The 70922-nt window shown below is 50.5% G+C and overlaps 2 long non-coding RNA genes across 2 annotated transcripts; one reads left to right on the top strand and one right to left on the bottom strand.

Annotated features, from left to right (window-relative positions):
* The first annotated feature begins 19827 nt into the window (after positions 1-19827).
* Positions 19828-31359, top strand: LOC139439674 (uncharacterized). The gene is made up of 2 exons (XR_011649671.1): positions 19828-20008; positions 29656-31359. It is a non-coding gene; the product is annotated as an uncharacterized lncRNA (long non-coding RNA).
* A 22123-nt stretch (positions 31360-53482) lies between these two features.
* LOC131279767 (uncharacterized) lies at positions 53483-55333 on the bottom strand. Its single transcript, XR_009187218.1, has 3 exons — positions 55169-55333; positions 54372-54487; positions 53483-53744 (listed from the first exon to the last, which is right to left on the bottom strand). It is a non-coding gene; the product is annotated as an uncharacterized lncRNA (long non-coding RNA).
* Positions 55334-70922: the final 15589 nt, after the last annotated feature.

Genomic DNA, 70922 nt, shown 5'->3' with positions numbered 1-70922 from the left:
CTTGGAGGAGAAAGGAGAAGACACTTTCATGGCGTTCCCATGTGACAGAAAAGCCAAGCCCCATTAAAATAAGGAGCCTCACTTGTCAAATGCAGCTGCTTCCAAGAGCATGCTGTTCTTCTAAGTCTCCAGAATTTGCCATTTCTAAAACTTGATCCCCTTCGCCTCTCACTCACTCCCTTCCCTGCCCTCTCCCCCGCTTTGCAGGGGGGCAGTTTCCACCTCTTTTCTTGGGCCCAGATACGTTTTAGAGGAGTTCCCAGATGTTCCCCTGAGTGTGTTTGCACTTGGAGCGAGAGCCAGTGTGTGAGCTGTGAGGACAAGGGGCCTCTGGGAGGAGCTGTGCCACGGGCTCCTGAAGCCTTTCCTTGGCTGGAGTCACTGTCATGACAAACGAGCAATGTCCTCGTTTGATGTTTGTTCTAAAAGCAACTCAACTGCTTCTCTTCCTACTTTAAAAGAAAATAAAGTTAACTACATTTTGGAGAAGAGTGTTCATCAAAAACAGCTTTAAAGACGGATTTTATTACTTTAATTGTCTTTCCCACTGAAACTGTCCTGGTGAGGCTAGCTGCTGCTCTTCCATCTGTCCTAAATCTGAGTATTCCCAGTTTTGCTAAGGAAATATTACAGATGTGTTTGAAAGACTGGACAATTCACCTAAACTGCGTAGGAAATTACCTCCTTAATTATCCAGTAGAAGTATCTGTCAGCAGTCATGTTCATCTGATTATAGTACTGCAGTTTTATATCAAAATGATTTGCAGACTTTTATCTAACCTGCACTCATGTACAGATTATTAAAAGTTTTAAAATGTAACTGATTAATCAGTATTTGATCAATCATTGTCTTGATTTTTAAAATTAAAATGTATATTTCTAATCATATTTTAAAGTTGAGAGAGTTGGTTGAATGAATGTTTATTTTCCTGAAGGTATTTTTAAGATAAAGCTTCATAATATCCTGTAAACTTTGCCTATCTATGTAGTTTGATACGTATTGTCTTGTTTGAAAAGTCTTGTGTATTGTAACTGGTTTTATCCAAATTATCAAATAGTGGAAATTGTATTATTATGATCATGTAATTAAAAGTATTAACCAAGCGAAAAAAAAAAAAAAGGAACCCTAGAGATTGCTGGCCAGCTTGGAGATACCAATGCCAGGAGGAAGCAAGCCTTCTAGCCTCTGAGACCAGGAGCCAATAAATTCCTGTTGTATTTGTTTCAGCAGCTGGGAAACTAGAACACCCTTTTAATGTGCATTCCATACTGTGTGGGGTTCCCACTGGGTGTTATTGGCCGCTGCAGTTGGCTCTCTGATGCTTACTAGAAGAAACCAAACTGTTTACTGTCCTCCATGTCCACCTCCCTGCCCCAGCCCATACCACAGCCACTTAAGCTACCTGTCTGTCCTCACACAGACTAGGCAGTTCCACATCCTTCGGCTTTACCTTCAGTTCTCTGCCTGGAATACTTCCTGTGCCATCTGTGTTTTCTTTTTCTCTCGCCTCCCCCCCCCCCCAGTTGTCTGTTCTGTGTCTGTTTGCTTTGTGTTCTTCCGTGTCCACGTCCATTGTTGTATTGTTGTAGCGGCACCAGAAATCTGTGCCTATTCTTGTTGCGTCATCTTGTTATGTCAGCTCTCTGTGTGTGTGGTGCCATTCCTGGGCAGGCTGCATTTTCTTTCACACTGGGCAGCTCTCCTTACGAGGCGCACTCCTTCCACGTGGGGCTCCCCTACGCAGGGGACACCCCTGCGTGGCAGGGCACTCCTTGCGCCCATCAGCACTGCACGTGGGCCAGCTCCACACGGGTCAAGGAGGCCCAGGGTTTGAACCGCAGACCTCCCATGTGGTAGGCGGACGCCCTAACCACTGGGCCAAGTCTGCTCCCTCCTGTGCCATCTTGAAGCCCCAGTTTCCTCATCTGCAAAAGGGGACCCTATATGATAGGGGGTGTGAAAGTGCTTTGTGACCCCACAAAGTCTGAGCTGGCATATGTCAGGATTTCTGTTATGGGACTGTTTTCAGCTGGTGGGAGCTGCTGTTGAGTGATGGACCCATTCACTGGCTTCTCCTCCTCAGCCTGGCCAAACTCTCTGCAAACAGTTTGTACTGAGCTTGGACTGGGAGATGCGCTCTCACAGCTGTTTGTGGACACAGGCTGGGAGCTCTGGAAGAGGCAAAACAAGTATATATTTTGCTATCCTTTCCCTAAGCCAGCCCTCAAATCCTCACACATATATGATGGGGGACAGCCCGGGGAGCTGAAAGAGCAGGCCAGGTTCTACCTCCTCCCAGCTTGAGCTCTGGAGGGGCCAGGACCATGTCTGACCTACAGAGCCTAGCACAGAACCTGGCACTGAGCAGGCACTCACTAAATATGTGTCTATGAATGAACATGACCTTGGGCAAATTATTTCCAGCTTGAGCTCTGGAGGGGCCAGGACCATGTCTGACCTACAGAGCCTAGCACAGAACCTGGCACTGAGCAGGCACTCACTAAATATGTGTCTATGAATGAACATGACCTTGGGCAAATTATTTCCATTCTTTTAGTCTGTTTCCTCATTTGTAAAATGGGGATAACACTACTACTTACAGGGTCATAGAATTAAGGATAAGAATTCATAAAAAGTGCTTAGGATAGTGCCTGGCATATAATGATCATGAGCTCATGTACTTGGAGAAATGAAGGCTCAGATAATGTGAGTGTTTTGTTCAGCATCACACTGCTAGATAGTGGCAGACTAGGAATGAAATTCAGGGTTGCTTGATTCCAGAATCTGATATATTTACCACTATTGTATATCACCTGACATAGGGACTATTGGTTGGCCCACATCATCCACTTTAACTCTCCTTCAGTGTAATAGAACCTCCAATTTTTAGTTGCACACATGGTGATCTAGAATAAAAACTCCATCTTCCAGCCTCCTTTGCAGCTAGGTGTGGCTGTGTAATTAAGTTCTGGCCAAATATTGAAGATACATGTGGATCTCCCAGAAAGTGCCCTTAAAGGGAGTGGGTATATGTATCCTCTCCCCTTCCTGCTTTATTTATTTTTTTTTAAGATTTATTTATTTATTTATTACTCTCTCCCCGCCCCGCCCCCGGTTGTCTGTTCTCTGTGTCTATTTGCTGCATCTTCTTCTTTGTCTGCTTCTGTTGTCGGCAGCATGGGAATCTGTGTTTCTTTATGTTGCGTCATCTTGCTGTGTCAGCTCTCTGTGTGTGTGGCACCATTCCTGGGCAGGCTGCACTTTCTTTCGCTCTGGGCGGCTCTCCTTTCGGGGCGCACTTCTTGCACGGGGGACACCACTGCATGGCACGGCACTCCTTGCGTGCATCAGCATTGAGCGTGGGCCAGCTCCACACGGGTCAAGGAGGCCCGGGGTTTGAACCACGGACCTCCTATGTGGTAGATGGATGCCCTAACCACTGGGCCAAGTCCGCTGCCCTCCCCTTCCTGCTTTATGATGGTTGGAATTGTCCCTGACAATGCAGGATCCTTCGTATAGGCCTGTTCTTGAGAGAAACCTTAGCCTTGTTTAAGCCACTGTTATTGTGGATATTTCTGTTACCCAGTAGCTGAACATAATCCCAATTAACGCTTCTCATGGCTGACTATCAAGAACTAAATGTGCCCTACCATAGCATTGATGTTGTGTTAAAAATTGCTTGTCTTTGTCGCAGCTAGTTTCTGGAATAGTGGCGACTTGGATTTCCCTGGTGTCTTTACTGACTGGCACTATGCCAGGCACCCAGCAGTTTTAGTGTTTTTTTTTGGTGTGTGTTAATAGAGCGAGGATGTAGCATCTCTTATCCCAAAGTTCCTTTCCCTGCATAATTTCAGGGTGAAATTTGGAAGGTGGCAGTGAAGCAGCAGCCATATTCTTTTTATGGTGGACCCTAGGCACAATGGCAGCTGCCGCTCCTGGTTGCTTCTCTCCTGGCTTGTCGTGTTGGCATGGAGCAGCAGCGGGAGCCCCATGGCTCCTCCAGCTCTTTTCTGATCTCCTCCAGCCTGCCTGAACCTCAGGCTGGGTGTGTGTGTGCCGCTGCACGACAAAAGTACCAGCTTCTTCTAGAACTGCCTCCCTCATTGAGGGTGGCAAGAATCCTCATGGGTTCCAGTTCTTGCTTCCCCTGCTTCGTCTTCTCTTCCTCATTGCCTTCCTGTGGACCTCAGATGCACAGACTATTTACCCTGCAACCACAATTGCATCAGGTCAACTCCTTATAATAAATTCCTTCCTCTGCTTCTGTGGTCAAATCCTGCTGGAGACATAGGTGTTCAATAACTATTACTTAAGTGAGTTAAATTATGTATACTATTGGCCTCCTGGAATGTGGCACCTGCTAATGGGTGTTTATCTCTACCTGCTTGAGGGTGGGAGCAGGTGGGAGAAGAATTTGGGCTCATTCTTCAAGACCTTGTGTTTCCTTGCCCCCGTGGGCACAGCATGAGAGAGGGCCTGAGAACTAGAGGGAACAGGAAGAGAATATCAGGTAGGATATGGGGTAATTTTGTTGGTGGCCTGGATGCAGGGCCCAGTTACTCTGACAATATCAGTATCTCTGCCCAGAATAGGGACCCTGAGGTCTGGGGAATGTTCTCTTTCTCTGTCTAGTCTCTGCAGAGTAGTCATGGATGTATCCCTAAGCCTAATGCCCCTGACACTTGATCTCATTCTCACTTAGGACTCAAGAAATATTGATGGCACCTTACATGCCCAGAGACCACTTTACTAACTCCCAATCTGCCTCATGATAAAAGTCTGTGTATAAACCTCTCTGTGACCTGATTACTGCCAGCTGGGGTTTTCCTTAAACCCCACATCATCTAGCTTCACTTCAGTGAAGTTGAAAAAATCAGAGATGTAGGTCTGTGCACCTAGAAGTTGTTACCTTCAGATATTCTCTGCTTTCAAGGAACCTCAGTTCTTTGGATTGGCTTATTTTTCAGGTCATAAGATTCTCTTGGAGATGGGCAAGTAAAGTCCAAAGTTTGTTTTCCCTAAACGAGAGAAGCACTTGTCCATTCATTTGTCCACCCATCCACCCATCCACCCATCCACCCATCCACCCATCTATCCATCCCTCCACCCACCCACCCATCCATCCATCCATCCATCCATCAATCCATCCATCCATCCATCATCCATCTATCCATCCAACCACTTACATATCTTTCCAATGCTCACTGATTCTTCTTCAGGTCAGGCCCTCTGCTGGGAGCTGAGGACCCAGGAATGAATCAAATATATTTCTGCTCTTCAGCAGCCCAGAGGGGGATAGACAGAGATCATACAATAGACTATAAAACTAGAAACATGTAAGTTGTATGTTGGGAAAAGTCAGGGGTTGTGGAGCACAGAAGAGAGCCTCTCCTAGTTATGGGCTTCAGAGATAGCTTCCTGGAGGAGGGGCACTTGAGGACACTTCTTGTCCTTTTTGAAGGACAAGAAGCATGAGCTAGGCAGAGAAAGAGTGAGAGTCATGCGGAGGGAACAGCATGTGGAAAGGCCAAAAGAGGGTAAAATTGTTGCCTCTTGGATTTACAAAATGTATGAGTGGTGGTCTGGGTGGCAAGAGACCAAAGTTAGAGCCTAGTCCAGATTTCTTGACCTATGAATCTGTTCCAAGTTCTTCTGAAAACATTGGGCAGGAGACAGGGCACAGGTACAGAAGGAGCAAGGATGGTGAGAAAGGTATTTGGCAGCTGGTACCAGGTTTGCGTGAAATGCTCTGCTAAGGCTAGGGGTCCCTCTGGCAAGAGGGGAGAGAAAGCTCAATTTCAGGCTGTGGTGCCTTGGAGTTATGGACCCCAGAAAAACATATTCTTGACTTTAGTCTGTCCCTCTGGATGTGAACCCATTGTAAAAAGGACCTTTTGATGAATCAGGTTATTTTTAGCTAAGGTGTGGCCCAATTGAATCAGGATCTGTCTTAATCCTTTTACTGGAGACCTTATAGAGAAGGCTATAGATAGAAGCCCCAGGGAGAAGCAAGAAGCTGGAAATCGCTGGAACTCAGAAGAGAAAGAAGATGCCACCATGTGCATTGTCATGTGACAGAAAAGCCGAGGACCAAGGATCACTGGCAGCCAGCCCCAGAATGCTGCTGTGTTTGGGGAGAAAGCATCTCCGTGCTAATGCCTTGATTTTGGACTTCTCCTAGCTCCAAAACCAGAAGCCAATAAATTCCTGTTGTTAAGCCACCCCGTTGTATGGTGTTTGTTTTAGCAGCTGAGAAACTAAAACACAGGCCATCCCATCAACCAGACGTGCAGGAGCAGCCTGAGGCACTAACTGGACACAGATGGGTTCAACTCTTGGTCCTGCGCAGACGAGTAACCTTGTACACATCACCTCCGAGCTTTAGTTTCCCCATGGCTTAGTTGGGGCTATATAATTTTTCATGTAGGGCTGTTGATACTCCATAAATGTTACTTTTCTTCCTCCCCTTTTCCTTACAAGATGCCCAGATGGTCACTCTGGTTGAGCACCAGGGAGACCCCTTCAGTTCCCAAACTTACTTTATACAGTTCGTTTTCCTTCTTGGTCAGAGTGATGGTCTGAAATATGGTTCTGAATGTGTCATCCCCTGCTCAAGAGCCTTTAGGGTTCCCCACGCCCTGCTTATGGAAGAAAGCCGGAACTTCTTAGCAAGGCATCCAAGAAGTCTCAGATTTCTTTTTTCTTTTTTTTTTTCTTTTTTTTTAAAACTTTTTTTTTTTTTTTAAGATTTATTTATTTATTTTAATTTCCCCCCCTCCCCTGGTTGTCTGTTCTTGGTGTCTATTTGCTGCGTCTTGTTTCTTTGTCCGCTTCTGTTGTCGTCAGCAGCACGGGAAGTGTGGGCGGCGCCATTCCTGGGCAGGCTGCACTTTCTTTTCACGCTGGGCGGCTCTCCTCACGGGCGCACTCCTTGCGCGTGGGGCTCCCCCACGCCGGGGACGCCCTTGCGTGGCACGGCACTCCTTGCGCGCATCAGCGCTGCGCATGGCCAGCTCCACACGGGTCAAGGAGGCCCAGGGTTTGAACCGCGGACCTCCCATGTGGTAGACGGACGCCCTAACCACTGGGCCAAAGTCCGTTTCCCTCAGATTTCTTAATGTGTTCTCTCTCCCACCCACCCACGAGTTCAATCAACATACACCCATTTTTAAATCTCATCCTCCATTACTTCTTTCCTTCTCCATATGCTTCAGTCTCTTCAAATGACTAGCTTCCTTGACTGTGGGGGTGGGCTCGCCCCTCTCTTTAGTGAGTGGGGTGGGGAGTTGTGCCCCCCTCCTTTGCCTGTTACTCAGCTATGTTTTCTTCAAGGCCAAGCTCAAAGTTCACTTCCTCCATAAAGTCTCCCTGCCTCATCAACTGTCCTCCCTCTGGGCTTCCACACTTAACGGTTTGTTTCTTCAGGGGGCATGTATTTCATAGCATTGTTTATGTCTCTCTATTGTCCACTGACCTCCACTCCCACTCTACCATACAGTTGTTTAGGCTGTACACTGCACAAGAATACCAGATGAGGGATGCTCCCTGATAAGGTGCTGCTTTTGCCCAGAGGAAAGAATGCTTTTTTCTAATTCATACCGGAGCGCCAGCTCTGCAAGAGATGGGCTCAAGAGGCAGAGCTCACCCAGAGGGGGCGCTGCTTTTTATTGCCCACAGAGTTTGTTTGAGCTAGTGGTGGCTCTACCCCAATTCTGAGTTCCCGGAGGCTAGGTCCGCTTTGGGGTCACCCCAGTTTCCTTAGCATAGCAGCACCAAGCCCTAGAAACCTCTGTGAATGCTCTTGGAGATGAAAGGAGAAGGCCATCAGCAGCAAATCTGGCCTGCTTTGCAGGGAGAGGCAGCTTCTGGGCCCTTGCAGTGGTGGCGGCAGGTTTGTTTGGAAATTCCCTGGTAAGTGGTGTTCTTGGGCCTGTCACGCGGGGACCTCGAGAGCTCGCCGGAGGACCTGCAGACCAGGGCTCCTCCAAATATTGTTTTAAATTGATTGATGCCATGCCAGGCAGGGAAGGGGCAGGCATTTTTCATATGTGAAAAACAATATGTTCTGGGGCCAAAGTGAAATTATTTTACATTTATACAATAACAGGCAGGGAGACAAAGACGATGTTTGAGGACATTTAAACCCTCAAAATCATTAGTCACTGTCCCGGCGGGCTACACAAATAAATGATCAATGCACAGAAAAACAAGGCCCTCCGAGGTGTTTGCCCAAGACCACTTATGTGTCAAACAGACTTATTAGATGTGAAGGGAATGATTATTTGTACAAAGTGAAATGAACATGTGCAATAATATTGTAAAATGTTTATTAGTCTAGAGTGTGCTGAATGTTCCTAAAATATATCAGGTTCTCAGCTTGCATTTAATGTACTGTTATAGATGATATCACATCCTTCCAAGCTGATTTTCCGCTTAATGCTAAGCTTCTTTGCTGGGGAAATCATGTTTTAAGATCCCAAATATGAAAACATTGTGGGGTTAAACTCTTCCTTCTAGCCCCTACCCCTTCTACCAATCAGTTACCTCCTTATAAAACTTGTCCTGAGGGTGACTGGGAGGGACAGGGGCAGTTGGTCAGGCCATGTGGTGGTTGGAAAAGGAAAAGAGGTGCGTGAGCTCTTGTGCTGGGAACAGCCGTGGACTAGAAGTCCAGAGATTGGATTTCAGAGCCTGCTCACTAATCCCCTGCTGTATATCCTTGGGAAAGTTTCTTCCCCTCTTTGGGACTCAGTCATCTAAACTCAAAAATGGGAATAATGTCTAAAGCGACTTTAAAGCTAAATATTTACATATTCTAAAGCTCTTCTTGCTTAGTCTTGAGTCTGGAAGATCAAAAGAGATACTGGAAGTGAGCAAATAAATGCTATTGAAAACTTACTTTTTTCTATGATTTTGGCAAATTTCTACTCATCCTTCAAGTCCCTGCCCAAAAGTCTCCTCCTCTGGGAAAACTTCCCTGATCCCCTAAGCAGTCTGTCATTGCTCAACCAGCACCTTGTCCTTGTGCCTCCTGTTGCATTTCTTGCCCCGCCAGTCTGTGGTTTCACCACATCTGTGTCTCCTGGGCCGGGCACAGAGTTGGTGGTCAGGGACTGATGGGTGGATGATGGACGAGGAGGAGCAGAGCTTAGAGGTCAGCCAGCACCTGCCCTGCATTTCAAGGTCGGAACCTCAGCCCAGAATGGGGAAGGGATGGGCCCAGGTTTGCCCTTCAGCTTCGGTGGGGTTCCAGGGAGGAGGAGGGGCTGCACAGGCTTTCTCCAGGAGAAGGGTCAGGGAGGATGTTTCCTACCTCTGCCAACCACTCCGCCTCCCCCGCCCCCCCAAGAAGGGGAGCCCAGGGAATTCCACATCTTGGCCCTGTGCAGGGTTGGGAGGTGGTGGGCAGTTCTTGGCCCCAGTTGAGAGTTCAGAGTTGGCTTTGGAGGTTGCAGAGGTAGATGGGTGTAGTTTCCAGTTTTCTGGCTGAATTTTTCATGTTTTCATGCTTGCCTCTTCCTGCCCACCGGAAGGTTTCCTCGAATAGCCCCTGCAGGGTGATCTCTGAGCCTGGGGGTCTTTTGGGGATCCTGGTTCAGAGCAAGCGGACAGCCGGACGTGCCCATAGAGAAAGCTGGCCAGCTCCACGGCTGCGTTCACGGAGGCAGGGGCTGACTGTGGGAGGAGGGTCCTCCTGGCTTGAGCAAGGGGGGACATGGAACCCCGCCACCCCTTTCCAAAGCCCTTTTCCTAGAAAGGAGTAAAAGCAACCTACATGGAAATAGATACTAAAATATGGTAAAATACAGTTAAACATAAGAAATCAAGGCAAAGAAAGAAGTGTAGGAAAGAACGGAGTTAGGAGTGAGGCATCTAAACAGAATTCCAGCCCTAAGCTCCTGCACCCTTGCTAGAGGCAAGTCAGGTATTTGACTGCATTTCCTAGCAGACAAGGCAAGGAGGGAGACACAAGCAATTGTGCCATTTGTTGTGTCCAGGAGATAAAAACAGCCCCTTTGCTTATAAGCAGCCCAAGTCCCACTGGCGTTGAGGCTTGAGAGGAGTCTCCTTAGGTTTCTCAAAAAAGGGATAGTGTCTTCAAGAGCTGCCCGTCAAGAAGCTAAGCTGTTTTTTTTTCTTTCTTCCTCCTCCATGGCCTCCTCTTCCCTCTTCCTTCCTTTCCTCTATCGTCTTTTTCTTCCCATTCTTCTTTTCCCCCCTTCCTCTCCTCTTCCCCTCCATTTTTAACTCTTCTAATGTCATCTTTTTTTTCTTATCCCCTCAGGAAGAGTTTAGTAAAGCAGTCTTGGGGACACAAACAGAAGCGCTGCTGGTGGGCTGAAGCCGGGGTCGCTGTTAGGGCCCCGGCATGAACTTCAGATGGCCGTGGCAAGCCTCGTTTCTTCCACAGAGGTTTCGCAGCAGTGGGCTCAAGGCTTGCCCGACTGGAGTGGAGCTTTGCCGTCCCAAGCACCAAGCACAGGGCGAGGCCCTTTGTTGGGTATTTTTACCTTAACTCTTATAATCTTCACAGCCTCCATTCAAGGTGGTTCTTATCATTCCCAAGGTCAAGGACAGAGCAAGGAAGAGCTGGGCTTTGGCCCTTGGTCCCTGGCTTCCAGGCTAGTCCCTGGCAGCACCTCTCCCATCTCACTGTGATCCTGGGCCTCAGTTTCCCCACCTGTGCACTGAGGGCCAGATGTCCCTGAGGGTTCCTTCACTTGGACATCTGTTTGCCTAACTCTCTGAGCCTCCCTCTGGGGTGGGCTGGGAAAGGGGTGGAGGGGGTGGGAAAGGGACTGCCTTTTGCTTTGCCCTAAATAACTCAGGATTGTCTTTCTTACCCTCACCCCTTGGGCAGAGGCTTCTCCGGCCTGGCTGTCCTTGGAATCTCTCCCTGCACTGGGCCTCTCACTCCCCCTGCACAGAGAGACTGAGGCTAGCCTGGTACCTGCCTTCCTCAAGCAGGGATGGAGCCTCAAGATTTAGCACTGGAATCAACCTCATGGGATGCTGTGGGTGGGCCAGGCTAGGTTGTGGGAGGGGGTGGAGGACTGGGGATTGAGGCAGAATATTCTCTGGCTGTAGACCCTCTGATTGTTTCCCACTGCAGTGATAGTAAAATCTTACCTGTCCCTACATCACTGGGCCCCTGCTCCCCCTCCCGCTCCCGCAGTACCTTCAGCATCCCTGGCATCAAGGCAGCTCTTAGAGCTTCTGCATTAGTTCAGGCTGCCCAAGCTGCTGCCATTGACCAAACAGTCACATTTCTGTGACTTAACTTAATAGTTTCATACTCACCTGAAGAGTCCAGTGCAAGCATCCCCAGGCCCCGTGGTGATTCAGGGACCCAGGAACCTTCTGTTTTGTGGCTCTGCCATCCCCTAGGGCCTTGGAGTCCTCTGCACTTGGCTGGCAGATGTGACAGAGGCACGAGGAATTCCCAAGTGGGTTTTATGGGCCAGGCCTGAAAGTGGCACCCACCACTCCACTCACGAGCCGTTAACTGAGACCTATCGTGGGACTGCACCTAGCTGCAAGGGAGTCTGGGAAATGGAGTCTAGCTGTGTGCCCAGGATGAAGTGGTACCACAGCTTCTAAAACCTTTCCCTTTCCCTTCACCAGGCCTGGGAGAAGCCGTGGAAACAAGGTGTGGAAACAAGGCTTACAGCGGCTGTCTTCCCCCTTGCTCCAAGTCACATAGCCAAGTGGTGGTAGTGAGACTTTCTCTCGGCCTAAGGCCTGTGCCTCTGGCCACCCCACCCTGAGCACCTCTCACTGGCCTGGTCCTCTCTGAAGGCTCTGACCAAGCTTCATTTGGGCCTGGCTGTTTCTTCTCCAGATGGCCAGCTTCTGGAGGGCAGGGCCAGGTCTGCCCCTTTCTGTATCTGCCATAGTACATGGAATAGGGCTGGGCATGAGCCTCACTGAGAGGAATGAGCAGGCATCACTTTGCTGAAACCATTGAGGGCTGAGATAAGGTGAGCGAGTGAGTGAATGTATGGGGGCATCTCCCAACCAGATAAATGAATGTCCCACAGGGTCAATGGGAGGCCCCACAGGGTCAATGGGAGGCCCCACATGGTCATGGAAGGCTCCCACATGGTCAATGGCAGGTTCCCACAGGGTCAATGGCAGGCTCCCACAGGGTCAATGGCAGGCTCCCACAGGGTCAATGGGAGGCCCCACATGGTCATGGCAGGCTCCCACAGGGTCAATGGCAGGCTCCCACAGGGTCAATGGGAGGCCCCACATGGTCAATGGCAGGCTCCCACAGGGTGAATGGCAGGCTCCCACAGAGTCAATGGGAGGCACCACATGGTCAATGGCAGGCTCCCACAGGGTCAATGGGAGGCCCCACATGGTCATGGCAGGCTCCCACAGGGTCAATGGGAGGCCCCACATGGTCATGGAAGGCTTCCACATGGTCAATGGCAGGCTCCCACAGGGTCAATGGCAGGCTCCCACAGGGTCAATGGGAGGCCCCACAGGGTCAATGGCAGGCTCCCACAGGGTCAATGGCAGGCTCCCACAGGGTCAATGGGAGGCCCCACATGGTCAATGGCAGGCTCCCACAGGGTCAATGGGAGGCCCCACATGGTCATGGAAGGCTTCCACATGGTCAATGGCAGGCTCCCACAGGGTCAATGGCAGGCTCCCACAGGGTCAATGGGAGGCCCCACAGGGTCAATGGGAGGCTCCCACAGGGTCAATGGGAGGCCCCACATGGTCATGGAAGTCTCCCACAGGGTCAATGGCAGGCTCCCACAGGATCAATGGCAGGCTCCCACAGGGTCAATAGCAGGCTCCTACAGGGTCAATGGGAGGCCCCACATGGTCAAAGGGAGGCCCCACATGGTCATGGCAGGCTCCCACAGGGTCAAAGGGAGGCCCCACATGGTCATGGCAGGCTCCCACAGGGTCAATGGGAGGCCCCACAAGGTCATGGCAGGCTCCCACATGGTCATGGCAGGCTCCCACAGGGTCAATGGCAGACTCCCACATGGTCAGTGGGAGGCCCCACATGGTCAATGGGAGGCTCCCACAGGGTCAATGGGAGGCTCCCACAGGGTCAGTGATAGGCTCCCACAGGGATCAGAAGGAGGGAATGGAGCAAGGACAGGGTCTTTTACTCCTCTCAAGGGAGCCAGCTCGGCATTCCAGCACCCAATCCTTCCTCTTTTCCTTTAGTGCCTAGGGGTTGTTACAGTTTAGCTGCTACTGGCCCTGGGTCATGGACTGCTGTATTCCTCCTTGCTTCCCTACCCCCTCTCTTTAATAACAGTTCCTTTGTAAAGAAACTGTCTTCAAATTCTCCTCTTCTGAGTGTGCCACCTATTTCCTGTTGGGACACTGACTTATGCACCACTTGTCTCAGGGCCTCTGTACCTGCTGTTCCTGCTGCCTGCTATGTTATTCCCCAGGTCTTTACATGGGCAATTACTTCTCAGCTTTCAGGTCTCAGCTTGACTGGCACTGCTTAGAGAGACTTTCCTTGACCCCTTTAGCCAAAGAGGGGTCCCTGCCCTGTTTGGTCTCAACCTCCTTGCCCTGGGTTATTCTCTTCATTGTACTTATTGGTGTTTGAAGTGATTGCTTGGCTTCCTTCTCTGGTATGGAAGGTCCATGAGAGCAGTCTTGTTTACTTCATGTCCTCTGAACCTAGGACAGTAACTCAGAAACAGTACGCACTTACTATAATGTTTACTGAATTTGTAAATGAAAGTAATTTACTGTACAAATCAGTGAGTAGCATAAAAATAGGTGGATAGGTAAATAATAAGCTGAATTAATTTAAAGGATGAATGACATGGGCAAATATGTAATAAATGAGTGTGTCGATGTGTAAGTGAATGAAGGAAGAAGTGATTAAATATGGGAATGAATGAGCGGGCTTGTATGGAGAATCATCGGGAAACTTAGTTATTTCTGCTCCCTTGGCAGAACAGTGGCCTCTGGAACTCAGGAGTCGAGGTGGAGTCCTTGGCATGATTGTGTGTGCATTGGTGTGCATGTGGGGGTGGTTGTTGGGGACCTGTCCTGGACATCTGTGGCCAGAGGAGAGTGTGGGCAGCTCTAGGGCAGGCTCGCCTCTCCTGATGGATGTCAGCCTGGAGCACACCCATTCCAGCTAGCGGGGCAGCACCTACAGGTTCTGATTTGGGGCTATCGATTCCCTGCCTCAAAGTGGGTCCTTTCCTTACCAGCCTTCCAATCCACTCCTTCGACAAAGAGTCTCTTCTATTGGAAAGTTCTCCTGAGAGGGGTACAGTTACACCTGAGTGCAGATTAGCAAACCCAAGGAATAGTCACTGAGGAGCTTCTCCAGGTCTGGCTTTGTGTTGAGTGAGCCAGATCCAGTGCCCACACTCAGGAAGCTCATGATCCCAAGGAGATGATGAATAAATTGGCAGTTATGCGTCAGTGTGATGAGGGTTATGTTGGGGCTTGCTGTGGAGGCTGTAGGACTTAGCAGAAGTGCTGAATCGGGCTGGGAAGGAGTCAAGGAAGGCTTCTGGGGAAGACGCTCAAGTGGGCTGTCATACCCCACCTCAGTTAAGGAAGCCCCCCCTGCAGGGCAACTTCAGAGACTTGGGAAGGGAGGACAAGTTCCCAAGAGGGCTGAGAAGGTGGTGGGAAGGCCGAAGACGCCCTTTACATGATGAGCCAGGCAGGTGTCAGCTCTGGTGGTTTTTGCCGGGCTCCTTCACTGCCCTTCTCGGCTGGCAAAGTCTTTCCTCATCCCTGAGCACACATAGGGTAAGAATTCCAGTCATTCCATTTTCCCAGCTGGGACACTGTATTAGTCAGCCAAAGGGATTGCTGATGTAAAGTACCAGAAATCTGTTGGATTTTATAAAGGGTATTTATTTGGGGTAGAAGCTTACAGTTGCCAGGCCATAAAGCATAAGCTACTTCCCTCACTAAAGCCTGTTGCCACGTGTTGGAGCAAGATGGTGACCAATGTTCAGTTTTTCTCCTAAGGCTCATGGTCCCAGCTTCTTCCAATATCAGCTGTGGGCTGGGATAAGTCTTGTCTCTCTCCTGGGGCTCGTTTCTCTATAGGCTCAGCTGCTCTGTTCTCTCCACGAGGTCAGCTGTAAACTCTCAGGCAAACAGCTCATGTCTCTTCCCGGGGCCTCTGCTGTGTCTAAGGAAGCCTTGTCTCTGTCCTCATGTATCTGCTTCTCTGTGGATTTACTTCCCCAGGCGCCAGCATTAAAAACTCCCAACTCCCGTCTCTGTGGTGTGGTTTCTCTATGAGTCCCTGTCCACCAAGGGGGCTGGGACTCAACATCCTACTGCCATGGCCCAATCAAAGCCTCAATCATTATTTAATCAAGTAAAAGTGAAACCTCTGAATCCAATATGATCTAATATGCCCAGAGGAGCAGGCCAGTTTGCAAACATAATCCAATATCTATTTTTGGAATTCATAAACAATATCAAACTGCTACACTCCACCCTCTGAATTCCAAGACATTACAATATTTCAAAAAAACTTAAATCTGTACAATCCTAAATATAGAATCATTTTACAATCAATTTAAAGAAATGCAGTTTGTCTTGGGGCAAAGTCCTGTCTGCTATAGACCTGTGAAACTTATGAAACCATTTATCTGCTTCCAGTACACAAATGGACAGACAAAGGATAAGCGTTTTCATTACTGTAAAGAGAATTTAGGAGGGAAACATGAGTCATGGGTTCTCTACAGTTCAGTGAACCTGCAGGACATCCTCCATTCGATGTCAAAGTCTGAGAGTCATTCTTAAGAGGATGATTTTCTTCTCCTTGGGCCACAGGGGACCCACCCTTTCCATAGGCTTGCCCAAAGGCCATTTTCCTGTTTCCACCCTCATCAAGCATCTGGGTGGTCACTAAGATCCAGACCTCACCCTCCAAGAACATCCGGGTGTTGGCCACACTTTACCCAATCTTTGGGTTTAAGGCTTAGCTCCCCTAGTTCAGTCAAGTGAAGACAACATCCTCCCTAACCTTTGGCATACAGGCCCAACCCTCTCAGAGCAACGAGTTGGCAACCTGGCCTTCCCTAATCCATGGGGGACAGGCCCGCCCCTCTCAGACCTTGGGGTGTCAACCTCACCCTCCCTAATCACCGGGGAATGTCCTCCACCCTCTCTGTACCCCGGGGTGGCAAAACTATCCCCAAACATTGGTGGGACATCCACCCTCTTCAACTGCTGGGGCAAAGTTGCCCTCTCTGTACTCATGGGTGGGTTCCTCTCTTGGCCCAAGAAGATGTCTTAATTCCAGATCTCAGCTTTCATGGTTTTCCTCTTAAAAGTTGTTTCCCCTTCAATCTCTCCCATCCTGCCTTCCCCCTCACCCCACCCCCTTCCCCCAGCAGGGGAGCTCCAGGAAACCATGTGGAGCTGAGCCTTGCTCCTCTGGCTCTGTGTGTGAGGGTGCATGTGCAGGGAGGTGTGCTGGAGGAATGAGGTCCCCCCTGGGCTTCAGGGGTGATGACCTGCCACTTGCAGGTCATGGAGCATGGCACAGGTGTGTTCTGAGGACAGGAACCCAAGCTCCAGCCTCAGATGAACCACTCATTTGCTGGGCTCAGGTTTCCTGCCTGTGAACCGAAGGGGTGGGACTCCAAGATTCCTGGGGTCCCTCCAAACCTGACTCTCCCCATTTGAGGAGCTGGGAAGAGGAGGCCTAGTGAGGTTAGGTGGCCCAAGCTGGGTCCCTGGCATGGTGATGGCAGGCCTGGGAGCTCCTCTCACCCTGGAGTGGTGATGGCTCCTTTGCTTCGATGCCTCCCTGCAAGGACCACAGCAGGCCTAACCATCTCCGCTGGAGCCTGTTTGTGCCTCTCCTTGGTGTTGTGTGTGTGTGTCTGTTGAGACCCTGGCTGTTTGGAGAGAGGGTGTCCTGCAGGAGCGAGCAGGGACGAGGGCCCTGGTGACAACCTGTAAGTTCCAGTGCTGACTCCTCATGCTGCCTGGATGGAGGGCAGGGCCTGGGTAGGCTGCAGGCTTTGGACCCTCTCAGCCGGGGCATGATACGGCTTTGTCTGACCAGGGCTTCTGGGGGCCTTGGAGGCTGAGCACACGTTCCACTTGTGTTTTCCTGGGGTCCCTGGTGAGAGGCTTGATGCGCTCACTGTCTTTCTGACTTTCCTTCCTGCATGACTCCAAAGCCTTCCAAGAGCCAGCCTAGGGAGTTCAATCATTCCCAAATGTTGTTCCCAAATGGACAACAGTGTCTTAAAATCCACACTTCGTAGTTGTCAGAATGTTGCAGAGTGGCTCTCTCCCTCCTTGCCTTTCAGGGTCTCCATAGGGGTCTGGTGAATGGGGTGGACGCCAGCCTGGAGGCAGGCATTCAGGGAGGTGCCGCTGGGTACTGCCCTCAGATGTGGGTGCTTAGGCTTCTCCCACGTGTTAATTTCATGGAGCTGGAAAGGACAGTGGAGATGCTGAATGGTAGAACCCATACTTGCAAAGAATTTCAGTGTTTGAAAACATGAGTTTGAAGAGAGACTGCCTGAATGGAGGGCAGGGAGGCCTGTTTCATAGCTCTTTGTGTAAAAAGAGTCTGGAGTCACAGTGGGCTCCAAGCTCAGGCAGACTGACAATACCACCACAAGGAAGCACAATCTGAGGCTGCATTAATGGAGATACGTTTTCCTGAGCAAAAGAGATGACAAGTCTGTTGTCTCGGATTCATCTTAGTACTTTCTCACCCAACACAGAAATTATGCCTGCATGCCCTCAGTGACAAGGAGTTCTGTTGCCCTTGAGGTGGCTCTGTTAGAAAGTCCTTCAATTCAGTTAATATTTTTGAGTGCCCACTGGGTGCCATACTGTCTGCACTCACTGAGCTCACCTGCTCTACCTGGCCTCTGAAAGTCTTCATGCCTTCAAATCTCTCGGGAGGCCAGTGCTTCCTGCTTCATCCGTTTTTCCCAGGACATGGCACACTCACCCATTAGGCCTTGCCTCGCACTCCACCATAGAGTCTGGCAAAACCATCCCCTCCCTTGTTCTGGGGATACTACCCCTGCTCATTCAGTCACAGGTGGAAGGCGCAGGGACTGTGATCCTAAATCTCCAGAGCTTGTGACCCTGGTGTGTCTTTCTCCCAGAGGGACGTGTGGGAAGCGCGCAGTGAGCTGGAGCTGGGTTCCGGTTTCAGCCCCATCCTGGCCATGGCCTTTCCTGTTCCCCTCCTCGCGGCTGCGCCAGGACTGACCCCTCCCCTCAGCTCCCTGACCAGGGCTTTCCAGTTTCAACCTGTCTACACTAAAAAGGGTTAATAACTTGGTGTGCCCTGAGGCCCAACTCAGAAAGTTCCTTTCTCTCTCTGGGCCTCAGTTTCCCCATTCATAAAACTAGGGGGTCAGCCGGGCAACTCTCTTGCACCCCCTCCGGCCCTGATATCTGATGTTCTGAGTGCATAACGTGGGCATTTCCGCTCCCACGACCCGCCGGCGGGACCGAGGTTTCGGTGGCGCCACTCGCAGCGCACACGGCGTAGGCGGCGCGCTCTCTGCTGCAGGCTCCACCAGGAAGCCAACGGGGAGGAAGGTCCTCCCCCCACCACCCGTGGATTTGGGGGCAGCCACCCACAGGGAGACATCAGCATCCTCGTGGTCGCCACTTCGAGGTGCACAGATTAAGAAAAATAAAAGGCAGGGAGAGGTGTATGTTTGTCAGTGAATCCCCTTGGCTGGGGAGCAAATCTCCATCTTGGCAGGAGGGACTTTTACTTGATTGGGGCAGAGTTCTGTGAGCGACTGTAAATTCTCTGTAAAACGGCCCCGTTGGGCCTAATTTCAACCACTTAACCCAGAGGTTGCATTCTTGAAGTGTTCTGCCAAATGCATTCGTCTCCCAGGCTCGGGAGACCACAGATTCTGAGTGCGCCTGCACGCAGCTGCTGCGCAGCCGTTAGCCTGTCCGTGCTCACCTGCCTGAGTGAAAACTTGCATCCTGGGGCCCCCCCAAGCCCCTTTCTTTCCACACTCCCACCTCAGGGAGCCTCCCAGTGTGGCTTCTTGGCAAGTGCGGGCCCGTGCTGGCCACCCCTGCTCCTGCCAGCTTGAGACCAAGCAGCTGGGCACCTTGGTCAAAACCTGGTCAGCTCTGGAAACCATATCTAAACGCTAAGTCAGGTTGGTCAGACATCAGCTGAAACAGGCAAGCTGAGCCCAATCTGCTGGCCTTTCCAGTTAAACATCAGTCAGCGGGTCCAAACAGGGCCAAAACAACCTATCATTTGGCGCAGGAGCTGGGTGTCTTCAAAACAACTGGGTCATACCATAAAACATCTACTCAGTTTGGATAATGAAACAACTTGGTTAAATAATACCAAAGCAATTGTTCAACTCAGTCAAACAATGGATCAGCTTGCCAAACAATCCTTAAACAACCTGTCTTTAGAGTTAAAGCCAAAATACTAACCCAACTCAATGACCAGCCATTAGGCTAAACAATGCCAGAACAATGGGTCAGCTGGGTCAAATAATAGCAACACACCCAGTCTGTTGTAAACAGCCAATCAACTGCCTCAAAATAATGTCAAACTATTTGGATTAATTCAGTCAAACATCCAGTCAGTTCAATCAAACCCAGTCGACTCAGTTAATGAATGCCAAAACACCTACCCAACTCAAACAGCCAGTCAAATGGATCTAACCGTGACAAAACAACTGGTCAGCTTGGTGAAACCACCAATCACCACAGCCAAACAAGCAGTCAGCCCAATCAAACAATGCAAAAGCAACAGGTCACACTGGTCACCAAGCAGTAACAAAACACCCACTCCGTTCTGTCAAACAACCACTCAAGGAGGAGAGGCTGTGTCTAAACATTCAGTCAGTTCCCGTGAAGAGCCAGTTGCCTCGATACAGTGAAACCAAAACAACCACTTAACTCCGTTAAATGAAAAACGAGGCCAAGTGCTTAGAGAGCACCTTTGCTCTGTCCAGGATTCTCAGCAAGCGATGCCAGGAGGTGGTCGACACAGCAAAGTGAAAGGTTAGCTTCTTTGCACTTCACCCACCAGCCTGGGCTCGAAACATCCAGAAAGAAATCAGACCTGTCATTCCTTTGGGTAAATAAACTCTCTAACTTGAAGAGATTGGGTTTCTCGGGTCAGGAGAATGGTCGTGAGCGGAGGGAGAGAAGGTTCTGAGAAAGCTGTTCCAGGCTCCTCTCCAGACAGTGGTGGGGGAGGGAAGGAGCCTCCTCCAGCGTCCCGTATCTGGTCAGTATCTGGGACGGGGGCATCCTTCCCGTGGCCAGCCTGTGAGGGGTGAGGCTGCTCAGCTCCCACGGTGGCCTAGCGCTGAGCCGCCGCCGTGTGCTGGGCTAGCACATTCTCAGAGCAAGGCACTGCCCCACAGTGTGAGCCTAGTATCCAGGGCCCGAGCCCTTCGCTGGGACCAGGGTATTCCAAAGCAGCGCTTTCCCATCAAGCCCAGGCGCTCTGGGCACCATCGGCGCTCAGGTGTGACAGTAACGCTTACTGAGCTCCTGCTGCGTGCCAGGAGCCGTGGGCCTTCTGCGTATTCCATCACGCTTTGTCTTTATGCAGCCCACTGGGGGCAGCACCATTATTGCCCCCATTTTACAGAGGAGGTTAGTGGAGGCTCAGGGAAGTCACAGAGCTATTAAGGGGCAGAGCTAGAATTTGGAGCCAGGCCCAGCTTGAGGAGCCCTCATGTCTTCAAAGAATTAGAAAGAGGAGGAAGGCGTGAACTGGCCTGAACTGCAGCTTGCTGAGGGCGCAGGTGTGACAGTGCCCCAGGAGAGTAGGTGCGTGTCTGTATGTGTGGTGGCTGCCTTAGAGGAGGTGCTCCAGGCCTGGTGGAGACTCAGGTGTAGACAGGCTGGAAGCCTGTTTCAGTAGAGCACACTCTCAGCTTACAGCCCACCCTGGTGTTAAGCCATCCTGGCCCAGGAATACCAAACAGGCATTACTCGTCCCCCCAGAGGCCAGTGGGTCCCGGGGCATCTGGACCTGGTGGCAGCCCCGAGGTCGGCTTATGAGAGGGGAGGCAGGGGACCTCGGAGGTGCCGCGGCTTCACCACTAAAAGGCCCCTGGGCACCGACCTCCTGGGGCCTGGGGCGCAGCTCTGAGCCCACTAGTCGCCACAATTGACACCCTTCCATTCATTCAAGGAAAGTCGTGTTGACTCACCTTCCAGCACTGGGCACAGACCATTTTATTGAAAGCTAACGCGAATCACACGGGCAGGAAATGTCGTAAAAAGAAAAGTAATCTTCTGACGGAAAAATAAATTATCAGCCGTGTTCCGAAGGAAAAGAAACATTCTTAAATAATTTCTCTTGCTGTTGGTATTGGCTGGCAACGTGGGCTAGCCAAGCAAATGGTAATTTCCAAATTAGATTATACATTATGTCATATTAGTTTTATATTAGAAAAACAAACGGGATCAGAGGAGAAGTGCCAAGGTTGGCGGGCCTCGCTCGCCACGTGACCGGCTGTGTTTCCACCGCAGAATGTTTAATGATTCCGGGAGAGGTGGAAGAGCAAACAGTTGGACCGACATGGGGGGGCTGGGGCTAGAGCAGCTGGGTTACACGGAGGCGGACTCCTGGGAGGGGGAAGGACGGCTCCCAGACCCCGGCCTCCGAGAGCGTGGGCGGGGGTGCAGAGGGCCGGTGGTGCCCTACGCCTTCGGGGGATTTGGCTCCTCTCTGGAGGGTGGCGCGTGGAGTGGGCTGAGCCCGGGCTTCCGAGTTGGGACGCGGTGGCCAGTCAGTGCTGAGGGGACCAGCAGGTGGAGGTGCCAAGGCGTCAGTCCCACGGAGGGAGAACCCAGTGGGGCCCTGTTGGCCTTCGCACTCCCCCAACGGCGTCCCTGGGCGGCGGGAGCAGAGCTCAGAGCCGGGGAGCTGATAAGGAGGCAGACTTTAATTGAGTCATATTGCCAACTCGCCTTTATGGAGGGTTGCTGTGTGCCAGGCAATTTCCTTGTCCTTATTTATTCTTCCCAGTGATCCTCAAGCCCTCACCCCCCAGTCATTTTACCCATAAGGAAATAGAAAGAGCAAAGGTTCAGAAACTTCCCCAGATCCCATTATTGGGACGAGGCAGAGCCTAGATAAGAACCGAGGCTCCGGGGTCTGAAGTCTTAACCACGGCCTCACTGGGTGATGCTAGTGCCAACCAGACATGACCAGAGATGTCTCGGGTGACGGTGAGGCCTGTGAGTGGGGGAAGGCAGGAGGGGCAGGGGAGGGTGATGATGACTTGAGGGTTGGGAGGTTCCTGCATCTGCTGAGGCATCAGACCCCTGACCTCTAAAGCCGCTTTCTCGCTTTCTCGCAGGTTGTTTGAGGACTGTTTCTCGCTTTCTCGACTGTTGCTCTTCCTTCACTTGTTGGTTCCGTTTGGACCAGTGTCTTTTACCAAACTGCGCTCCTCAAGGACTCCATTATCTCCCAATGCCTCGCCCTAGCCTGGAGCTACATACCACTTTTTTTTTTTTTTTTTTTTTTTTGCAATTTTTTTTAGTTTATTGAAATATATCACTCATAATAAACATACATAAACAATAAATGTATAATAGTTGTGAACTTACAAAACAAACATGTATAACATCAAACAAACATATATAACATCTCACTCTACCAGTAACTTGCATTGTTTTTAAACCTTTTTAACTAATGATTAAAGAGCATTGTCAAAATATTAGCTACATACCACTTTTGATGGCCACAGTGGAGGCAGAGAAAACAGAAACTGGATGGATAGAGCTGGAAAGGGACCAGGGGCCTTAGGAGCCTGGATGGCTGCTTATAGATTCAAGACCCCTCTGCGCCTGCCATGCTGTTGCTTGGCGGCATGACAGACATCGCTAATCAGTCACAGCACTCCCGCCTCTCACTTGTTCTCCAGCAGCCACTACTAATCAATCAAAGTTGGTGCTGAAAAGGAGTCCCCTTGCCACGCTTGAGCTAGCCCACTCTAGCTCATGAGTTTGCACATGAGGAAACAGCATAGAGAGAGGGAGACGACCGGTCTCAAGCTTCGTAGCCAGCGCGGGACAGAGCACACGGTGGGGTTAAAGAGAAGACGCAGAACGAAATAATGAGCAATTATCTGACAGGAAACAGCAGTGTTTCAGCTGCATGGAGCCTGGATACAGGGATAAAATAGACTGCAGGGCTAATCAGGCAGCACGGCAGTCTGAAGTTCCCTCACTTTGGACATTCCTGTCCTCAAAATCTTCCCAAAATCTACTCCTCAGGAACTCTGGGTTCTAGTTCGAGCTCTTGACTTCTGGCAGTCTACTTCCTCTCTCTGGACCTCCATTTTCCCATCTGTTAAAAGGGGCAGGCATGGTTCTTAAACTCTCTAAGATGTAAAATCCCTTCTGGCCTCCATATTCCAGGATTCTGTGGTTCCAAAATTCAACCCAGATTCTCCCAAGTCTCAGCTGCTCCTTTGATTGAGTTGGGCCCGTGGGAAGCTGCAGTAATTTGCTGGGACCCCCAGGCGAGAGGGAGGCCTTCAGCATTTCTGCTTAACTTCTGTTCTAACTCCCCTGGGGACCTGGAGGGCTGCAGCTGCTCCTGCCTTGCTCTCGGTTTCCTTGGGGACTAACTCAGCTCCTGGGGATTATCTGATCTGAAAACATGTTTATTCACTCACTAAACACTCACCAAGCCCTTTCTCTGGGCCAGGACCCTTGCTGAGTGCTAGCAGCCCCATCTCTGCCCTTGGAGGAGCTGGAGGTCCAGTGATGAAGGCAGAACTGTGCGGAGACCACCCAAATGCAGTGAGTGCAGTAAGAGCTGTGGCTGCGTAGCAGAGGGCCTGGGGGAACGCAGGGGAGCCCCCATTCCAGCTTGACAGTCAGGGTGGGTCTTCCTGGAAAAAGTGACATCTGAGACACATCCTGAAGGATGAGCAAATTTGGGGAAGAAAGATGGGGGAGGGGGGACTGGCTCTTGGCAGAGGGATGAGCACACGTGAAGGCCAGGCTACAGGAGAGTGACTCACAGGTAGGGAACTGTAGGTAGCTCCACGGGGCTGGAGGGCAGCACCGAGTGTGTGAGCTGCCGGGGAGGCGAGCAGGGACCGAGCATTCAGTTGCTCAGAAAGATTTAGGGAGCATCTTCTGAGCGCCAGGTTAAATTTGTCACTTCCCTTCGTGGACCCTGGACTATGTGCCCATAACATTTATAACAGGAATTTGTTTCTAAATTTAGTTCATCATCACTGGCTGCTGCTGTCTCTCCGGGGGGAGAGCTGTCTGAGAGGAGTTGGGGCCGGAAACGGGGCTTCAGGACTGGAAATGGAATCAAGGGCATTGCAGGCTGGGAGACGTGAGACAGCAAGGGCAGCAGCCAAGGTCAAGGCCGGGCCCAGCCTTGTTTTATCTCCTTGGCTGCCCAGGTCTCCCTGAGGGCACCAGACGCAGCAGCCTCACCCTGCCCGGAGCGACACCCTTGCCGTAAGCCCCGTGGCTTGGCCCCCCTGGTCTGGACGTGTTGCTCAACCAGGGCACCGCTCTGGAGTGGAGGTGGTGGGGAGCAGTCTGGGCTGGCTGGCGCATGCGGGGCACTAAAATGCAGAGGCTGGAGTGGAGTGACTGAAGTGCAGGAAGACAGAGAGGGCCCTTGGAATAAGCGCCTGGTGAAGGAAGGTCCCTGAACTGGCAGGAGGTAGTGGTCTCAGCCAGGAGGCAGAGCCCACCAGAGCAGAGGCTCTGATCCTAGGGAGAAGCAAGTGGGAGCCAGGGGCTTTGCTTACATTTTCTCAGTAGAATGCCCCTGTGACCTCATGAGAGATGGTTACTACCCCTACACTGAAGTTGGATTTAATAGTAGGACAGGAACAGAGAGGTTAAGTAGCTTGCCCAAGGTGACACAGCCAGAGTGGGGATGCTGAGATCAGAACTCAGTCAGGGGAAGCGGATGTGGCTCAACAGATGGAGCTTCCACCTACCATATAAGAGGTCCAGGGTTGGATACCCAGGGCCTCCTGGCCCGTGTGGTGAGCTGGCGCACGCGCAGTGCTGCTGCACGCAAGGAGTGTGGCCCCCAGAGAAGGGCGCCCCTGTGTATGGAGTGGACCCCCATGCAAGGAGTGCAGCCCCACACAGGAGGGCAGCCCGCCCAGGAGTGGGTCAGCCCACACAGAGAGCTGACGCAGCAAGATGATGCAACGAAAGAGAGACTCAGAGAAGAGACAGTGTGAGACAGGGCAAACTAGGGAGCTGAGGTGGAGCAAGAGAACGGTCGCCTCTCTTCCACTTCGGAAGGTCCCAGGATGGGTTCCTGGAGCCTCCTAATGAGAATACAACAGACACAGAAGAACACACAGCAAATGGACACAGAGAGCAGACAATGCGGGCAATGGGGGTGGGGGGTGGGGAGAGAGAGAAAAAAAGAACTGAGTCAGCGTGACTCCCCATCAACTCTCTTTCTAGAGCTGCGCTGCTGCTCTTTGTGCTTTTGGCCACTTTCCTCTCCTAGATGTTGTACATTTTCATTCCTCCCCTTCTTCCTGGGCTGTGCGCTCTGTCTGGAACACCATTTCTTCCACGCCTGTTCTTTACCTAGTGATAGTCTTATTTTTTTACGGCTGGCTCAGGTGTCCCTTGTAAAGCCTTCTCTGACCCTTTCAGGTAGTTTATTTTATGCCATCCATCCTCCACCTCTTATCCTTTTACTTGTCCCACGAGGATTTCTGATGTCAGGGTAGATTTAGTCTCTGCCTCTTCTGAGATCCCACAGCGCCCAAAGCAGGTGAGCTTCACCCTCGAGGGCCCGTGCCCACGAGTCTGCTGCCCACGGGTCCTCAGGACGAGGCTGGGTCTGGCTCTGTGGCGCTGCCAGCACGGAGCTTGCCCCTGTGGACCTCACCCTGACTCCTCTTGCCCAGATGGTTTCCTGAATTTGGCCTGTTCCTGAAAGAAGGGAGAGTTTGCAACGTCTGGAGTGAATTTGGGTTGATATTGGGAACATCTTTTTGGTACCCAGGGAGACATTTAAAATAGCTGCTGTCAGATGGGGAGAACTGAGCTGGAGAAGCCACTAACCAGACGCTCCATTGGCCTCCCCGGGCCGTGGTGCGACGCTCCACCTGCAGAGAGTTCTGGCCCTCCTCGAGGCCCTGTGCTTGCCTCATCGGCCTGGGCTGGGTAAGCAGTTGCTTGAAACTGGGGGAGGCAGGGAGACTTGTCTGTCTCTAGGGGCCCTGAAGGGGGTGTTAGGGCCTGGGCCTGTGCCTAGATGGAGAAGGGATGGACTTAGAAAACTCAGGGTTTTCTATGTTATATTGTGGTAACAGACACACCATGGTGTATCCCAAATAGGTGCAATAACCAAAGTTTACTTCTGGCTCACATTACATTTTGTCTGCGGTGCCTGCGGGTTGGCTGTGGCTCTGTTCCATGTGTCCTCTTTATTGCAGGATTCTGGTGAAGGAGCGGCTCCTATCTGGGATATGACATACTCAGGGCAGAGGGCAGAGAGACATGGCCCAACCACACAACGGCTTTTAACGTCCCTTTCACTCAGATTTCATGGGCCCAAGCAAGTCTCGTGGCCAAGTCCAATGGTGGGAGACACCCTCCACGAACCCTGGGTGTCCTTCTTCTTTTTTTTTTTTCAGAAGGTACTGGAGCTTGCATCCAGAACCTTGGACATGCAAAGCAGGTGCTCAACCACTGAGCTACTCCTGCTCTGCCCTGGGTGTCCTTTCTAACATTAAGAATCTGGGATATCTCTGCAGAAAAAAAGATGTCTAAATTGGATATGAGTGTCATTCTAGTTGTGGGGGTTCTATAGGAGAGCAGAGTAAGAAGGACAGGTGAGGCAGAGAGGGTCAGGAAGACCCTTCCTTCCATTTTCGGCCCAGCAAACTCCTACTCTTCCTTCAGAGCCCAATTCTAATGTCATCTCTTCTAAGAAGTCCTCCAGGATGGATCCTCCAGGTTTGAGGCTCCTCTTCTGTGCTGCCTTATTTCACATCGACCACACTGTGCTGTGATGTCTGCTTACATGTCTGAATCCTCCACAGAGCAGTGGGAACCTGGAAACCACTCCTACTGGCCTATGAGGGTTGATTGTGCACATCTCTTCCCTAATCCACATTCAGGGGCATCCCAGGGTAGCTCGAAATTGGCCATGGAGAATTTAGATCATAGAAAGCAGCAAATGCTACAAACAGGGACTGTTTTCCTTCTGGAGAGCCAGTGGTTAAACACTTCCCAGCAGCCACTGCCCTGGAGTGGACAACCTGAAGGGCAGGGAAATGCATCGCCCCTGTCTTTCTGCGGTGGCTGGGGGGACACTGGTGACCTGCAGTGATGGGCCAGATGAGTGGAGGAAGTTTGAATGGCAGCGTGAAGCAGTGCCCGGGTGCCTGGCCTGCTGGACTTTGAGCTCCTGTCTGTGTCTGTCGGTCTTTCTTCCCTGTGTCCCCTTGTTTGCCCAGGCGCCCGCCTGCCCTCTTTGCCCCGGGGGAGGTATGTGACGGGGCAAAACACAAAGCCTTTCTGGCCTTTGTTCTCCAAAACTTGGAGCTTTGAGAATCTAGAGTGTTTACCGAGGAAGAAAAGGGGAGAAGAAGTATAAATGGAGTGTTTTTGAAGAAATCCAGAGAAGAGGGGAGAGGCGTGGCGGGGGCTGTGTGTCCCACCTAGCAGGCCCTTGAGGAATGCCTGTGGGGTGCATCCCGGACAGGGGGCACGGAGGGGGCCTCGGGTGTGACCAGCGGGGCCCCTGCCTGGGCGCCAAGTGCCCCGCCCGCCCCCTCGGCCCAGGCTCACACTGCAGCATCACGGAAGTTCCAGAAATGGGGAGGGACCCCAGGGGAGGAGAAAGCCAGAGAAGGTCCCGGGTGAATTTTTTCCCTCTTCTGGTGGAATGGGAGCTTGGGGTAAGAAATTAATAAGTTATAGGAAACGAAGAAAGTGGTATTTCTTACACACCCTCACCACCCCCACTGCCAGTTCCCAAGATCTTGACCTGAGATTTATGCCCACTGCTCATGGCAAACGTTTTCTGTAAAGGGCCAGATAGTAAATACCTTTGGCTTTGCGGGCCAGGTGGTCTCCGTCGCCACTGTTTAAATCTATATTGCAGCACGAGAGCAACCATAGACAATACACCCCTGAACAAGCGTGGCTGGGTTCCAGGGACACTTCATTTACTGAGACTGAAATTTAAATTTCATATGATTTTCGTGTGCCTCAAAATATTATGCTTCTTTTGATCCCGCTCCCTCCCTGCCCCGAACCATTTAAAACTGTAAACACCATTTTTAGCTTGCGGGCAGTGGGCTGGCCCATGGGCTGGAGTTTGCTGGCCCCTGATCTAGAAGACGGAGGGAGGGAGTGAATGAGTCGGTCAGTGAGGGAGTCATTCGGGGTACACGAGCCTGAACAGAGAGGGGTGGGAAAGCACGCCCACCCAAGGGAACTCAGCACGAGCCTGTGTGGAGAGGACGCCTCCTCCCCGCGGCCTCCCCGCTCCGTCCCCCCAGCACTGCTTCTGTCTCCCTGGGCCCGAGGTGCTTACCTGCCCTTCCCAAGTGGCAGAGAAGCCGGACGGTCCGTGGAGGGTGGCCGGGCAGCCGGGCTCAGCGAGGAGGGCGGGCTGGCCGTGTTCAGTCTCTGGGAAATGAGTGTGGACACGGCCGGGGCCCAGTGGGGCGGCCCACCCTGCTCTGCCCGGATCGGGTTCCCGGCGGCGTCTGAGCGCTGTAAACAGGCGGCGGGATGGGCCACCTCTCCCAAGGACCCCTGAGGGCGCCCGGCCTGGGGGGAAGCGGAATTGGGGCTGACAATTTGACATAAACCACAGGGCAGTGTCCGGCAACTAGGGAGACACAGCGACCCCCTCTCCAACGCCCCCACTCTTGCTCTAGAGGCAGCTGCTCCCAATTACCCCCCACCCCCTGTGTAGTCAGGGGTCTGTGGAGTGGGGAGGCCCTTCAGAGATTCCCTAGGTTGCCCCTCCTGGCAGGTATGGGGAAACTGAGACCCGAAGAGGTGAAGACACTTAAGGTCAATTTGTTGCTAAACTGGGTCTAGAAACTTGTCTGTGACAGAGGTCTGGACCGCCACTGGGTTGATCTGGAGGAGAGGGGCCCTTGGGTGGCAGCTAGGACCCTGCCCCTCAGCCTTCACCTGATTCCAGAGTGTTCCTTCGGATCCATCAAGAAGCCCTGGAGTGGGAATCAGGTGTCTGATCATTAGGCCCACCATTCCTCACCACGACCCTTTGAGTTTTGTTCAGAGAGGTGAAGTGACTGGTCCAAGGCCACTCGGCTCATCAGTGGGAGAACCACAGTGCAATCCCAAGCTTGCTGGATCTCAAATCTATGCCCTTGACAGTGAGCCCTGGTTCAGCCCCAGCCCTGGACTTGCTGTGGGACTCTTGGCAGCTCCCTGCCTCTCTGGTGGTCTCTAAAGTGTCTCCAGGCCCTCAGGAGGCTGACCTTGCTGCCCACCTGCAGACCCCCACAGCTGCCCTGAGACAGACCCCGGCCCCTCGCCCTGTCCCTCCGACGTCACAGGGCCCTCCCACCTGAGGCCCCAGCCCCACCCAGAGCTGGCCCTGCCCAGGACTTGCTCAGCGCTTCCTAAAGGACCCACACACAGGGCAGGTCTCACTTTTCTTTCTGGTCTTGCTCCAGATCCAGCTACTGCCATGGCACCACTGGAAGCTTGCACACAGGGACACACACGACTGTGCCACCGTCACGCCCAGCCAAACCGTACAGGCAGGCAGGCTTCCTGCACCTTCGCACTTGGGTGAATGGACGCTGCGTACAGTGAGGACGGGATTATGATTGATGTGCACCTGCCATGTGCTGGACTGCCCCCTCTGTGCCTCGTATAGCAGACTGCCCTGGCCACGCTCGATGGCATGTGCACACAATTGCGTTTATGCCCAGACCCGGCACAGAGTCAGCGCGCACAGCTGCGCGTTGATGTGTACATCGGCACCTGTGTCCAGGAACTCTCGTCGGAGGACGCATTAGCTCACGTGTGCGCACACGCATGCACACCTCCACACACACATTCTCTCACACTTGCGCACGGCGGCTCTGGTGGGCAATCCACCACGCAGACTCAGGATTCACAGTCCTCTCTGAGGTCTCTAGATTTTCATCTTCTTGTTCCTGATGCCTTTCAACATTCTACTCGAGTGAGATCTGGGGCTGGGGGCCTGGGAATGGAAAAACAGGAGACTTGGAAAATTCCTGTTATTCTTGAGCACTTTCCAAAGACGCCCACGGGAGCCACAGTGGGGCCTCAGGCGTCCAGCCTCGGCTGGCCCCGGGACCGCAGAGCCTGCCTCCGCACGGCCTGCCGTGCTCGCCAGCACCGAGTCCCCCACACTCGTGGCCCGTCCACTCCTGCTGGAGAAGGCTGTACCCTGGCTGGGGGCGGACCCCTGCGACAGCTACCACCAAGCACTTGCTCCATGCCAGGCACTCTTCTAAGTACTTTACATACATTGATTAATTTTCACAACAAATCCAGGTGGTATAAACGATGGCTATGTCCATCTTACAGATGAGGAAATGGAGGCACAGAGAAGTAAAGCAATTGGTCCGAGGTAACACAGCTGGGAAGCAGAACAGACAGGATTCACGCCCTGACAACCTGGCTTCAGAGTCACCGTCGTATATTCCACTGTGCTGCCTCTTGTGACGCAGGGCAGGTTAGCCTAGAGAGACCTCAGGCCCTCGGGGCTCCAAGGAGGACAGAGAGGAGGAGACTTGTACCTCTTGCAGGCCTACTACGTGCCAGTTCTGGGCATGCTCACCAGCCTCCCTCCACCTGATCCCAGCCACAAGCTCTTCTCTACACTGCAGCTCGAGGGGGCTTCAAGGCCGTGTGTGATCCCGCTGACTCGGGGCCTCTGCACTTGTGCAGTCTCCTTCAGGGGCCTGGGCGCCATGTAATAAGCATCCTCCAGGGTGGAGCTAAGGCTGCAAGTGAGAAGCCTGTGTTGACAGGGCTGGGCCGTGCAGTCCTCTGGGCTGGAATGTGCAGATGGCACAGAGTCCCCAAATCTGCTCTTTCCTATCTTGGGTCCCCTTCCCCTCACACATCCTGCGCATGGATTAAATCCCCCGGCCTCTTGGTTTTTCTTTGTATTGTACTCTCTCTATCACCTCTTCCTAGCTTGAAAACCCACAATCGCCACCTCTTCTGGGAAGTCTTCCTGGATCACACAGCTGGTATTGACACATGCTCTGCCAGGCCCCTCCTGCTCTGTGCTGGTCTCTTCCAGGCCCTTGCCCAGACAGTGGTGACTAATTCCGTGGGTATGTATTGAGTGCCAACTATGTGCCAGGCACTGGGAATAAATCCATGAGCAAGACAGACCCATTCTGTGCTTTCCTTGACCTCCTATTCTTCCTTTTCCCTTGGAATTAGGGGTTCTTCCACCAACTGAACTGCATTCACTTTATTAATTTCGTCCCCAATACCTGGTAGAACTGGCACATAGTAGGTGCTTAGTGTGTTTTTGAGATTTAGAATTTATATTCTTGGTTGTGGAATATTATCTTTATGATGCCTCGACCATCAATCTGCTTTACCATTCTAATTCAGTTTGGTCTGGTACTAGCGGGGCCCCCGAGAGGCAGGGCGCAGGTCCAGGATAAGGGATGGGCTGGTGGGTGGGACGGCCGTGATGGCAGAGGTGTCCGTCTTTGTTTCCAGCCCCAGCCGAGCTGCCCGCACCCCCTCCTGCCTGCCGTCCACATGGTGATGACCTGTGGAACAAGGGCCCTCCTGTCTTTCTCTCTTTCCCCCTTTTCTAAAAATAAGCTGGAATCTTCCCCTCATCTGCCCCCAATTTTCTCCTGCTTGACCTCTGCAACCCCACGCCCTCTGATGAGGCCACATGCGTGCCCGTTACTGGACAGATGGGTCGGCCCTGTGGCACAGATGGTGGGAGCAAGGAGCCTGCCCTGGCCTCTGCCCTAGCTCAGCCGGCCCCTCCAGCTAGGCCCTTCCTGGGAACAAAGCACTGAGTCAGCCCTTGGTCTGTAGTTTGGGATGGGAGAAAACAACAGGAAGCTCCACCCGGGTTTTATGAGCTGTCAGGATCACAATAATCATGGCCCACGTTTGTATACACTAAGCACTTTCACAGCTGTTACCGCACTTAGTTCATGCAACAAGACCTTGAGATTGGTATTATTGTTAATACTGGATTGAACAGAAGAGAAAATCAGAGAGGTTAATTTACTTCCCTAAGGCTGCACAGCTAGTAAAAGGGAGGGTCCCAGGATTCAAATTCAGGTCTTTCAAATTTGAAAGCCCAGCCCTTTACACCCTCTCTCCTACTGGCTGATGTCTGAACCAGACAGTGGCTTTGCCTCTGTGCACAAAGATCTTCAGGCTGTTCTTTCAGATTCAATTTGTTGAGGACCTAATTGGGTTGGACATGGTGCTGGGAGCTCCACCCTAGTCCTGGGGGGAAGAGCTTACTTAATTCATTTGGAGGATGAGGAAGCCGAGACTCACATGCTACCTGACTTGCCAAGGTCATTGCTCAGTAAGATATGGCGTCAGTGTTTGGATGGAGGGCCGTCTGACGCCGAAGTCTTTCTTCTGCGAAACAGTTCACAGTAGCCGGCATCATGGGCTTCATTTGTGCTTGATTTACCTTCTGAGTGTCTGCTCTGTGCCAAGCATGGGGACCCAGGGATGAATGAGACACACAGATCCTGATCGAATGGGATTTATGATTGAATGGGAGTTGGATGGGTAAATGGCAATTCCTGTGCAGACTGACAACTATTATTGGCCCTAATCGTTAGCTTTGCACAGTGTTTATAGCTCACCAAGGGCCCCAAATGGAAATCTGGCCATTTCTGTATTCTGCTGAAAATGGTCCAAACATCACTTCTGAGCCCTCCCCCCAGTCCCCCACCCAGAATTCAAGGCCCTTGTGATGTAGTAGAGCCCACCTCTCCATCCTCGTTCCCTGCTGGCCCCTGCCTCATGTTATGCTCCCACACTGTCAAAGTGCTTGAGCTCCCTCCCACATAGGGACTGTTTCTCAGCTCAGTGACTTCATCATGCTCGGCCTCTGCCTGGAACGCCCCCTTTCCCACCCCTACTTTCTCCTGGTTAAACTCTCACCGTGCAAAACTCAGCTCAGCTGGTGCCCCGTCCCTGGCTAATAGGGGGTGGCTAACAGGGAGTGAGTTTCTTGTCGCTGGAGGTATGCGAGCCCAGGATAGAAAATCAGGGTAGGGAGATAAATCACATAACCTCTCTGGGCCTCAGTTTCCTTTTCTATCGAGTGGATTCAAGCACTTGAACAAGAGCAGAAGGAAAATAATGGCTGAGAGAGGAAGCACAGGGCTGAGAGGAGGTGTGTGACCCAGCCCATGAGGTCGGGACAGCTCATCAGAACCCTCTGTGGTTCGGAGACTCAGAGGTGGGATTATTACTACTAGCTGCATGTTAATCAATTAATGCAATGAATTAGTAGGCTTATACTCTGCTTTCCATGTGTGGGATGCTGTTCTAAACCTGTGCACATAAGTAGTTTCACCCTGTTCCACTCCTGTGAGGCAGGTATTTTCACCCCCATTTTACAGATTAGGAAATTAAGATACACAGAGGTGAGGTGACTGCTTAGGGGCATGCAGCTAAGAAGGGGTGAAGCAGTGGGTTCTTGAGTCCCCAAGAGAAGGGGAAGAGCAATGAGGGGTGGAGGGCAGAGCCCACTTGCCCTGCTCTAGAATGAACATCATTATAAATAATTTAAAAATATGAAGGTGAAGCCCTCCTCTCTCCATGCCCCTTGTGAGAAGGGAGATGCCCTCAGCCTGCCTGGCATGGGGACAGTTGCTCTGACTTCCGTGTACCCCAGGGCAGGGGATGCCACTTCTGCAGGGCCTGTGTCCAGCAGACCCCTCTCACCTGGCTTGGGCAATGGGGGCCCCGTCTGGGCAGTCAGGGCGGGGCCCGACAGACGAGGGCCTTGTTCTCCTCCCTTCACAGATGAAGGAACTGGGGCCTGGAGAGGGTAAAGGACTGGGAAACTCTCCCAAAGGACGGCTCGGAGCTGAGATTCTGGACTCCAAGGCTAGGACATTCCTTAGTCAAGGTGACAGCCGTCAGAACCATTTCCTGTGCAGCAGCAATGTAGTGAGAACGGGACATGGGACAGGAAAGACCGTGTCAACCCTCTAGCCCCAGGGCTGCCGCGGCACCTGCTCAGTGTAGGGGCATCCCTTCCTTCCCTCAGTGAGTGAGTGAATTTAACAAATGCCTGGACTTTGGCTGTAGAAGTCAGCTGGGATGGGCTCTGCTGCAGCTGGATCTCCCTGCTCCTGCCCCTCCTGCTGGCGTGGGCAGCTGAGAGCTGTGGTGCCTGCTCATCTGCCCTTCCCTCCTCCCTGCTATCTGCCCTTCCCTCTTCCTGCTGGAGCCTGGAGCCCAGCATGAGGGCCTGTGTCGATTCTTATTCACCAGTAGCCTGCTGCCTCCCCAGCACCAGTCCTCCCTGCCCCCAGGCTCCCCCCCTCTGGCCTAAGGTGCTGGATGCAGGGTCAGCGGGGCTGTTCTGACCTGGCTGCATCTGGAAGCTAGGAGGCATCTCAGTCCCTAAGGAGCCATGATGAAAATGACTCCCTCCCCCTCTACCCTGCCCAAAGGGGCTTTTCCTTTCTTTCAGGCACTTTCCCTGCCTGTGATCTAAAGAAGTTTTCCCAGCCCATTTAAAACCTGGTGGAGGAAAAGTCCAAACCAAGTGAAATGCCTTGTGCAAGATCAGGGGCCAGATCCCAGGACTCTAAATCATGATTGGTTTCTCCCTCCCTCTCTCTCTCTTTCCCTCTCTACCTCTCTCCCTTCCTCTTCCTTCCTCCTTCCTTCTCTTTCTCCTTTTCTGCCCTTCTTCCACAAATATTTATGTGGTGGAGGAGGCAAATAGGAGAGTGGAAAAAGGGAAGCATTATGGAGAGAAAAGAGCCCTGCATTAGAAGTCAGGAATCTTCTCTAAGCCAAACTCAGCATGTAAATGCATTTCCTTCCCCCAGCATGGGACATGACTCTTGGGGATGAGCCTCCTGGTGCTGAGGGATTATTACCAATCACTAACTGGTGATGCCACTAGAAAGAGACCTTGAATAAAAGTGTCAACTCAGATCAGCAGAATATTACATGTTGGATCAAGTGTTAAAAACTGCTTTTTGACCTTGAATAAAAGGGGGGAGTGGCAAAGACAAATGAGTTGATATGGCTAAGAGTCTTCCAAAAAGAGTCGGGAGGTTATCAGAGGGGTCACGTTTAGGCACACCTCAGCAGGACCCCAGAGAGAGTCAAAGTAGATACAACCTTAGGTGCTACCTCTCTTGAAGGCTACAGAGATCCACAGGGTATATGGCAGATGGATTTGGAGTTCAGTGCCATGTCAGAGGGCCCTACTTTGGAATTTGTGCTCCTAAGTGTGATGGAGCTGGACTCAGATGTGACCTTCCTACACATGCCTCCTCTGTCACTTTTACTGAACCTGTGGTTGGTGCTAGGGATGGTCCATACTCAGGGGACTTGACTCTCTGGACTGCCCATGTGCCAATTGGGCCCTGAGCCTCAGCAGAGTTGCGACTCCTACTCTCTGGTTCATCAGACTTACCCAGGTCAGCTAATAGGGAGGTGAAGAGGGTCAACTACTACACTGGGGAATCAAGAGTACCAACAACTATAAGCAGAGGAATTGCATCCATCATTCATGTGGAATCTAAGCCCCCTCTTGATCTAGAGGTGGAGTGGACATCACCATCCCAAGGTCCACAGAATAAAGGAATAAAATATGGATTAGAGTGGACTTACTGATATTCTACTATAAAACTATTGTGACTAGTAATAGAAGAAATTGTAGCACTGAGGGTGGAGAAAGTGGCCACAATAGTTGCTAAGGGTAGGGAGAGGGAAGAAGAGAGGTGATGTGGGGGCTTTTGGGGACCTTGCATTGTCCTAAGTGATATTGCAGGGTTAGATGCTCGCCTTTATATATCCTGCCATAACCCACTGAATGTACAGGGGGCAAGTGTGAACTACAGGGTAAACTATTATCTATGTGGTACAGCAGTGCTCCAAAATGTGTTCACCGAGTACAATGTGTGTGCCACGATGATGGAGGAGGTTGTTCGTGTGGGAGGAGTGGGGTAGGAGGGGTGGGGGGTATATGGGAACCTCTTATATTTTTTAATGTAACTTTTTTTTGTGCTGTATATATCTTCAAGTTTACAAAAATGATGGGGTGGGGAGTGGGTTATGTGGGAACCTCTTATGTTTTTACGTTTATTTAATGTTTTGTTTTGTTTTGTTTTGTTTTTGTTTTTAAAGATTTATTTATTTACTTAATTCCCCCCCTCCCCTGGTTGTCTGTTCTCTGTGTCCATTTGCTGCATCTTGTTTCTTTGTCCACTTCTGTTGTCATCAGCGGCACGGGAAGTGTGGGCGGCACCATTCCTGGGCAGGCTGCACTTTCTTTTGCGCTGGGAGGCTCTCCTTACAGGTGCACTCCTTGCGCGTGGGGCTCCCCTATGCGGGGAACACCCCTGCGTGGCAGGGCACTCCTTGCGCACATCAGCACTGCGCATGGGCCAGCTCCACACGGGTCAAGGAGGTCCGGGGTTTGAACCGTGGACCTCCCATGTGGTAGACGGACGCCCTAACCACTGGGCCAAGTTTGTTTCCTAATGTTTTTTTAATGTAATGTTCTTTGTGATCTATTAACTTTAATTTAAAAAGTGTAAAAAAAGAAAAAGTCGGGAGTCTTGAATTCTGGTCCTGGATCTGCCACTAATTTACTGTGTGGCCTTAAGCAAGTCACTATCCCTCTCTCCTCAGGTGTTCATATTAATAACTTAGGGAAGGGGGATGTCACCACTACCCTTCTCCTTGGCAGAATTGTTGTAAGAATCAGTTCAATGCAACATTCCTTTTTCTTCCATCTGCCCATCCATCCATCCATCCATCCACCCACCCACCCACCCATCCACACACACGTTCACCATCCCTCCTGTCCAGACACCCTCACAGCCCTGTATCCACCCCCCATGCAGAGCAAGAGACAGGCCACACTGTTTAAGCCTGGCTCAAATGTCATCTCCTTCGAGGGATTTTCCCAGCTTCCTGGTGGACAGTGCCTGCTCCTCCCTGCTTTTTCCTGGACAACGTCTGTCCCTTTGGTGTAAATCACCAGTCTGCCTTTTGTTACAATTAGTCCATAACCGGACTTGGAGGTCCCGAAGGACAAAGACCCGGGTTGAGTCCTCTCCACGTCCTCCGCATCGCCCCCCTCAGCCCTGCACAGGCGTCAAGGAATGCTCTCTGCGTTCCCAGCTGTTGGGCCCGCCCCAGCCCGAACCCTAAGTTACTCTCGACTTTCCAGTCCATTTTGAATCAGAGTTAGGGAGCTGGGGAGTCGAAGGGCAAACTCTTGCCTCTGATGCCTTCTTCCCTTTGGAATCTTAGCCTGATTCTGCTTAGAGAGAGGCATTCTCGCTCCCTCACTTCAGAGATCCAGAAAGGACAGGTTCAAGCCAGGGCTGCTCAGCAAGCCTAGGGAGGCTCGGAATAGAAGCCCTGGCTTCTTGGGTCGGTTAGCAGCCACTCATTCGGGAGCTGCCCGCAGAGACTGGCCACCAGCCTCCCTTTCCACCTTCCCTTCCCCAACCTGCCCAGCCAGTCCAGGCAGCCTTGCTGCCCCTGGCCCACTGACTGTCCTGGCAAGATATTGGGGCTGGGTGGGGAGTGGAGTGGAGAGCAGCGAGTGTGTTAGTTTCAAGCTCAGGCCTGCCCCAGAGCTTCCAGGCCTTCAGGGGTTGGCTGGGCTCTCCCCTTTTTCCTGGCTCTGGCCAGCTGTGGTGGTCCCTGGGCCATTCTGAGTGACAGGGGTCAGGCTTGCCCCCAGTGCCTGCAGCATGTCATTGGTAGCTGTGAGCCGGCCCCCCCAGCTTCTCTGCTCCCAGTGCCGGGTCCCCACGGAGAAAGTAGACTTGATGGGCGGGTTGTAAACGAGCTGTCAGCTGAGGCAGTCTCGCCCCTCCTTCCCTCTCTTCCTCCCTCCGAGTCGCGCTCTTGGCCACATTGGAAGAATTAGTGAGTGGCTGGCTCCCATGGTGGGGACCGTGCATAAGTCTCAACACATTGGCACTGCATGTGTGCCCCGGCCTGGGGAAGTGGGCCCTGGCTGTGCAGACCCTGTCCTGGGGGGCTCTGTGGGTAGGGCCTGCCCAGAAGCCCTTTCTCTCCAACTGGCCTCATGGCCTTTCTGGACCAGGGAAGAGCCTCGGGTACTTTCTTTTTTGCATTAGTTATAGATTCCGCTTGTTGTGTGTGGAAAGGGTCCAGACTGTGGACTTGTAATTGGGCCCCGGGTCAGCAGCCCTTTGCTCTCCAGGCTTTCATTTCCTCATGGGCCTTTATGAGCCAAGGACGTTGGATGCAGACCTTTTCTGTTAACCACATGCCTGCTGGCTACCGCCCTTACCCTCCACACCACGCTGCGCAGCTGCTGTTCCCATGCCCATTTTACAGCTAAGGATAAAACAGACTCTCAGAAAGGTTAAGGGACATACTGTTCACACAGAGAGAAGATGGCAGAGCTGGGAGGGAAACTTGGTCCATGAGAAGCCCAGGCTCTTTCATCATTGCCATCCCCTTCCAGAAGTTCTACAGGTCTTGAGCACCTGCTGAGTGCACAGTCCAGTGGGGAACCCAGGTCAAGGGGAACGGTCAGTGCACCCACGCTGGGGCTCCACTGAGCCTAAGGGAGTGGTCTGGGTGGTTGCCCGGGAGGGGCCTCCGGGCCGGAATCCCAGGGACAGCGCTGAGGGGGACGTGGTCACGCAGATACACTTAATCCTCAAACTCCAGGACCAAACTGGCTGCCTCCCTCTCCTTTGTGGGATAACTCAAGTCCTTCTTTACATCTCTAACAGGTAATAATAGCTAAAGACGTATAGGGTGCCAGCGACACGACACGCCTGCCTGACACCTATATGCACATTGTCACGGCACCTCAGAACCACACTGTGGGTGAGGCCATGTTGTAGCCAGCTTTAGGGATGAGGGATGGACTCAAGGTCTTATGGTGTGAGTGGCAGAGCAGAGGTTTGCTCTCAGGTCCCCGCAGGACTGTTATTCTCTCTGTACCCGGGGAGCAGGAGGGTCAGCAGTCACTGTGGGTCCCAGCCCAGTTCAGACAGGAAGCAATTAGATGGGCTTTGCAGGGCATGGAAGGAACTGGGGCCAGCCCGTCAGCATATGCCAGTCTTCTCTCTGATCCTCAGTCTGCTCCTCTGTCCCATGGGCTAGTTTCTCCCTCCCCTCTGGCCTCTGGAGTCCCTGGGAGGCTCCCAGGCATCGGTAGGTACGGAAGGGCTTTGAGGCATCAAGACTCTGGAGGGCGTTGTCTGCCCAGGGGAGATTCTGAGGTCCAGGCCAGCAGGACCAGCAGGACTGCCTCCATCTGGGGGTGGGGCATGCACCTCTCGGTGGCACTGAGCGCATCCCGCGCTGGCCTGCTGTTCCAGCCCTGTTCCAGCCCTGGCGACACATTGGTTTGATTGCTTGGGAAACTGCTTGGGGGGCCTGGGGTGGGAGAGCAGGGGTAGAACAGCTGACCAGCCTAAAAATAGCAAAGAACAGAGCCCGGAATTCGGAGGGGCTAAAGGGCACCCCATTTCCCACTTGGCAGCAGCCCATAGTGTTCCTGTGGCAGGTGCCCTACCCGTGTGGTTTTGCAGTGACCCAGGCAGGCACTGCTGCAGCAGCAGCGCTGGGGCAGGGAAGGTCTGGGTTTGGTTGGGGTGCAGCCTCTTCCCTGCAGAGCTACCGGGGCTTCTCTGGACCCCTACTGCTCACCTTGCCCCAGCTGCCTGATCATTCCCACCCTGGCCACCTGCCAAGGTGACCAGGAGGATGCATTTGCACAAACACAAACTATGAAGTGCTAGTGTGTTGCCACTGGGATGGGGAGGGCACTCTAGGAAGGCATATTTCATGGCAATTTCTGGGTAGCTGGGGCAAACCTAAACCCTCTCTGATGAAATTCACAGCTTCAGATGCCTTCTGATGGCTCCTGGCCTCTTCCTCTACATGTTCCCTGTTGCTTCTTCATAGAAAATGGGTCTTCTGACTGAGTTAAGATCAGAAGAGGGAAGAGGATGTGGCTCAAGTGATAGGGCTTCCGCCTCCCATACAGGAGGACCAGGTTCAATCCCTGGGGCCTCCTGGTGAAAAAAGAAGAGAAAGCTGTGCCTGCATGGCGAGCTGAGTGCCTGTGTGAATGCCCATATGGTGGCTGAGTGCCTGTGCGGTGAGCCGAGTGCCTGTACAAGTGCCCGTGGGGTGAGCCAAGTGCCCGCGTGGTGAGCCAGGGCCTGCATGGTGAGCCAGTGCCCACGCAAGTGAGTCATGCAGCAAGATGATGACACTACGAAAGAGAGACCAAGGGGGAGAGTCAAGACGAAGCGCAGCAGAGACCAGGAACTGAGGTGGAGCAATTGACAGGGAACCTCTCTCCACATCAGAGGTCCCAGGATCTAATTCTGGTGAATCCTAGAGGAGAAAGACAAGAAGAGAAGACAAAAAGAGTAATAGGTACAGAAGATCACACAGCAAATGGACACAGACAGCAAACACAGCAGGGAGGGGGGAGGGCAGGGGAAAAAAGATCAGGACAGTCCAATTAGGGGATGGACTGCCTTGAGAGAGAGTGATTTTTCTGTCACTGGAGCTGTTCAAGACAGGAAAGTCACGTATGGCTTAGACTAGATACTGCCACAGCTCTTTCTGGCCCTCTGAGTCTGGGCCATCTGCCATGGGCCCACACTCCTCCTGTTCCCTCTGCCTTGGGAATGCCCCGCTCGGATTCGAGGCACTCTACCCGCAGCTCCTCTGCACTACTCTGGGCTGAAAAGCCTCAGCAGCCTCACTGCTCCCCAGGGTCAGGGGTCTGGTCCTTGTCACACCTGGGCCTCCTCTCCTGGACGTGCTCCAATGCTTTCATCATGTGATCCCACCAGGGCCTCAGTCTTCCCACCTGCAAAGTGGAGTTGCTAATGCCTGTCACCCCAGCTTTCAGAGCTGGGTGGGGACAAGCTGGCATCAACTTCCAGGCACCCAGAAACCACAAAGGCCAATTGTCTTCCAATGACTCTCTTATCCTAGAGATGAAGGAACTGAGGTCTGGGGAGAGGGATGTCCTCAAGGCCACTGATGAAACTGGGGGAGACCAGCCCTCAAATCCACTTTTCTTGCTGTCTAGTCCTGTGCTTGGAGCACACTCAGGTACCAAAGGTGTCTGGCTAGACAATTATGAACCTGACTTGTTGAGTCGTGCCACTTGCTGGCTGTGTAGCTTGGAGCAAATAATGCCACTTCTTCTACTTTAATTTTCCTATTAGTAAAATACAGTGCCCACCTTACGGGCTTTCCTTGGGGGCTGGGTGAGATCATATGGGTAAGAGAGCAGACCCCAAGGAACGGGGCTGAGGAAGGTGGCCCAGGGTTGCAAGTTGGGAATGCTCAGGGACAAGGAGGTGGAGGGGCTGTGCAGTCAGTAAGGCTGGGGAGGGGGCAGCATCTGCAGTGGAGATCCTTGTCAAATTCTTACTCATCCCACAGGTCTTGGTCAGGGGGGCCTATTGTGGAAGCCCCCTGAGCCGGAAGCAGAGAGCTGGCTCCTTCTCTGAGGCTCTCTTGCACTTTGTGATACCTGCTGGCAGGAAGGCTTCTCATGACGGGGAGAGACAAACTTGGGTTTGAATCCTTTACAAGCTGTGTGACTGTGGGCAAGTCACTCTTCAGGCCTTAGTTTTCTCAACTGTAAAATGGGGACCAAGAGTGTCAACCCTATGGAGATGCTGTAAAAGTAAAGTATGTGGCCTAATATTGAGAATATGAAAAACCTATAGTAGACATTGCTGTGATGATGATGATGATGATGATTATTCATTCACTCATTCATTCATTCATTCCCTCATTCATTCAAAACCCCTCATGCACTTCTCTGAGCTCTGGCTGGCCAGTGGGGGCAAAGCAAGGGCACAAGGCCCGACACCAGGGAGCTCAGAGCCCAGTGAGGCGATTGGCCTGCAAACCCACAGTTTCAACCCAGTATAGTGTAGCCCACCATGGATGTCCTACGAGACCCAGAGGAGGCCCCGAGCCTGCCAGGAGGAACCAAGGAAGGCTGCACAGAGAAGGAGGCATTTGAGCCAAGAGTCCAAGGTTGAGTAGACTTTGGTTCAGTGGCCAAGCTGGAGAAAGTCACCCAGACTGAGAGCACAGCATGTGCCACAGCCCAGAGGTGAGACAGGTAACAGGGCCCCAAAGTAGATAAGTGGGTGACTGGAGCATAGAGTGGACTCTTGGACCCAAGACTCCACCAGGGACTCGGGTCCATCTCCTCACCCAAGTGGCCATGGAGAGCCCTGGCCGTAAAGACCCTACAGGAGAGCACTACCGAGAATGCTCTCCCCCACCCTCAGCATTCTGGCCTGGAAGGGCTGCATCCATCTCTGTGTCCCCCATACCCAGGCAGGGTGGCCTTGCCCAGGCATTCATAAATATCACAGAATCAGATCCCCTCATGGCCATGCAGATGGAGAAAGGAACCCTCAGAGAGGAGCAGGGTCCTGTGGGAGAGTAGCAGCCCCCACCGCTGGACCAGGTGGGCTTCTCCATTCCACCCACCCAGCCAGGCCCCTGCTACTGAGTCCCCTTTGGCCTGGTGGTCAGAGTCCTCGTTAGGAGAGGCTCCAGGCAGGTAAGGCGGGCAGACACCCCTGCCCTCCCCAGGTTCTGAGCGCTGCTCCCCGGGACAGCCCATGGGCAAATGGCGGCTGTCCACGGGCTCCTCGAAGCCGTCCGTGTCTCCTTGACAAAAGGCATCTGGGCCTGCCAGCCCCTCCTCCGCCCGAGCAGGAAATACAATACGCCGATAATGATCTAATATTTATACAACGCCTTTCTACCAGATGCATCCCGACAAAGTTTACAAGCTGCCCTCGCTGACGGGGCAATGTATTCCAGATCCTCGGCCCGGCCCCGCCCCCTCCCTCGGGGCCCGTCCTATCTCCTGGGTCCCAAGTGCAGGCAGAGGCTCAGCCACCCACCTGAGGGTCGGGAGTGGCCCGCTGGGCATGGGGGACCAGCCACGCTCATCCCCTCTTGGGCACTGCCCTGCGGGAGATAATTTGTGCTCATGACTGGGGAAAAAAATCAACTATGCAGAGGAGAGGCAGGTTTTCAAGTTTGGCCAAAACTCACAGCACCCAGCGAGCTGCTCCCCTGGCCCTCCACAGCCGCGGACTCAGGAGGGACGAGGGAGGCGCTGCTGCCCCGGCACAGCGCTCCTCCCCAGTCACTTCCTCCCGGCCTGCTCCATGAATGAGGATTTGTGTTCACTCCCTCCCCATAAATTGCCCTTGGCCACCAGGGCCATGCTCTGTGTCAGAGCCCCTGACCACCAGCCTCGGACAAAACCTGCTTTGTGAAGTTGGGGTGGAAGACAAACAAATGACTATTACCTTCATTTATCCCCGCCCCTCCCCTTTTTCTCTTGGCCTGGAGTTAAGACCTTTTTTCTCTGTCAACAATCTTGACTTTGTTCCCTGAGAAGGAAACAGCTCCTTGAGGGACTTCCAGAGATGCTGCTTGCAAGAAAACCGCTTGGGAGGAGGGTGAAAAAAGACAGAGGTTACAGGAAATGGCAGACATTTTTTGTTGAATTAAACCATTAGGAGTGACCCCCAAACCCGAGTGAGGCAGAGGGAACAACTGGATACATTTAGGTCAGGACAAGCAGCCAAGTGAGGAGCTGAAACCAATTACCATAAATGAATGTTTCTCTTTTATTCACGACCACCGTGCCTGTTCCCAGGATGCTCTTGGGCGTCTTATAAAAACAGATGAACTCTCTGGTTTTGTTCGGGGAGTTATTAGCTAATGCAACTGTTGGGCAATTTATCAAACATTAGCACATGCTGCGATTAATGACCAAGAAGTCGTCACTGGCTGGCTCAGAGCCGCAGAGGCTGCCTGGACTCGAGGGCTCGGGCTCGGGTCTTCTCGATGGGACCGTTTACTTAGGATATTGGTGCCTTAAAAGTAACATTCACTCTCAAAACCCTCCCCTAGTGGGTCTTCACGGCCAGGGCTCTCCATGGCCACTTGGGTGAGGAGATGGACTCGAGTCCCTGGTGGAGTCTCGGGTCCAGGAGTCCGCTCTATGCTCCAGCCACCCGCTTACCTACTTTGGGGCCCCATTATCTGTCTCACCTCTGGGCCATGGCACATGCTGTGCTCTCGGTCCTGGGGTGACTTTCTCCAGCTTGGCCGCCGAACCAAAGTCTACTCAACCTTGGGCTTTTGGCTCAAAAGCTTCCTTCTCTGTGCAGCCTTCCTTGGTTCCTCCTGGCAGGCTCGGGGACTCCTCTGGGTCTCATAGGACGCCCACTGTGGCTACACTAGACTGGGTTGGAACTGTGGGTTTGCGGGCTGATCGCCTCACTAGGCTCTGAGCTCCCTGGTGTCAGGACTGTTGAGCCCTTGCTGTGCCCCCAGTGGCCAGCCAGAGCTCAGAGAAGAGGTGCATGAGGGGTTTTGAATGAATGAGTGACCGTGTGAACGAATGAATGCATGATAAGCTGATCCATATGCAGCAGTGCCCTTCAGTGACTCCTATGGTCTTAGGCTGTCTTTCTGTCCACCAAAGGAAAGGGATCATGCATCTCCCAGTGCAGGCGTTTCTGCATTGTGGAGTTGCAGGACAATGGCATTCAGCTGAGAGATGTAGAGGAGAAAGACCTGAATTTGCAGCCTGGTGCAACGACTTTCTCTGCAGGTCTCAGTCTCCTCATCTGTGAAGTGGGGTTTCTTGAGAGGAAAGTTGCAGAGGCCTACATTGGAATAAGTTAGTGGGAAAAGCAATGGTTTTGGGGGCATTTCCAATCCAAAAGGAGAAGTTAGGGAGTGAACTGAGTTATAGCTCCCCTTTTGCTGGCCCTTGGATAACTGACTTGAGGAAAGAAATGGCTCAGCTTCTTTACAGGCTTTTGGCTTAAGTGACCCTTAGTATGGGAGTGGGAAGAAGAGCTGAAGTTCTTCATCTCAGCCCTGTCCCTGCTGTTTACCTTGGACAATTCACACCACCTCTTGGAGGCTTGGTTTTGGGTCCAAGAAAAGGGACAATAAGTCCTCGCATCCTGGAGGATTACCCATGTCTGAAAAGTGCTGAGTCCAGTCCCTGGGACCAGAAAAGGGTTTCACTGGATAATGGCTTCTATTATTGCCATTGATTATATTACCAAAGGCCACCGTGCGGGCAGGGTGGTAGGCGTGACGGTCCATGCTCTTCTCTGGTGCTTCCTGATAAGGTATTTTGTGTGTCTTGGTGGGGCAGAATGAATATTTTTCCTCTCTGCCAGTTCCACCAAAGTGTGTTTCCAACCTAGCAGCGGCCCCTCTGTCAGACTGCAGCCGGCCTTTCTCTGCCGCGCTGCACCGCTTCTGGCTGGCTGGGGCTGCCAGCTGCCAGAGCAGCAGACCACCTTCTCGGATTTTCCATTTGCAGCTGGGAGAGAGTCGAGGAGGGCAGGCTGGCAGAGTGAATTAGAAAGCAGGCTCCAGCTCTTGCTCCTGCTCTAATGGGACAGGCTCCTCGTGTGGTGCGTGAGGCCCAAATGTCCAGCAGCAGCAGGCACTCGCCCGCCTCCCTAAGCAGGAGCCCCCAGTACCCTTGGGCAGGCTCGGAGAGTGGGGGAGGGGTGCAGGTCTTCCAGGCCACGCCTTTCGGAACTTCCCGTAAGTTCTTTTGAGTCTCTCAGTCTCAATTTACTTTATCTGTGGAATGGGAACAAAAAGAGGTCCTCAGACCTTATCTAACACCCTTGGGGCCAGATGTAGTTTGTTGGTCAGATTTTTTCGGATTTCTAGAAAGTAATGTTGTGTTCACCATACTTTACAAGATACTCCTGCTGGGATCAGGACACGGCTTATAAGCAAGTGCATTAAGATTTCTGTAGTGAAATATGTGAATAGCCACAGTAAGTGGGATTAGTAAAGACCATAAATAGCCTCATGTAGGTTGAGATGGGTTATTTTGGACACTGGCCTGAACACTTGGTGCTGTAAATGTCTGGAAGAGTTCTCCATTTTCAGAGCTTTTTGGATTTTGGAATCTTGGATAAAAGGCTGTGGACCTGTAACGCCTGTGCTCTAAAGTTGTTGTGAAGACAACAAGGGAAAGTATTTGTTCCCCTAGACCAGTGGTTCTCCACCGTGGCTGCCCACTGGAATCACTAGGGGAGCTGCACAAAACACAGATGCCCAGACCCACCCCAGGCAGCTCGAATCAGACCCCGTAGGGATGCAGCCCTGGAAGTAATGCTTCAAAGGGCTCTTCAGGAGATTTTTCTAAAATAGCTTTATTCACATACCATACAATTCTTCCACTTAAAGTGTACACGTTAATGGTTTTTAGTATATTCTCAGAGTTGTGCAGCCATTGTCATGATCAATTCCAGAACCTGTTTCATCAACTCAAAAAGAAACTCCATACCCTGTAACTACACTCCCCAATCCTTCTTCCCGCCCTGTCCCTTGGAAACCATTAATCTATTTTCTGTCTTTATGAATTTGTCTATTCTGGATGTTTCATATAAATGGAATCACATAACGGGATCTTTCATGACTGGTTTCTTTCACTAAGCGTGTTTTCAAGGTTGATTCAGGTTGTAACATTTGTCAGTACTTCATTCCTTTTTATGGCAGAATAATATTCCATTGTATTGATATACCACATTTTGTTTATCCATTCATCAGTTGCTGGACATTGGGTTATTTTCATCTTTTAACTCTTATGATTACTGCTGCTATGAACATTTGTATGCAAATTTTTGCATGCACATATGTTTTCATTTCTCTTGGATATATACCTAGGAGTGGAATTGCTGGGTCCCATGGTAACTCTATGTTTAATCATTTGAGGAACTGTCAGATTGTCTTCCAAAGTGTCTAAACCATTTTACTTTCCCACCAACAATGTATAAAGGTTCCAGTTTCTCTACATCATTGCCAATACATATTATCTGACTTTTTGATTATAGCCATCCTACTAGGTGTGAAGTGGTTTCTCATTGTGGTTTTGATTTGCATTTCCTTAATGACTAATGATGTTGAACAGCTTTTCATGTGTTTATTGGCCATTTGTATATCTTCTTTGCTTAGATCCTTCACTCATTTAAAAAATTGGGTTATTTGTGTTTTTATTATTGAATTGTACGAGTTCTTTATATAGTCTACATACAAGTCCCTTATGGGATATATGCAAGTATTTTCTCCCATTCATGGGTGGTCTTTTCACTCTGTTGATAGTGTCCTCTGAAGCACAATAGTTTTTAATTTCGATGATGTCCAATTTATCTATTTTTTCTTTTGTTGTTTATGCATCTGGTGTGATATCTAAGAATCCATTGCCAAATCCAAGTTCATGAAGATTTCTTCCTGTGCTTTCTTCTAAGAGTTTTATAGTTTGGGCTCTTAACATTTATATCTTTGATCCGTTTGAATTAATTTTTGTATACATGTGAGGTAAGGGTCCAATTTCAGCCTTTTGTATGTGGATAGTCAGCTGTGCTTCCTCAGGTGAGGCATGTAAAATTTGAGGGCCACTGCTCTAGATTGTGAACCCCAGGAAGGCAGAGTTCCTGTTTGCTATATCCTTAGCACTGACCACAGCAGCACAGGAATGAATGAATAAATGGATGGATGAGTAATATCATCACCCCTAAGATTCCAGGGAAGGCAGATATACCATGAGTCAGAGACTCTGAGCATCATGTCAGAAAGAGGGAAGTGTTGATGTAGACCAAACTTTCTTCTGGAGGGAACTCCTTCTTAGACGGCAGAGTGGGTCCAAGTCTCTTTTGACAAACTTTTGGCTCCCTCCCTACAGAGTTAGTTAATGGGGAGGGATCTTGTTGCTCTGAAGGAAAGTTCTTCCGTATACAAAGCTGAAACTTGCCTCCTTGTAGCTTCTTCCGTTTTCCCCAGCTCCAGCTTTGTCCTCTGACGCCTACCCAGTGCTTCACCTTCTTCTGCTCTGGGCCAGCCCTGGATATAAGGAGATGACGAGAGTGGCTGCAGCTTCCTCTCCTGCAGGCTGAGTAATACCCACTCCTCATGAGGTAGGGTTTGCAGCCCCTTGCATCCTGACTGCTTCTTCATCCCACCCAGCTATCTGTTCTGCCATGGGGTAAACCCAGGACCTGATTCAGCCCACCAACTGGGCTCTAACCAACAGTTCAGAGGGAAGTGGGTCTGTCCCCACCCTTCTTCTGTTTTTTTTAAAAGATTTATTTATTGATTTCTCTTCCCTTCTCTCCCCCCTCCCCCCTCCCTGCCCCGGTTGTCTGTTCTCTGTGTCTATTTGCTGTGTCTTCTTCTTTGTTTGCTTCTGCTGTTGTCAGCGGCACAGGAATCTGTGTTTCTTTTAGTTGCGTCATCTTGTTGTGTCAGCTCTCTGTGTATGCGGCGCCATTCCTGGGCAGGCTGCACTTTCTTTCACGCTGGGCGGCTCTCCTTACGGGGCACACTCCTTGTGCGTAGGGCTCCCCTATGCGGGGGACACCCCTGTGTGGCAGGGGACTCCTGGCACGCATCAGCACTGCGCGTGCCGCCCTTCTTTTGAATCCTTGGCCTCTGTTAATACAGTTTTAGCTCATGCTAGGTCTTTTTAATTAACTCTGATATACTGCTTGCTCAGATAGACCTTATTATAATTATTAATATTATAATATAATGCGTTATGTTACTAGTAATATATAAATATCATCAAAATTACTAACAGTATGGCAGAATATATTAACGATGATGAAGATGACTATCTTCTACTGAGTATGCCAGCATTGTGCTCAGCACTTTATAAACATTGTCTCATTTGATTTCACATAGGGCAGTTATTATTGTACCCATTTTAGAGAAAGCTGGGGCTCAGAGGGGTTAAGTAGCTCGCTCGGGGTCACCAGGCTTGGATTTGAACCTGTGTTTGTCTGACTTCAGAGGCCCTGCTTTTAACCCCGTGCTAGCCCTGCCCAATGGCGTGGAGCCAAGGGCATACTAGCACCCGAGACCCTGGTCTGTAGCATGGCCTTCACCTCCGCCCTTCCACATCCCCACCCTCCCTTCTCCAACTTTGGGGCTTTCCTTAAGTCTTTCCAGCCGCTTTCTTTGTCTTTACTGAACCTCTGCATTTCACTGCTGACCCTGCCCGGCTGCAGTAATAAGCCTTTGTAACGCACAGTCTGTCGGGAGCCACACTCGCGTGCATCATCTTTTGGGTCCCCAGGCACCAACTCTGGGGATCAAAGAACAGTCACTGCAGGACCTTCTCTTTCCTGGTGCTTGGGGTATCCTGGAGCACAGTTACCAGGCATGTGGAGTCCACCTCACCCTACCAGGGGGGAATGGGTGGTAGGTGTTACCTCATTGTACCAATGGGCACTGAGTCCAGCAAGAGCCAGCACTGGGCCTGGTTTTGTACACTTGCCCTGTGCTCTCTCCTCCGAGGAGGGACTTGCTATTCTCATGCTTCTAGCCTGAGTTCCTGCCACTGTGAATGAGCTGGGTGCAGCCTGTAGAGTCCTTGGAGGATGGCACCCATATAGAAGAAAGATCCATGGAACCACTTCCCAAGTTCATCAAGCAAATTTTCAAGGCCCAAATGGTTCTCAGAAGTGATGGAAATAGCTGGTGGTTTAGTTTTAGTCAGTGTAGTTTGATTAATTCAATTCAATCCAATTCAATTCAGTTCATTTAATTATAACAAACTAGATACATCATCCACTTATTCATTTATTCATCCAGTGATTCCCTCACTCATTCCTCACTCATTCATCTTGGTATTCAAATATTTGTTCACTCACTCACTCCTCATTCATTCATTTGCCCATATAACTGCATGGTCCACTTCCACACTTCCTCACCTCTTTCAAATGTTTTTCTCGAATGTCATATTTGTCATGAGGTCTCCCCTACCCAATCCCCCACCATAGGATTGGCTATTTCCTTGCTTTGCTTTTCTCCATAGCACCTTCCTAATACACTATCTAATCTACTTATTTATTTTAAAATAATTTTTTGTCTCCTTAAAGACTTTAATTTGCTAATATGCACTAAGAGTTTCCAAGAAAGCGTTATAATATCAAACTGCATTTCAGAAACATGATTGTATAATCTTTTTTTTCTTTTCTTTTTATAATATTAAACTTTATTTTTAGAGAAGTTTCAGATTTACATTTACAGAAAAATTACTCCAAAAGTATAGAGAATTCCCCTATAACTCCTCCCCCCCCCCCCACCAGATTCCCGTTTTTGACATTTTAGAGTAGTATTGTGCATTTGTTACAGCTGATAAGCCAATATTGAAGCACTGCTACTAACCAAAGTCTATAGTTTACTAGAGTAAACTTAGAGTTACTTTGTACTGTACAGTTCCACAGGTCTGGACAAATCCATAATGTCATGTGCCCAGCATTATAGTATCATACGGAAGAATCTCAGCGCCACAAACATGCCCCGCGTTCCACTCTGTCATCCCCCTCCTCCTTTCTGAACCCCTAGCAGTAATTTGTTTTATTTATTGTCTGACTCTGTGGACTAGAGTAAATGGAGATTTTGTCTATTGCTTTTATCATTAGATCCTCAGTTCCTAGGAGAGTGCCTGGCACCTAAGGGGCTCAATAAATGTAGATGGATCAAGGAATCCACTCATTTATTCATTCACTCACTCATTCCTTCAATAAATGCAGCTCTGAGAGTCTGCTGGAGGGAGAATTCCTTTGGAAGAGGGTCAGATTCAAGAGCGCTGCTTGGGATGGAGAACTGTGGACTGAATTTGAAGGCTGGGGGCGCATTGATGGGTGGCAGGTAGTACATTTTAGATTGGTGGGGCAGCTCGGGCAAGGCCAGTGGGAAAGTGTAGGGAGGGAGGTTGGAGGTCAAATTGTGGGGATTCACTGGATGTTAGGGTGAAGCACCCGGCTTGTTTCTGTGGACAGCATGGAGTCAACAGAGGGTTTCAGTCAGAGGAGAAACAGGTCAGATCTGCCTTTCTGATTATTGTTCTGGCCCAGGGTGTGGGATTAAAGGGAGGGGCAGGGTTGGGGCAGGGAGCCTGATCGAAAGCCTGCTGCAGTGGTCCAGGAGAGACTGATGGGGCCATGGTGCAGATGGAGCCTAGGGTACCAGTCTGAGAGATGTTCCTGAGGCCTAACGGTGGGATTTGGTGAGTAATCGACTGTGGGGCTGAGGGCGAGGCTTCTCTGAGCTTATGCACTGGAGCCACTGAGTGGAAGGTGATGTCATTAACCAAGGGGGGCAATGGGGGTTTCAAGAAGAGAGGGAAGGATGACAGCTTCAAGACTTCCCTTTCAAAAGCATCTTTCAGTTACAGTCTGACCCACATTTTTTGGTGTTGATTTTATTTTTGATTCATGTTGTCTGCTTCTGCCAAGTGCCAGGAGAAGAGGGGTTTTGGTCACTTCATCCATCTTTGCTTTCTTACATCTGGGTGTCTATGAAATGTGGCTTCTTAGTAGGGATATGAAAAGGCTTACACAATGGAAGAACAGCCCATGAGCTTTCCTTTGCCGTGGTCAGTGTGGGCTGTGGGGAGACCGGGGTGGGAGACGAAGCATTAACATTTGACATTTGGACCAGATTGCCTCCAAATGATTGTCTGCCCTTCGAAAATTATAGATAAGCCTGCTTTGGAGTTTTGAGCAAGCATCAGTCACAGCTCCATAGCTATGGAATTTTATGTGCAATTACAGTCAGGAGAGGAGGAAGAGGGAGAGGCGCAGCTGGCAGGACTTCCTGGGGGAGGAGTCTTTGAAGAGCTGTTCCTGGGTAGAGTGAGCAGCCCAGCTCTTTAGAGCCCCTGAGAGAGGGCCCAAGGAGACATATCTAAAGCATCAGGTAGACCCTCTTGCAGTTAGATTTTTCCAAGGGCAGGATGAGTTCATTTTGGAAGAAGTGAGGTCCCTGATTCCTAAAGGTGCAAGCAGGGGCTGATCAGCCAACTATTAGGAAGGATGTAAAGTGGCTTATTGTTCCAGGTGGGTAGCTGAGGTGCTCTCCAAGACTCATATCCTAAGCTGCTAAGAGATTTCAAAGACTGGACATGTCACATCGTAACCCCTCCCTTCCCCAACCCTGGGATACCTTCTCCCCACAGACTCAAACCTATGACCATGAATGATGGGAATTCAGGTGTCAAGAATAACTTATCATAAAGGTGTTCTAACTAATGAGTGGAAAACAGGAGACCTAATGTGATGTCACCCACCCTTTTGCAGAACCTGGTAAATTAATGGACCTAGACATGGAACTAATATCCCCCAAAGAGACACAGTCAGACATTATGTGCTTCTAATAAAAGAACATGACCCACCTGTCCTCTTGCCAAAGGAAATTGAATTTCAGCTGGACTTAATCTCTGAATCCAGCTGCCAATTTGAAGGGAAAACAGAGGGCAGATGAACATGGTAAATGGCACAATGAATATGTAATTAGCAGAACCCGGAAACCCCAGACTATGGGAGAATCTATGGGTCACAGAGCCAGGGTTCTTCAATAGAAAAGTTGTCAGGAAAAACGAGGGATGAACCTGGACATTGAAAGAGACTTAAAAGACGTATCAAAATAAACAAACAACCCAGGAACAACTGAGCGATAGTGTCTAGGGATGTATCTCTTGGGTGACAAAATAAGGAAAAGCAAGAAAACAATCATTATAAAAGTCTGCATGGTGGTTACTTTTGGCAGAGGGAGAAGGTCGTGATTGGCATGAGACATGATGGGGCTCCTGGGGAGGTGATGATCACTGACCTTTTATTGACCTTGGTAATGGTAAAGGGTGTTCACCTTATTCACCGTATTCATTAAATTGTATGTTTGTTTGTGTGGTTTTCTGTGTCTGTTATTTTTACCATAAAAGGTTAAAAAGAATAAGTCACTGATGTAATAGTTGAGTATCACCCCTCAAATCCCAATATGTTGGCAGCCCCTTGCCTCCTGAATTAGGTGACTCTGGCTGACAGTGGCCTCTTTTTTGACACTGAAATGCAGAGATAAAGACAGTGGAGGAAAATTCTTGCTAAAATCATCAGCCACAGCAATAACAGCAAGAAGCCCCTCTGCAAAGTGTGCAGGCTCCCAGTTCAGTTGATGCGTCATTTCCTGAACAGCCCCCTTTGCATGAGAATTAGTGTGGGTCCAGGTTGGGGAAAGGTGGAAACTGGGTGCCATGAGAGGCCGAAGGCCACCTCATCTTTTCTGTCCCACCATCTGGCAGTAAAGCCCTGGGAAGCTCAGGATATCCCCTGGCCTCTGGGCCTCCTGGGAGAGGTGCTAATTGGTTTCCAGCACAGATAAAGCATTAGGGATATATTTAGATAAAAACAAAATCATATTTGAAATCCCTTGGCATGGGCAACAGAAGGGTTCTGGAGCCTGCTCAGGGGCACTGAGTTTTAGAGTCTGGTGAGCAGGGAGCCTGACCCTTGTCCTTGTCCTTGGCAGCCGGAAGGCCACCAGAATCATGCCTGTGTGTGTGCATGTGCGTGCGTGCGTGCGTGTGTGTACCTGCGCTGCTGGGGCCCTGGAAGCAACAGGCCTGGCCCCTTCCCGCCGGGGTTCAGATGACGGTCCTCAAGGATGGGTCCTACAGGGGAAGCAATGGAGAAGCTGAACCCTGGGAAGCGGGACCCTCGGCTCTGTCTGAACTCCGCTGTGTGACTGCAGGGAGCCACATGACTTCTGCGGGCCTCTGCTTTTCCACCAGAAAAAAGGAGTGGGTGGGATAAGATGGCTCCAGGATCCCTCCCAGCTTTATTTATTCTAAACTGCAAGATTTCTAGGGCTCACTTTTCTTTGGCCAAAGATCTTCCTTTCCACAAAAACCCTTGAGCCTACACCCATACCTCCCTTCTGGGGCAGGTGCCGAGCTGCCGCAACCTCTAACTTTCTCATTTCTTAGGGTCTTTGACAGGAAGGGACAGCTCCAGCTTTTTCTACTCACTCCGAGAGCCTCCCGTGTCCACACACCCTGAGAGAATTAGAAAAATTTTCCCTGAGAGGCACAGCCCCGCCTGCTCCCACTTTGGCTGGTGGAGAATGGATGGTGTCTGTGCATACTGGAAAGAGAAGGCCTTTTTCAGAAGACACAGGCTCGTGGCAGTGCACATTCTTCGGAGGCAGAAGAGCTGAATTCCAGCCCACACTCACCCCTAGCACAGTGGACAACCTAGACAACTGCACATGGTGGCCTGTTCCTAAACGTTTTACTGACCTGGTTTCCTGAAGGGGCCAGACCTCCATTCTTGCTGCCACAAAGGAAAACACAAACAAAACTGAGAGCTCGCAGAGAAGTTCTTCCCACGTGAGTCTCCAACGTCCGGCCCAGGGCTTGGGAGAGAGTAGGAAGAGGGCTTAATGGATCATTTTAAATCAGGGGTTCTTAATCTTTTTTTGTTCCATGGACCCCTTTGCCTGTCAGGTGAAAACCACAGACCCCTTCTCAGAGTGCAGTGGCAAATAGTTTATGACACTCAACATTGCAGGTCAGAGAAAATAAAGATACTACGTTTTTTAAAAATCAGGCTCATGAACCCCCTGAAATCTTTCCACAGACCCCTTGGGGGTCCATGGACCCCTGGTTAAGAACCGTTGCTCTAGGGAAACGGACTTTGGCCCAGTGGTTAGGGCGTCCGTCTACCACATGGGAGGCCCGCGGTTCAAGCCCTGGGCCTCCTTGACCCGTGTGGAGCTGGCCATGCGCAGTGCTGATGCGCGCAAGGAGTGCCGCCCCACACAGGGGTGTCCCCCGCGTAGGGGAGCCCCACGCGCAAGGAGTGCACCCATAAGGAGAGCCGCCCAGCGCGAAGGAGGGAGCGGCCTGCCCAGGAATGGTGCCGCCCACACTTCCCGTGCCGCTGCAGACAACAGAAGCGGACAAAGAAACAAGACGCAGCAAATAGACACAGAGAACAGACAACCAGGGGAGGGGAGGGGAATTAAATAAATAAAAATAAATCTTTAAAAACAAAACAAAACAAAAAACCCCTGCTCTAAATCGTGGCTACTAACCTCAGCCGGACCCTGATGCAGGCTGTTGCCATCCTCGGGGATTCCCCAGATCGGACTGTACTTGAATTCCTCATTCAACTTCTTCAAAACTTCTACCTCCTCAGACCTTATGCCCCCTCCACCCAGCAAGCCACCTGACCTAGTCACAGTGACGCAGAAGCCAGCGTGCTGTCCTCCTCAGCCTCTTGCCTCCCTGCCGCCTCCCCCGCCCCCCACGCCTCCTCCCTCCCGGCTCCCCCACGCAGGCCTTCTCAGCATTTTCTGGATTTCCTCCCCCACCTCTTGCCCTGCCTAGCTCCTCTATTCCCCTCTCAGGGCTCCCTTTAGCTTAACTTCCTCCAGGACCAAGGGCCGGTGGTGGGCCCCTGACCCTCCGGCCAGGAGAGGTCTGTCCTGCCGCTCCTGCTGCTCCTGCCGCCTGGGCACGTCTTCACAATGCTGAGTGCACAAGCAGTTTACTTCTTTAGTCGCCTTCCTGGAAAGCATTTCGGCTGCCCGAGGCAGGGGTGGGGTCTGCCTTGTTTGTCATTTTCTCCAATCCCAGTGCCTCGCCCTGACCTGGCACGGGAATGGTCACGGGGCAGGGGATGTCTTGTGGGTGAAGGGATGAATGACCGTGTGTGAGGTGAGGTGCACATTAGCCGGCAAAGGCCTGCTTGGAGCTCCTTCCCTGTACCATGTCTGGAAAACGGATGCCTGGGCCTCCGTGGGGCAAAGGCAGAAGGCACAGGCCAGGACAGGCCCATCCTGCCCTTCTCCAGCTTAGGAAGCTGAGATCCCGAGACAGCAAACAGGGAGTGAGCCAGCCTGACGTCAGGCAGCAGGGGAGCAGCAGAGCCTGAGTTCAACCCCGGGGTCCTGGCTCTGGCCCAGGACCAAGGGGCAGGGGGAGACGATTGAAGGGGCAAGGTCCTCGGTAGCAGCTTCTACTAGACTGAGAGCCACCGCCAGGTGCAAAGCACTTGGCAGTCTCCAAAGGCCATTAGGGCACCTCACACTGCATCCTCACACCAGCCCCGGGGGGCAGGCCACACCTGGCTGACCATCCCCGGTGCTCAGAGGAGAACCAAGCCCAGTGCCTCTCGTGTGGGCTGGGGCTGCTGCTTGCTCCCCCGTCCCTGGAGAAGAAGACCTCGACTTTGGAAGGGTCTGTGCAAGTGAGCAGCCCCCAAACCTAAGCTCCATTAGCTTCACGTAAATCTGCTTGTTAAAGCATGCGTGTGTGTGCATACGTGTGTGTGCACGTGTGTGACGAGGTCACAGCATTAGCCGGGGGAGGAGAGGGAGGCTGGGTCGGGCATGGGGATGGGGGATGACTCAAATGCCAGGGTAAAGAATTTGGGCTTTGCCCAGCCCAGAGGGGAACCATGGGTGCCATCTGATGTGGCGGTGACATTCTCTAAGTGGGGTTTGGGAAGCCCCTTCTGGTAGGGTGCTGGGTGGATCGACAGGTGTGAGTCTGAGGCAGGGACAGGGGGAGGAGTGAGGATGAGCTCTCTCCGCTGCGGAGTGGGTGCTAGGGGGCTGCCGGGCAGGATAAGCAGAGACGGCGGGGGAATGTCACCAGCCTTCAGGCTGTTGAAGAACAGCGAGCTCATATTTCGGGGAGCCACCAGCAGCCCACCAGCATGCGGCCTGGGACTGGGCCACTTGCCACACACGCTCCTCTAGTCAACCCCACCCAGGGCTGTTCCCACAGGGCCCGGTCCCCTGGGGAAGGGAGAAGGGGTGGCAGGGCCAGGCGGGGGACACTGCTGGGAACTCTGTCGGGGGGGTGCATCAAGGTCACCTCCACCGTGAGGGCCACAGGCAGCCAGAGAGAGTGTGACAAATTTGGAGTACCTGCGAGAGGTGTGCAAGAGCAGGAGGCTGTGTGTGTATGTACAAGAGGGTACGTCTGGAGATGTGTGTAAATCAGAGTGTGGGTGGGTGTGAGACTGTGAGACCATGTGTGCCTGAGTGTGAGTCTGTGCCCAGCAATGAACGTGTGTGTCTGTATAACTCGGTGTGTGTGTGTCAGTGAGCCTGTGAAGTGAACGTGAATACTCATATGTACCTTTGGTGTGTGCGTGTAGGATTCTGTCTGTGTACACACCCAGGAGCAATGCAGAGGCAGGGAGAGCCCTGGGGAACAGACCTGCTTTCTGGGGATCCCAGGTCTCTCTGCCAAGCAGTCTTCTTGAAAGACTCATTAGAAGAGGGAGCTGGGAAAGCAGGGATGGATTAGGGGCTGGAGGTGAGGACCTGTGTCTGGGCCCAGCAGCTCTCCTTCTCAGGCGGCAGGGCCCTCAGAGGTCCTCCCCTCCTGGCCTGATGCTCGTGCTCAGCCCACAGCAAAGCCATCAGGGTCTCAGTGGCCCTGCCGTGCTGCTTCCTGCCCTGGGCTCCCCCGGTGGGGTCTGCTGGCCCTACCTTGTACTGTTCCCCATCATGTAGCTGAGCCTAGAGCTGGGGCAAAGAGGGCTCAGGAAAGCTTGGCCGAGTGAGTGACTTTTGGAACTGGCAGCAGCCTTGGCTGTTGGCTGGGGCAGGGACTTAACCCCAGTTTGGCTCATTTTAAGGGGGAGACAGCCCAGTGCTGAAAACAAAACCCTTACTGGTGGTGGGGGCGGGGGGTAGGGAGCAGGAGATATGGCCCAGAGGCCCAGCTCTGTCATGAACCTGCTGTGTGACCTTGAGTAAGTCCCTTTCACTGTCTGGGCCTCAATCTTCTCTCTGTACAATGTGTGGATTGGCTGGATGGTCTCTCATCTCCAGCTCAGAGGAACACTGAGGCTAGCTGGTCTCCATGCTCCAGAAACAAAGCCCTGGTGACCCGGTTGAGCAAAATTTCAGTTGATTCTCATTATTCATGGTAGTTATGTTCTTAGAAGTTGCCATGAACACTGAATTAGGGAATGTTGAACCATAGCTCTTAGGGGAAATACAGGGATAGGTTCCTGTAAGTCTTTGGTCACCACATTTTTGTTAACTGATAATACAAACTTTGTTCTATGTGTGTTTCTTTTAAAAGCACTTTACTTGATCTGTATTATTGGTTCATTAATGTTGAATTGAGCCAACAGCATCCTATCCCAGGCCTGAATGAAGCTTGTTTATTACATGTATTTTTCTCTGTAAGACACATCAGTCTTTTTGCATTTAGGAACACTGGACAGCACTGCGGCACTGCACTTGGGGGCCATTTTAAACTGCAAAATCACCACACACACACAAAAAGCATAAAAATGTGAAAAACGTGGCACTAAACCTCAAAAAGGATACTTGTTACAGTATGAAAGCTAAAACGAGAAGAGTATTGCCTTGTCCAACCTCAGCTAGGAATGTGCGTGTTGGGCCACTCAAATTTTTGCTGCTCTGTTCATGTCCACAAATGATCGTGAAAGTGCTGCGAGTATTGATTTCAGGGTTACAGATATATTGTAGGGTGCAGGCCAATTTGCAAATAAGGGATCTATGAATAAAGAGGCTGGACGGTAAGTCTTGGCACTCCAGAGGGCAAGTGTTGATGGGTCCAGCTCAGGACTGTCACATAGTAGGTCCTCAGGAAGTGCTTGATGGTGGATGGGAATGGTGATTCATCACCTTTGGGGCGGAGGGAGACTGGGCTACGGAACAAACTCCAACCCTAGTCTCTGGGAGAGAGAGGGAGAAGAGCAGCCAGCCCCCACCTGTGGGTAGATGGCCGGGTGGATGGCCAGGTGCCAGGTACCACCTTGGGCACCTTCTTTTGGTTTCCTGTTAAATCCCCACAACTTACTAGCCCCCACTTATCAGATGGGGAAGCAGAGGTTCAGAGGGAGACCCGAACAGAGCGCCAAGGCAGGCGCTGGGCCTGTCTCCACAGAGGGTGGGCACAACCCAGGCGGGCCTGGCGCCCCAGCACCCTCCTGCCCCGTGTCCCCCGCAGCTGGGGGCTGACCCCTCCAAGCAGGGCAGAGGATTTTCACAGCGCAGCTTCCCGAGAGAGCCGGATTAAGGGGAACTGCTCGGGTGGGCTAGAGCCAGGGGCCAGGGGGAGGCCGGGCGGAAACCCAAAACCTCCGCAGCTGTTTCCAGTTTGCCGCCCTGGCTGGACCGCGGAGGGGTGCGCGGCGGAGAGAGGAAGGCGGCGCGAACCTCGGAGCGCTGCGCCCTCTCCCTCCCTGCCCTCTCCCTCGTCCTCTCTGACTCTGTGGGTCTCTGGGCCCTGGTTTTCCCTGATTGCTCTTCATCCCGTGGTCTTTCTCTCGTGGAGATGCCGGCTCCTCTTGGCCACACGCTTTCGGATGGTCCCTGCGCCGCATTCCTGCCGCCTGTGCTGGACACGCCTCCGCCCTTGCCCTGGCCCGGAGGAGGGTGTGCAGGCCAGGAACGGAGTGGCTTGGGAAGCCCAGGCGCCTAGCTGAGCGCCAGGACAGTAGGGGATCCGTACCAGGAGCCGTCCCTTGACCTCTCAGCCGGCTCTGCTCCTTCATGCTGAAGACCCTCCTGAGCCGGGCATCCCCCTGCCTGCCCCCACCCTCCCCACTCCCAGGCCCAGGTCCTGGGAGTCATGGCATACTCCAGGCAGAGGCAGGAAGCCTCTGGCTTGCCGTGGTCTCTAAGTCTTGCTCTCAGGAGACAGCTCAGATAGGGGTGGGACAATAGCAGGTGAGGGAGAGCCTGGACTCTGGAGTCAGACAGACCTGGGGGCACATTCCCCTCTGTTGCTTAGTTACCTGTGCTCCCTTGAGCCAGGGACCCTGAACCTCAATGATCAAATGAGCTGGTTCTTGGGAAGGCAGCAGTTTTGGTGCTTGGTATAGAATCACCTCAGGACACAGGAGTTGCTGCTCCATTCCTCTCCAGTCCAAGACTCCATAGAATTCCACCACTCTCCTGTTCTAATGCCTTCCATGGCTCCCCAGCACCTACAGAAGAAAATCCAAACCCCTCTATTGCAGTCCAGACCTCTGATGATTGCTGCCAAATATGTCTTTCCATTCTTACTGCATGATCACTTTCCTCAGTACGCTTGAGGGCAGCCGGAAAAACATGCCCCTTGTTCTCCCATGGCCATGCCTTCCGCAGGCAGGAGCCATCACCAGTAACATCTTTCCTTTGACCTTCCATATGGCCACTTTTTAATGCAACTTAAGGTCTGCCAGGCCTTCCATGATGTCCTCCCCAGTCACTCAGCCAGAAGGGGGTCATGCTGATTGCTCCACTTGACCAAGCAGCTTCATGAAGAACCCACTTGGTCCCAGGCAGGGCCTGAGCTAGACACTGAGTGCAGGAAATAGAGCCAGACCAGCTGTGCACTTGGGAAGCTCCATCCTGGTGAGCAGAGGGAGGGAGCTTCAGCCTTGGCATCTGGGCAGGAGCCAGAGGTCTCCCAGGGAGGGGAGCACAAGGGAAGATCTGCTGAGGCCAGCTGGCAAGAACTGCAGGCACATGCTGGGGCCAGCTCTGTCCCTCTTGTCTCTTCCCATTGGCCTGTTGAGAGGACCTGGCATGCCTCCCCACTCAGCCCTCATCAGTCTTCAACTCATGGAGAGCTCCGTGATTAAATCTTAGAGCTTAGATTCCAAGTCAGAGGCCAAATGCCAAGGCCACTGGGTTAATGCTTTAGGTGGGAGCCCCCTCCGCAGCTCTCCCCAAAAGGGGCCACCAGCTTCTGCTCAGCCTCCTTTAGGACAGGGAGCTCAAGGCTTCTAGATGGGAGAGGGAAGAATCAGCTACACTCATGTTTGAGTTTTACTTCTGTTACTTCTTAGCTTTAAAATCTGGGGCTTAGCTTTAAGGCTCAGTGTATTTTTCTGGAAAGTAGGGATATAGGAGATAATATAGAACAGCAGTTCTCAAACTTCAGTGTGCCCTGGCATCACCCTGAGGGCTTGAGATGGCTGGGCTCCACCCATAGAAATTCTGATCCAGTGAGTTTGGGGTAGGGTCAAAGCATCTGCATTCCTAACCCGCTGATGCTGCCAGTCTATGAGCCGTGCTTTGAATAGCTCTGATACAGAAAAAGTGGTTGGTACAGGACTGATACAGGTTTACACGGGACATGTGTCCAGGGCTATCACCCTTTGTCCACAGTCCCTGCCTGCAGATATGACAGCCAGGGCTGTTTGGGACAAGCCAGTAGAGTCCTTGACAACCACCCGTAAGGCCCCAAGGTGAGCAGTCCCTTCAGCAGCTTGATTCTGGGGGCGAGCAGAGGCGTCAGGCCTGGGATGTGGGGCTGGCGCTCCCAGGGCCTCCCCACGATTCTTCCTGTGCTCTGTGGTTGCCCATCGGCCAGGCCACAATCCCTGCTATTAAATCATGTCGGAAAGCCACTTTACCTCTCCAAGTGAAAAATCACAAAAGGCATTACTCAGGACGGCCTCTGAGCAGGCTCCGGGCAGAGCGCTTCACATGCTTCATTTCCTTTGGTCCTGAAAACAGGCTTCTAAGCTGGCGCTATTTTTATCCCCTGAAACTTAGACGTTAAGTGACTTGACCCAGGTCACACAATGAGGGGAAGGGACTTACTGGTCTGAAGTCACACAGTGAGCTCTTTGTGGGGCTGGGGGCTCCCTCTGGGGGTGGCTTCCTCTTCTGCCCCCACTCCTGGAATGATGGGGCAGGCCAAGTCCCCTGTGGGGCAGACCAGTGGCCGCACTGAGTGTGCCACAGAAGCACGGGAGGTTGGCGGCTGTGGCAGTGGTGCATATGCATAAACACATACACGTTTTTAGGGAAGTAATATTAACAGCTGACATTTTTTGAGCACTTACTACCTGCTGAGCACAGTACCTGCATCTCATTTGAGCGTCAACCGAGCCCTGATGCGACCACTGCTCTGACCCCCCTTTTATAGACGAGGATACTCAGACACTTTTGATGCTCATCTCCCTAAACCTGGAGGCTCTGTGTGCCTCAAGATTCTGCATCCCATGCCCAGCAGCATTGTCCTCACGAAGTGTCCTGGCAGACCTCCAGTGGCTGCTCCTCTCTGGGCCTCCTTCTCTTCCCCTATTAAGTAAATGCTGGGCCATCATCTTGAAGATCCGGTCTGTGATATAGAGTGAGTGGACTTGGCGTTGATCACGGTGATGGCCTGAGCCTGATCTCAGCCCTGGGCTGGGCCTCCGCCCTATGAGGGGCCCTGCCGGTCACAGGGGCACTTGGAGCAAGGGTGGCTGGGAAGCTGCAGCTTTTCTTACACATCGTGGCAAAACCTTTTGTCTGTGAAGCAGCTTTAATCTGTGAATCATAAAATCCTTTATATGTTTATTAAGAAATTGGAAAAGGAAGTAGACTCCACTTTTGTTCAAACTAGTGTGTATAAAAAAAGATTTTAAAGTCACCATTAAGTGTGTTAGGTTCCTGTGCTCAAAGGCAAGGCAGGAAGACTTTGTTCTCAGGGCCCAGAAATGGCATGTTGAGCCTGCCTCAGTGCTCACCTCTGGGGCTGCTTGGGGAGTTTGAATGTTTGGCTCTCGGTTTGTGGAGTTGGGGTCCTTGGCCATGATCTCTGGACTTTATCACCCGCGGCACGTGTGTGTCAGGGTGTGTTGACTTGTGTGTCTGTGGGACAGTGTGTGTCTGTAAGTGTGAGAAAGTGCCTGTGTGAGGCACACGCATGCTTGTGGGGGCTGTGAACTGCCTGTGCTGTGTGTGAGGGGGGTCTGGTGTGTGACTTGGTGACTCGGTGCCTGGGTGTGTGTGAGGGTGGGGTGGGTTGTGGCAGGCAACTCTGGAAGGTCTTGGAGCTCTGTGTGTGTTAAAGGGACTTTGCTGTGGGTTTGTGGAAGGCGCTGGGCGCTGGGACTGGGTAACAAAGCTGACTGGGGCCTGATTAAGACACTAAACAAAACGCAAGAAGTGAGCGATCTTCTAAAGCCCCCCAGGGCTGAGGTTTGGAGGGATAAAAAGGCAGCAGTTGGAAAACAGGCCATCAAGTGTGACTATTTCTTTTTTCAAATATTTTTTATTAGAGAAGTTGTGACCTCACAAAACAATCATGCAAATGTGCAGAGTTCCCACACAGCACCCCAACCACCAACACGTTACATTGTTGTGGAATGTTTGTTGTAGATTATAAGATAACACCATCAGACTATTAGCTTTAATTATGTTCTGTAGAAGCATGACTATTTCTGATCTACTTTTTTTGCTTTAAAAAGAAACCCATCCCCAAATGACAGTACAATTGGTGATGCAAGAGTCCCAGCTTTCGTGATACAGACATCTATCCCAAGGGAGTCCAGGGCACGAAGCCAGTCATGAGCCAGGCACCTCACCATCTCTCAGCCCAGCAGCCCCCACAGCTGGGGTTTGGGGTGATTCCGTGATACAGGGAAAGAGTATGGGCCTTGGAGCATCAGAGATCTGGGTTCAAATCCCAGAACTGCTGTGCACTAGGTAGATGATTCAGGGCAGGTATATTTCTTCTCTGCCTTAGTTCCCTTGTCTGTAGCCTGGGGAAATGATGTCATTGTAGAGGGTTACTGAGAGAACTGAGAGAAGCAATGTGTGTGCAGCAACTTATAGTTCTGGAACATTGTAGGCATTTAATAAATAGGAGCTCATGCACTGAGCTGGTTCTTCCCTTCCCTCCCCGACCCGACACCGCCATTCCGTTCTCTGCTCTGTGCTCCAGCAGGTTCCCTCAATCGACTGCATCACAATCTGGATGCAAAGGACCTGTGAAGAGATTAATCAGTGGCCCAATGAGAAGTAATAGTAACGTGAACTATAGGAAGGCAACGGCAATAGTGAGATAGAAATAGATTAAGAGATATTTAGGAGGCAAAATAAGCAGGACATGGTGATAAATTGTACATGAGGGTAAAAGAAAATAATGGGTTAGGGATGCCAGTACGTGGGCTCCTTTGTCCTACATTTCTTGTTGTATTCAGCCAAAGGAAGATTCCGGTGGGAAAATGATCTCTGGCAGGAGAGAGGAGCAGGGGTGTTTATAGCTCCCTCCCTGCTGGACTAGGGCAGGGGCCGCGTTCTAGCTGTGGCCATGTCCTGTCGGCAGCGCGTCTCCTGCACAGCTGTAGCGCTCTTCAGTGACTCCCCTGGGGGAATAGGGGTGCTGGCTGGGCCCTGGACGCTTCACCATCCTGTATTGGTTGCCCCCAGCTGACCTGCACCTCCTTGAGTGGTTCTCCCTTATGCTCTCTCCAGTTAAACTTTGATAGAAACCCCATTGATAATAGCTTCAATCTTTTATCAGAAATGTGTGTGTATTATTTCCTAACTCTGTCGTGGGTCTGGTCTCTGACAATGTTGCAAATCATTTAGGGGAGAAATCCTGATGTTTTAAATACCCCCAGGGCCTCACACTGCTCACTTCACTTAGGAGATGCCCAGTGCATGCTTCACTCATTTAATAAATATTTCTGAGCATCTTATAATCATAGCTATCATTTGCTGAGAGCTTCCTATGTATCAAACTCTAGGTTAACTGCTTTATATACATTTTCTTATCTAATTCCCATTTTATAGATGAGGAATATGAAGCATAGAGACATTAAATCGCTTTCCCAAACTCGTAGAGCTAGTAAGTGGTAGAGCTGGGAATCTTCTAAGCACTTTGCTCACTGCCTGCCTATGATGCTCCAAGCCCTGTGTGAGATGTGGAGGATGCAGGGCTTTAGCAGACGTGGTTTCTGTTCTCAGGGAGTTCATGACTGAGTGGGGAGATGTGTGCGAACATATATTTCAAGGGCACATAAATCCACTGTCTGACACCTGGCAAGATGACAAAGTAATACTGTGTCTAGATCTCTTCCTCAAACCCAGCCTGGGTGATGCAGCAAATTAAAAGTGGTATGGATTAATTCCAGACGATAAAAACTGTGAGAACTCCCTGGAGCTGTACAAGGTGGCAGGGTCCCAAGGGCGGGAGGGGTGGAGGGCAGCCTGCAGCAGAGGTGTGCCGGGGCTGGAGATGGGGACAGGCTAGGGCAGAGATGATGTGGAGCCCTGCAGTCTCCCCACGTGGCCTTTGATAGGACGCTGCGCATCCTGTTTTCCCGGCAGTGACGGTGATAATAACAAGCACAGGGGATGGGCAGTCGCTGAGCATCACATCTCCCCAGTTCCTGCCTGGCTGGGTGATTGTGCCTGAGGGAGCCAGGGCAGCTGTTCCCGGTTAGCTGGTTGGGGGTGTCGGAGGTGACAGAGGAGTTTTCTGGCCCAGAAGGTAGCCCTGGAGGCTCTCCTGACCCTGAGGCGTGTACTTCTTCCTCCCATTTCCACTCCCAATCTACCAGAATGACCACAAGCTGGGGCCTGGACTTCTCTCCCTCCCTCCAGGTATATATTACAAGACAAGAGAGTTGATACTTTCTGCTCCAATGAATCACCCTAGGAGGGTGAACGTTATAAAACTAAATAACCAATAGCAGAAGAAGCAGAGGTAACAGGCTAGAATGAGCAAGAATTTAAAATAAGCGTAGTAAGTAGCCCCAAGGAGGTAAAGCGGAAATAGGAAACAGGTCTAAGTATAAGAAGAGAAACAAGGAGAGATTCTGGATAGGAGAGTTTATCATCAAACATGTGACTGAATGAACTAATATAGTGTGTGTGTGTGTGTGTGTGTGTGTGTGTATATATATGTTTGTTTGTTTGTTTTTAAGAAGACTATTGAATCCAAAAAGGAGTGTGATGCAAAAAGAAATTCTGGGTGAATAAAAGTAAACATGAGGGTAAACCTAAACACATATTGGCTATATGAAAAATAATAATACAATATTAAGGATGATGACTAATTTGGGGGGCAAAATCTCAAGGTAAAACTAAAATAATACTATTTAAAATGGGAGGAGGAATGATTCAATTTGAAGTATTCTAAGGTCATTTTATTGTTGGGAAGAAGAAAAGGTACTATTTAATTTTAGATTTTCTTAAGAATGCATGTTAAAAGTTTAAGGGTTACTACTAAAAGAATAGAAATTAAATGTATAACTTACAAACCAGTAGAGAAAAATATGAATGAAAGAAAAGCCTTGACTAACTTAAGAAGAAAGTAAAAAAAAGAAACATAAGAGGAACAAGGTAAGCAGAAAGCAGGAAATAAAAGGGTAGACATAAATCCAAGTGGTAGACAGATGGAGATACTGTGGTCCGATTCTAGACCACAATAAAGCGAGTATCACAAGAAAGCAAGGCACACAAATTTTTGGTTTCCCAGTGCATATAAAAGTTACGTTTATACTACACTATAGTCTATCAAGTGTGTAATAGTGTTATGCCTAAAAAACAATGTACATACCATAATTAAAAATGCTTCATTGCTGAAAAATGCCGACCATCATCTGAGCCTTCGGTGAGCCATTGTCTTTGTGCTGGGGGAGGGTCTTGCCTTGATGCCGATGTCTGCTGACCAATCAGGGTGGTGATAGCTGAAGTTTGGAGGGACTGTGGCAATATCTTACAATAAGTCAGTAATGAAGTTTGCCACATCAATCGACTCTTCCTTCCATGAAGAATTTCTCTGTAAGTTGTGATGCTGTTTGATGGCATTTTACTGGCAGTAGAACGTTCAGAATCAGAGTCAATCCTCTCAAAACTTGCCACTGTTTTATCAACTAAGTTTGTGTAATATTCTAAGTCATTTGTTGTCATTTCAACAGTGTTCACTGCATCTTCACCAAGAGTAGACTCCATCTCAAGAAATCACCATAAGAAGCAACTCCTCATCTGTTCAAGTTTATCATGAGATTGCAGTGATTCCGTCACATCTTCAGGCTCTTCTTCTAGTTCTAGTTCTCTTGCTGTTTCCACCACGTCTTCATTTACTTCTACCACTGAAGTCTTGAACCCTCAAAGTCATCCATGAGGGTTGGAATGAACCACTTCCAAACTCCTGTTAATGCTGATATTTTTACCTCCTCCCATGAAACCTCCACAAGGTTTTCAATTTACTTTGCCCTGATCCACAGTGGAATCACTATGACCGCTACAGCCCTATGAAATGTATTTGTTAAATAATAAGACTTAAAAGTAAAATTACTCCTTGATCCATGGGTTACAGAATGGAGGTTGTTCTAGCAGGCATGAGCACAGCATTCACCCCATTGTACATCTCCATCAGAGCTCTATGATGAGCAAGTACATTGTCAATGAGCAGTCATATTTTGAAAAGAATCTTTTACTGAGCAGTAGGTCTTAACAGTGATGTTACAATATTCAATAAATGATGTTGTAAACAGCCAGGCTTTGTTGTTCCATTTATAGAGCACAGTCAGAGTAGATTTAGCATAATTCTTAAGGGATGTAGGATTTTTGGAATGGTAAATGAGCAGTGGCTTCAACTGAAAGTCACCAGCTGCAGTTTGCCTCTAACTAGAGAGTCAGCATGTCCTTTGAAACTTTGAAGCCAGACATTGACTTCTCCTTTCTAGCTATGGAAGTCCTAGATGGCATCTTCTTCCAATATGAGGCTGTTTTATCAACACTGAAAATCTGTTGTTTAGTGTAGCCACTGTATAAGTCAGGGTTCTCTAGGGAAACAGAACCAACAGGAGCTATCTATAAATAGTATGAGATTTATAAAATTGTCTCACACGACCATGGGGACACACAAGTCCAAATTCCATAGGGCAGGCTGCAAGCCAGGGACTCTGATGATGGTCCTTGATGAGTTCCCAGGAGATGCTGGCTGTCTGAAGTAGAGATGGAAATTCTCTCTGAATGCTGAAATCACTTCTCCTTTTAAGGCTTTCAGCTGATTGGATGAGATGTCACTAATTGCTGATGGCAGTCTCCTCAGTTGATTGTTGATGTAACCAGCCATCTATGGAATCAGCTCACTGATGATTAAAGTCCATGAATGCCCTTGTATTACAATTAGCCCAGTGCTTGCTTGACCAAACAACTGGGCACCATTACCTGGCCAAATTGACACATTAGCCTAACGATACAGCCACCTTCAGTAATTATCTTAGCTAGATCTTCTGTATAACTTGCTGCAACTTCTACTAGCCCTCCACCTCATTCTTCATCTGGCACTTTTATGTTGTGGAGATGGCTTTTTTCCTTAAACCTCATAAACCAATCTTTGCTAGCTCCAAACTTTTTTTCTGTCGCTTCCTTACCTCTCTCAGCCTTCACAGAATTGAAGAGAGTTAGGGCCTTGCTCTGGATTAGGCTTTGGCTTAACAGAATGTTGTGGCTGGTTTGATCTTCTATCCAGACCACTAAAACTTTCTCAGTATCAGCAATAAGACTGTTTTGCTTTCGTATCATTTTTGTGTACACTGGAGTAGCATTTTTAATTTCCTTAAGCACTTTTCCTTTGCATTCACAACTTGGCCAACTGTTTAACTCAAGAGGCCTAGCTTTGGCCTTTCTTGGCTTCCAACATGCCTTCCTCCCTAAACTTAATCATTTCTAACTTTTGATTGACTTGTGACTCTTCCTGTCACTTGAATACTTAGAGGCCATTGTAGGGTTGTTAATAGGCCTAATTTCAATATTGTTGTATCTCAGGGAATAGGGAGGCCAGAGGGAAGAGAGAAAGAGATAGGAGAACAGTCAGTTGGTGGAGCAGTCAAAACACACACAGCATTTATCGATTAAATTTGCCATCTTATATAGGCGTGGTTCACGGAGCCCCAAAACTATTCCAATCATAATATCAAAGATCACTGCTCGCAGACCACCACAACAGATATAATAATAATGAAAAAGTTTGAAATATTGTGGAATTACCAAAACGTAACACAGAGACACGAAGAGGGCACATGCTGCTATAAAAATGGCACTGGTCGGGAAGTGGCTGTGGCTCTACTGGTTGGGCTCCTGTCTACCATATGGGAGGCCCTGGGTTTGCTTTCCAGGGCCTCCTTGTGAAGGTAAGCTGGCATGTGCCCGCAGAGAACTGACACAGCAAGATGATGCAACAAAGGGAGACAAATGCATGGTGAATGGACACAGAGAGCAGACAGAAAGCAAGTGGCAAGGGGGGAATAAATAAATAAAAATAAATGAATCTTAAAAAAAAATTAGCACCGGTAGACTTGGCTTGACATAGGACTGTCATAAACCTTTAATTTGTAAAAAATGCAATATCTGCAAAGCACAATAAAGCAAAGCATAATAAGATATAAATATGCCTGTGTATCAGGAAGCCCAATAAATAAGTTGATTAAAATCTTCAGTCAAAATATAAGGATTGTCATATTGGGTAAAAATTAACAAACAACCCTCTGCCTCAATCCTGGTTGTATGTTGTTAACCTAAGACACACTTAAAATGTAAGTACTCCTAAAGGTTGAAAATTTTAAAAAGTTGAAACGATATTGTGAAGATGAGTAAGGTTTTTTTTTTGAGGAATGAGCCCTGGCTTCCCAAATCCAGCAATATTTATTAATATATATTTGACCAACGATTCCAGTAATGCAAAGGTGGTGTAACTTTTTGAATTCAATTTATTCAATCCTCAATATTAACAAATTAAAAGGAAAAATAATGATCTCAGTAGATTCAGAAAAAGTATTTGGTAAAATTCCTTACCCCCTTATGACAAAACACTCAGTAAAATAAGGGATATTTTTTAACCTGAAAGGATTTTTACCAAAGCTTAGAGCAAACATAATATATATTGGGGGAAATATTTGAAGTAGTCCCTTTAAAATCAGGTATTAGGCAAGGGTGTCTGTTTTAATTGTTTCTATTCAACATTGTATTGGAATCCCTAGCTAGAACAATAAGATAAGACAAAAAGAGAAAAACCAAATTCTGATAGATTTTGATAATATGTAATTATGTATGTATATGTTAGAGCATTTATAGACAACCTTTTGAACTGAGTAAGAGCTCAACAAATTTACTGGATCAATATATAAAATTGATACACAAAATAAATTATATTCCTATATATCACAACAAAATATTAAAAAGTTTATAAAGAATTTTTAATAGGGACAGAAAACATAAGGTATTTAGGAATAAATTTAACAAAAATATGTGAGGCTGTTTGGGAGAAAATTATAAAACTTTACGATACTAAAGAAGATCCAAACAAATGGAAAGACATATATTAATGGACCGGATGAGTAAATACCATAAAGGTGTCAATTTTCACTAAATTAAGAATACATTTATGGTAATTAAAATAGAAATCCTAATAGCATTTGTGTGTGTGTGTGTATAATTTTAAAAAGCTCATTCTAAAATTTATATGGATGAGTTAAGAGTCAAGAACAGTTAGAAAATAATTGAAATAGAACAAGGTGGTGAAATTTGCCCTAGCAAAAAGTCAGGCTTATTTTAAAGCCTTGGTAATTAAGACATTGTGTACATCTGGAATACATATGGTTGTGTAAATCAGCATTTTTCTCCTTCTCCTGGAAATCACCAAGAAAGCAACAAAAAGACTGAAAAAATAAACAGTTTTTGACAAAACTTGAGGACAGGTATTATCCAAGACTCCCAAATATGTGGAAAAACAGCCTAAAGAAGCTGAGATTAGACAGAAACACAGAGGAGGGAATGAAGAGAAAGAAACTCAGAGAAAGATTTCTTTGATGAGATTAGCCAAGCAAAAATACTCTTCCTAAAGGAAAGGAGTATATCCAAAGATGCAAAAACTGTATCTCCCATTTTCAAAAACAGGTAAAATAACTGGAGTGAAAGGCACTAAATGGAAAAACTTTCCTAGGCCTGATTTGGTTGAGAAAATCTGAGGGGACAAGGCTACACAAACAGTCATAAGGATGAACTCCACTGCAGGAAGCAACCTGTTTCTGTGGCTGCAGAGAATAAGAAACTCCTCTTGGGAAAACCA

This window comes from Dasypus novemcinctus, chromosome 9 (assembly GCF_030445035.2).
Source record: "Dasypus novemcinctus isolate mDasNov1 chromosome 9, mDasNov1.1.hap2, whole genome shotgun sequence".
NCBI lineage: Eukaryota > Metazoa > Chordata > Mammalia > Cingulata > Dasypodidae > Dasypus > Dasypus novemcinctus.
The sequence above is the reverse complement of the archived record's forward strand: the minus strand, read 5'-3'. Positions and strand labels throughout refer to the sequence as shown.